The 72,089-nt window shown below is 37.8% G+C and overlaps 2 protein-coding genes across 2 annotated transcripts; one reads left to right on the top strand and one right to left on the bottom strand.

The window, feature by feature from the left end:
- The first annotated feature begins 13,215 nt into the window (after positions 1 to 13,215).
- LOC5564698 (venom serine protease) lies at positions 13,216 to 14,693 on the top strand. The gene is made up of 4 exons (XM_021838593.1): positions 13,216 to 13,290; positions 13,351 to 13,471; positions 13,685 to 14,079; positions 14,141 to 14,693. The coding sequence occupies exons 1-4, from the start codon at positions 13,216 to 13,218 to the stop codon at positions 14,543 to 14,545; spliced, it is 996 nt and encodes a 331-aa protein (XP_021694285.1). The 3' UTR covers positions 14,546 to 14,693.
- Positions 14,694 to 35,865: 21,172 nt separating this feature from the next.
- Positions 35,866 to 53,411, bottom strand: LOC5564699 (transmembrane protease serine 9). The gene is given in 7 exon segments (XM_001648992.2): positions 35,866 to 36,357; positions 36,623 to 37,017; positions 37,075 to 37,246; positions 37,426 to 37,794; positions 37,854 to 38,248; positions 38,325 to 38,472; positions 52,889 to 53,411. Coding segments are annotated over 7 exon segments (1,950 nt in total). The 5' UTR covers positions 52,961 to 53,411; the 3' UTR covers positions 35,866 to 35,958.
- Between the last annotated feature and the right edge of the window lie 18,678 nt (positions 53,412 to 72,089).

Raw genomic sequence — 72,089 nt, 5'->3', positions numbered from 1 at the left:
TTGCAAATTATAAAAACTATTGTACAGAATCATGTTGAAAAGTGACATACGTATGGGACACACACAATCGCCTACACATATATGCACAACACACGCGCACACACAAAGCCGCAATAATAGCATTCTCTTCTTTTGTTTTACACCATTCACCATTAGTATCAAACATGTACATACATCAACATCAATATCTAAGTATACATTAAATTTCCATCTATAAGGTAATATTTTACCTTGATAAAAATCATTGAGAATTCAGCAGCATTTCCATGGTATTTTAAAATTATTTCCACAAGACTATTGAAGATTTCCCACAGAATTCCAACCGAAATCCAACAGAATTCCCACAACATTGCCACAGGATTTCCAAAAATGTTACATTTATATTCCCACATGATGCTCATAATAATATTACGGGATCCCCATAGGATTCTCATAAGGTTTCCAATGTATTTCTACACTTTTCCCATAGAATTTCTGCAAGGATTGACCCAAAATTCTCATAGAAATCTCACAAAACTCACTCCAGAGGATTTCCACAGGACATTCACAATAGTTACAAAATTGCAATAGAATTTCCAAATAATTTTCAAATGATTTGTTCAGTTTTCCGCAGTATTTTCACAGCTTTTTACGCACTGTTTTCATTTTACAGGAGCGTCAGAAGGATTTCCACAGAGCTCCCACCAGATTCCCTTAGAATTTCCAAAGGAATTCCACAGGATTATTTTAGACTACTCAGTGCATTTTTAAACGATTTACTCAGTACATTTATAAGGTTTAATCACCGCATGACTTTATTATTATGCAAATTTATTGGCTTTTTTCGGTGAATACAATACCTATACTCAGAGTGAAAGGGAGTAACGAAAGTAATGGAATGACAAGATGGATAGAATCGCAAGCGAGCGACAAGAGAAATGAATAGAAGTTGAAAATGTGTTTTTAACAGAGGGCCATATGTGTGAACAACACAACTGAAACGACAAATCCACATGAACTGTCGTAGATGCAGTCGGACTCCATGGACTACAGTGGGCCAGTATAAATGCAACACTAATTCCTCCCACTTCCCCTCATTGGTCAGCATTTTGACATGGCAAGCGCCATTGTTGTATAAGAAGAACATGTTCTGTGAGCGTTCGAAAATGTTCCTATCATTACTCTCGTGTTCATGTTCAGTTTTTTGAACAAACACACGACCACAACCTAGATTGATTATGGAGTCATGTTGGATTCAATGTCCAAACGTGAATATCAATCGACATCTTTCAACAAATTTTATTATATACCAATTCATACAGACTTATCATGGTGTTTGTCATGCATGTTTGAACTTAAAACACTTTTGTGGACGAATTTTTTCTATAAATTCTATTGTTTTAAGAACAAAATCTAATCTACGTTCTCTGTTTCTTCTCCAATCAAGTTTCAATTGCAATGATGCCAAACAGTAGTAAAGTTTTTCATTTTTTTGGCTTTATTAACGAGATTTTTAGCCCTGGGCTAGTTCATCTCGGGACCAACGGCTTTACTTCCCTTCCGAAGGAAGTCGTCACTACAACTTTTTTTTATCAGTGACTGTCTCGGGGATGGGATTCGATCCCAGGTCCTCGGCGTGAGAGGCGTGTGTTCTACCCACTACACCAGGTCCGTCCCCCCTAGTAAAGTTGCCGATTTTCAAATGTTAACATACCCATCATCAAAGTTACCCCAAAACCAAAAATAGACTTTCGATTTTATGAAAAATTATAAGTCCATTCAAAATGAATCGTTAAGCAATCTTTATACTGCAATCGATAACTAAGATACCAGTACTTGTTTTAAAAATATAAATTAAAAATCTTCAAAACAGAGTGCAGAAATATTCAGAAAACCGCACCGTTATCCCTTGCGTTATACAATAAAAAAGTATAATCCTATAACATAATTTATTATTTTTTTTTAATTAAATATTTAAATATATTAGATACAAGGAATTTGGACTTGCCTGGAATAAGCCAGAGATGAATCACAATGAAAGTATCACACACACAAAGGATAACAATTACACAATGAGGTATCAAGTGATCAAAAAAACGCAAATGGTTTGAACTTGAACATGGCTTTTGTGAGCACAAGCTTTGAACAGAACATGATCAGAACCAGTTTTGCCCCATTGTTTTAACTCTCATCTGTATTTTTGGTTGAAAAAATCTTTTTTATCTTGGGTTAGTTTCCAAAACTTTTGGTCAAAATATGTGATGGGTAAAAAAAATCAAATTACAGTCGACTCTCCACATCTCGATGTTCTATATCTCGATATCTCTCCCTATGTCGATGATTTCTTAAGTCCCTTCATTCTGCATACATTATCTCTCTCCTCTTCTCAATATCCTCCTTATTTCGATATTTCCGTATCTCGATGTGTTATGTTCATGTTGATTTTTCGTTCCCAATTTTCTCTCTGTATGTCGATATGACTAATATCGATGGTTACTAGATCAAATATTTGGGATACAAAACAAATTAGGAACGCGCAATGACGCCTGATTGTTTATTATTTTATTGGTAACGGAGTGTTTTTCAACCAAGTATTTAATTACAATTTGTTTTTTGTCTCGATCTCTCCCTATCTCGATGGTCCCTTCGATATCGAGATGTAGAGAGGCGAGGGCCAAGGGCTGAAAGTCTCAAAAATAAAGATAATTCATTCAGAAGCGAGATTTTCCCACTAACAAGTGAAAAACATTCCTTAAATATTCGAATTCTTCAGTACCGTAAATTCGGGTTCAGTAGGGTGAAATTGATGGGACCCAGATAGCCGTAGCGGTAAACGCGCAGCTATTTAGCAAGACCAAGCTGAGGGTCGTGGGTTCGAATCCCACCGTTCGAGGTTCTTTTCGGGTTGGAAATTTTCTCGACTTCCCAGGGCATAGAGTATCTTCGTACCTGCACACGATATACGCATGCAAAAATAATCATTGGTACAGTAAGCTCTCAGTTAATAACTGTGGAAGTGCTCATAAGAAAAGCTGAGAAGCAGGCTCTGTCCCAGTGGGGACGTAATGCCAGAAAGAAGAAGAGGAAGGGTGAAATTGATCACCGTGTCACGCGATTTTATTTCTTACAAATAGTGCACCAAATTCATTGTAACCTATAATAAATGAACGGTGTTTGTCTTAAATAATGTATGTTTGTGTATAGTGAAGTTTTTTGTGCCACAGAATGTTTATTTTTATGAAAATAATGTAATATTCCAGAATCAAGTTTGGTGTGAAATTTCTAGACATCCATAAACTTCTAGTTCTAAACAAGGATTTGGACATGGTGTAAACCTGAAAGTTTGTGAGGATGTTAAAAATATATCTCCAAACCTGATTTTACTATCAAAACTCTTACCAATTTGCTCGTTTTCTTGAAAAATTTGATTTTCTGCTACAAAGTAGAGAAATGCTTTGGAAATTGCCTATATTTAGGCGTTTTTTGCGATATTCTTGAAATTTAATTATTGATTATTTCAATAAATATTGTCTCGTTAAGAATTTGGAAAACATATTTGAATTCAGGAGGCCCAAATTAAGTATGTAAAGTATCTTTCAAAACTAACAATAATCACATTGACAACTGATCAATTTCACCCCGATTTTTACTTTTAGAGCTGATTTTTGGCACTAACATCACATTTGTTAGAAAATTTCGGTGCATGAACCAATGAGGTTCACCGCCGTTCTTGTTTTCCTGCATTTAGTTGTATGATATTGATAAAATTTTAGAGAACATACCAAGAAAACAGTGAAAAATGATCAATTTCACCCGAAATTACGGTACAGTAATTCCCAAAGTGCTTACTTCTGGAATTACTGTACTGAAGAATTTCAAAATTTAAGGAATTTCGCCCTCTGTATTTCAAAGCTTGATTCACCTACTGAAAGTTTCCTAAAAGATAACGTAGAACCGAATAGTTTGTTTTCACTATGTATTTTCATAATTGCAAGTACCGTAATCCGGGGGCAAATTGATCACTTTTTTACATCTTTTTGTTGTGTTACCCATGGGAATTCAAATATTGTCAAATAAATTTCGACAAAATCTGTACTCCATTAATCTTTATCAGTTTATGTAATCGACTAATCATGAAATAATATTCAACATATCATAAAAATAGTTTTAATATCAAAAAATTAAAACGACACACTGCACAGTGGACTTTTCTGCAAAAATATGTCTTTAAATTCAATATCTCTGGATGCCGCTGGAATAAAATCGATCTTTTTACCGCAAAAGAAAGGTTTTTTCATGAACTAAACGATAGTGAGGTGAGTGTTCATTGCACGTTATTTTTTCGTACGGTCTTGACCAATTAAAGGTCATTTTACCCTATTTTTAATGGAAATGATGTATTCATAATTCAATATCTCTGGATTCCGCTGGAATAAAATCGATCTTTTTACCGCAAAAGAAAGATTTTTTCATAGGCTAAATGATAGTGACGTGAGTGTTCACTGCAAGTTATTTTTTCGTACGGTTTTGATCTATTAAAGGTCATTTTACCCTATTTTCAATGGAAATTATATATTCATAATTCAATATCTCTGGATTCCGCTGGAATAAAATCGATCTTTTTACCACAAAAGAAAGATTATTTCCTAGGCTAAACGATAGTGACGTAAATGTTCACTGCACGTTATTTTTTCGTACGGTTTTGACCTATTAAAGGTTATTTTATCCTATTTTCAATGGAAATGATATATTCATAATTCAATATCTCTGGATTCCGCTGGAATAAAATCGATCTTTTTACCGCAAAAGAAAGATTTTTTCATGGGCAAAACGATTATGACGTGAGAACTCACTGCACGTTATTTTTTCGTACGGTTTTGGCCTATTAAAGGTCATTTTACCCTATTTTCAATGGAAATGATATATTCATAATTCAATATCTCTGGTTTCCGCTGGAATGAAATCGATCTTTTGATCAGGGATCGGACACCTTACCACTGTCCCACTAAGGGTTACACATCAGGTAGGTGATTATTTGTCAATATTCATACATGTTTCATGTACAGCGACACATACTTTGTTGTTCTTTGAGGCCCATCGTTAGCAGATACAAAGTTTGGGTGGCAATTTTTGCTAAGTTATTGCGATTTCATACGATGCTTACTGGATTGATATATGATCTGTCAGTTTATATAACATAACGTGATTCTATGTTGCACTATTTACGATATGTTTTGTTGTCAGTACAGATTGTCGTTTATGAATCGTATTGAGGATTTATATACAACTTGTATTAACATTGATAACGCTTTGTCTGGCATCTTGCGCGATTCTGATTTTGGACGCATGAATATGTGATTTTAGATGTACATTCTTATACGATACGTGGTTCACTGGGTCTGCACTCAGTATTTACTAATTTTGATTCTTACGAGGTACAAAGATATACTAACGATCTTTGTACCTCGAAAGAATCAAAAATTTCAGTGGAATCAAAAGAAACGAGTAATGAATATCTCAATCCTATAAAAAGTAGGATATAAAAATAAAATCTTTAATTGGCAAAAATCGTATTCAAAAATCACGTTCCCCACCTTCTCACCTCAATATTGTTTTGCTATTGAGAATGTCTTTCTTTTGAGGCAAAAATATCGGTTCTATCTCTGCAAAATTCAGAGATATTGATTAAGAAGCATATAATTTCTAACAAAAACAGTAGTATGACAATCGGTCGGAAAAACTCGTGCAAAAAACTCGTTTGCCGTGAATACTCATCCCACCATCCATATAAATATGAAATAATCTTTCTCCAGAGGCGAACAGGTCGTTTCTATCTCCGCGGAGTCTATAGATATACATTTATAAACATCTAATTCGCATAAAAAATAGAGTAAAATGACCTTTAATAGGTCAAAAACGTAAGAAAAAACAACGTGCAGTAAACACTTACCTCACTACAGTTTAGCCCATGAAAAAGTCCTTCTTTTGCGGTAAAAAGATCGATTTTATTCCAGCGGAAACAAGAGATATTGAATTATGAATATATCATTTCCATTGAAAATAGGGTAAAATGACCTTTAATAGGTCAAAACCGTACGAAAAAATAACGTGCAGTGAACACTTACGTCACTATTGTTTAGCCTATGAAAAAATCTTTCTTTTGCGGTAAAAAGATCGATTTTATTCCAGCGGAATCCAGAGATATTGAATTATGAATATATAATTTCCATTGAAAATAGGGTAAAATGACCTTTAATAGGTCAAAACCGTACGAAAAAATAACGTACAGTAAACACTCACGTCACTATCATTTAGCCTATGAAAAAATCTTTCTTTTGCGGTAAAAAGATCGATTTTATTCCAGCGGAATCCAGAGATATTGAATTATGAATATATAATTTTCATTGAAAATAGGGTAAAATGATCTTTAATAGATCAAAACCGTAAGAACAAATAACGTGCAGTGAACACTCACATCACTATCGTTTAGCCTATGAAAAAATCTTTCTTTTGCGGTAAAAAGATCGATTTTATTCCAGCGGAATCCAGAAATATTGAATTATGAATATATCATTTCCATTGAAAATAGGGTAAAATGACCTTTAATAGGCCAAAACCGTACGAAAAAATTACATGCAGTGAATTCTCACGTCATAATCGTTTCGCCCATGAAAAAATCTTTCTTTTGCGGTCAAAAGATTGATTTTATTCCAGCGGAATTCAGAGATATTGAATTATGAATATATAATTTCCATTGAAAATAGGGTAAAATGACCTTTAATAGGTCAAAACCGTACGAAAAAATAACGTGCAGTGAACACTTACGTCACTATTGTTTAGCCTATGAAAAAATCTTTCTTTTGCGGTAAAAAGATCGATTTTATTCCAGCGGAATCCAGAGATATTGAATTATGAATATATAATTTCCATTGAAAATAGGGTAAAATGACCTTTAATAGGTCAAAACCGTACGAAAAAATAACGTACAGTAAACACTCACGTCACTATCATTTAGCCTATGAAAAAATCTTTCTTTTGCGGTAAAAAGATCGATTTTATTCCAGCGGAATCCAGAGATATTGAATTATGAATATATAATTTTCATTGAAAATAGGGTAAAATGATCTTTAATAGATCAAAACCGTAAGAACAAATAACGTGCAGTGAACACTCACATCACTATCGTTTAGCCTATGAAAAAATCTTTCTTTTGCGGTAAAAAGATCGATTTTATTCCAGCGGAATCCAGAAATATTGAATTATGAATATATCATTTCCATTGAAAATAGGGTAAAATGACCTTTAATAGGCCAAAACCGTACGAAAAAATTACATGCAGTGAATTCTCACGTCATAATCGTTTCGCCCATGAAAAAATCTTTCTTTTGCGGTCAAAAGATTGATTTTATTCCAGCGGAATCCAGAGATATTGAATTATGAATATATAATTTCCATTTAAAATAGGGTAAAATGACCTTTGATAGGTCAAAACCGTACGAAAAAATAACGTGCAGTGAACACTTACGTCACTATCGTTTAGCCTATGAAAAAACCTTTCTCTTGCGGTAAAAAAATCAATTTTATTCCAGCGGAATCCAGAGATATTGAATTATGAATATATCGTTTCCATTGAAAATAGGGTAAAATGGCCTTTAATAGGTCAAAACCGTACGAAAAACTAACGTGCAGTGAACACTTACGTCACTATCGTTTAGCCCATGAAAAAATCTTTCTTTTGCGGTAAAAAGATCGATTTTATTCCAGCGGAATCCAGAGATATTGAATTATGAATATATAATTTCCATTGAAAATAGGGTAAAATGACCTTTAATAGGTCAAAACCGTACGAAAAAATAACGTGCAGTGAACACTTACGTCACTATCGTTTAGCCTAGGAAAAAATCTTTCTTTTGCGGTAAAAAAATCGATTTTATTCCAGCGGAATCCAGAGATATTGAATTATGAATATATCGTTTCCATTGAAAATAGGGTAAAATGGCCTTTAATAGGTCAAAACCGTACGAAAAAATAACGTGCAGTGAACACTTACGTCACTATCGTTTAGCCCATGAAAAAATCTTTCTTTTGCGGTAAAAAGATCGATTTTATTCCAGCGGAATCCAGAGATATTGAATTATGAATATATAATTTCCATTGAAAATAGGGTAAAATGGCCTTTAATAGGTCAAAACCGTACGAAAAAATAACGTGCAGTGAACACTTACGTCACTATCGTTTAGCCCATGAAAAAATCTTTCTTTTGCGGTAAAAAGATCGATTTTATTCCAGCGGAATCCAGAGATATTGAATTATGAATATATAATTTCCATTGAAAATAGGGTAAAATGACCTTTAATAGGCCAAAACCGTACGAAAAAATAACGTGCAGTGAATTCTCACGTCATAATCGTTTTGCCCATGAAAAAATCTTTCTTTTGCGGTAAAAAGATTGATTTTATTCCAGCGGAATCCAGAGATATTGAATTATGAATATATAATTTCCATTGAAAATAGGGTAAAATGACCTTTAATAGGCCAAAACCGTACGAAAAAATTACATGCAGTGAACACTCACGTCACTATCATTTAGCCTATGAAAAAATCTTTCTTTTGCGGTCAAAAGATTGATTTTATTCCAGCGGAATCCAGAGATATTGAATTATGAATATATAATTTCCATTTAAAATAGGGTAAAATGACCTTTGATAGGTCAAAACCGTACGAAAAAATAACGTGCAGTGAACACTTACGTCACTATCGTTTAGCCTATGAAAAAATCTTTCTTTTGCGGTAAAAAAATCGATTTTATTCCAGCGGAATCCAGAGATATTGAATTATGAATATATCGTTTCCATTGAAAATAGGGTAAAATGGCCTTTAATAGGTCAAAACCGTACGAAAAAATAACGTGCAGTGAACACTTACGTCACTATCGTTTAGCCCATGAAAAAATCTTTCTTTTGCGGTAAAAAGATCGATTTTATTCCAGCGGAATCCAGAGATATTGAATTATGAATATATAATTTCCATTGAAAATAGGGTAAAATGACCTTTAATAGGTCAAAACCGTACGAAAAAATAACGTGCAGTGAACACTTACGTCACTATCGTTTAGCCTAGGAAAAAATCTTTCTTTTGCGGTAAAAAAATCGATTTTATTCCAGCGGAATCCAGAGATATTGAATTATGAATATATCGTTTCCATTGAAAATAGGGTAAAATGGCCTTTAATAGGTCAAAACCGTACGAAAAAATAACGTGCAGTGAACACTTACGTCACTATCGTTTAGCCCATGAAAAAATCTTTCTTTTGCGGTAAAAAGATCGATTTTATTCCAGCGGAATCCAGAGATATTGAATTATGAATATATAATTTCCATTGAAAATAGGGTAAAATGACCTTTAATAGGTCAAAACCGTACGAAAAAATAACGTGCAGTGAACACTTACGTCACTATCGTTTAGCCTAGGAAAAAATCTTTCTTTTGCGGTAAAATAATCGATTTTATTCCAGCGGAATCCAGAGATATTGAATTATGAATATATCGTTTCCATTGAAAATAGGGTAAAATGACCTTTAATAGGTCAAAACCGTACGAAAAAATAACGTGCAGTGAACACTTACGTCACTATCGTTTAGCCCATGAAAAAATCTTTCTTTTGCGGTAAAAAGATCGATTTTATTCCAGCGGAATCCAGAGATATTGAATTATGAATATATAATTTCCATTGAAAATAGGGTAAAATGACCTTTAATAGGTCAAAACCGTACGAAAAAATAACGTGCAGTGAACACTTACGTCACTATCGTTTAGCCTAGGAAAAAATCTTTCTTTTGCGGTAAAAAGATCGATTTTATTCCAGCGGAATCCAGAGATATTGAATTATGAATATATAATTTCCATTGAAAATAGGGTAAAATGACCTTTAATAGGTCAAAACCGTACGAAAAAATAACGTGCAGTGAACACTTACGTCACTATCGTTTAGCCTAGGAAAAAATCTTTCTTTTGCGGTAAAAAATCGATTTTATTCCAGCGGAATCCAGAGATATTGAATTATGAATATATAATTTCCATTTAAAATAGGGTAAAATGACCTTTAATAGGTCAAAACCGTACGAAAAAATAACGTGCAGTGAACACTTACGTCACTATCGTTTAGCCCATGAAAAAATCTTTCTTTTGCGGTAAAAAGATCGATTTTATTCCAGCGGAATCCAGAGATATTGAATTATGAATATATAATTTCCATTGAAAATAGGGTAAAATGACCTTTAATAGGTCAAAACCGTACGAAAAAATAACGTACAGTGAACACTTACATCACTATCGTTTAGCCTAGGAAAAAATCTTTCTTTTGCGGTAAAAAGATCGACTTTTTCCAGCGGAATCCAGAGATATTGAATTATGAATATATCATTTCCATTTAAAATAGGGTAAAATGACCTTTAATAGGTCGAAACCGTACGAAAAAATAACGTGCAGTGAACACTTACATCACTATCATTTAGCCTATGAAAAAATCTTACTTTTGCGATAAAAAGATCGATTTTATTCCAGCGGAATCCAGAGATATTGAATTATGAATATATCATTTCCATTGAAAATAGGGTAAAATGACCTTTATTTAGTCAAAACCGTACAAAAAATAACGTGCAGTGAACACTCACCTCACTATCGATTAGTCCATGAAAAAATCTTTCTTTTGCGGTAAAAAGATCGATTTTATTCCATCGGCATCCAGAGATATTGAATTTAAAGACATTTTTTTGCAGAAAAGTCCACTGTGCACTGGGGCGAAATTGATCACCATATAACAAAGCAGGTTTAAGAATGAAAAATGTCCGTATGTACTAAATTTAGGTCTCCTGTATCTGAAAATGATGTGAAAATTCTTACAACTCAAGTTTTTGATCATTTTATTGCAAAATTAAGCTTTGGAAATCTGCCGAATACGCCTAAATGTAGGCAATTTGCCTTGAAATGAGCTCTTTTTTTAAGAATTAACGGTTTTATGAGCAAAAAACTATATTTGCTATGCTGTATGATATCAAAAATGAGTTCAGTAGTTCATACTTAAGCTTACGCAACATTTTAAATACTCAAAATTGACTTGTACGCATAGCACCAGTAGATTGTTTAGCACCGACATTTCCAACGGTATTGCTTACATCTTCAAAAAGTGTGAATATTTCTATGCAAAACTGAGCCTAATAAAAATGAAATAGTGCAACATCATCATTAGACATGCATAAACTAGTAAACATTGAATATCTGTGGTGCCAACGAAGCTTTCAGCATCCTTCGGAAGAAATGTTTTTTGGTACCGACCTGATCAAACCCGCCCCACTGATCAATTTGCCCCCTTTTGAAATTTCTGAAAAGAGGACGTTCTCTTTAATATTTGTAAAAAAAGTAAAAAATTTCATGTAAAATACTTCATCAGTAAACTTGATAATTTGATCAATATTTGTAAGACTAATGATAAGATGTAGATCAGAATCTCAATCCAGTATAGCGATTATTCAATCCAAAATATAAAATACATATCAGGGGGCGATTCTAAAATATATTGACCTCATGGGGGCTTTAGTGTTTAAGAAAAACTCAAAAATTCTTTTTGATCGCAGATATCTGTAGGCCAGAATAGGAAAAAATCTGTTTAATTACATATAAATCTATGTATGTGGCATCACTGATCAGAAAAAATCAAATGCATCTCTGACTTACACATTGAGCATGCCTGTTAGTCTTAAGCAGTCGTCTGATTAGTTCCTTGTGTAAGTGAAGCTGATCTGACAATATTGGAGTAGCAACAACGGGCGGTCAATCAAACTCAAGCTTGATTCTGGACATGGGTTGGACTTAAGTTGAAGATGAATCGAAGCCAAATTAGAAATTTTCAAGAACACGGATCTGGAGAACCAAACATCCGTTTGAGCTGAAAACTTAATCGATTGGTAGCTAGTGACCAATCGATTAGGTTTTCAGCTCAAACGGGTGTTTGCTTCTCCAGATCCGTGCTCTTGAAAATTTGAACTTTGGTTTCGATTCATCTTCACCTTAAAACTTGATAGATTGCGTTTTTTTTTTGTAGAGTATGAAATAACCGCTCACTGCGTTCGTTGCGATTTTCTAGGCTTTACATTGCAATTTTCGAGAACTTTTTCCTTGTTGGTAAACATTGTCACATTATAGAACAGCAACCATATACCAAATTCGATTTTATGTTTAAAACAACCGATTATTCACGAGTTGAAAAGGTTGCAACAAAATTGCCTCCTGTGATTGTCATGATAATTTTTCTTTTGATTATATCCCAATTCGTAAAAGTTTGAATAAACGGTTGTGAGCACGCTTGCTTTGTTGTTTGTTTTTCGTCTGTTTTGATGACAATTTGATTCACTGCTCCAAGGAATTCGTGAGTACAAAATGACATATCATAGATTAATACGCAGGTTAAAGTTACCTTTTAGATGTTCCTTTGATATAATATCTACAATAATCCATATTTACAAAACATTCATAGTTATGTACTAAACGTATGTTGTATAGATTTGAGGCTACAAACTACAGTTATGTAATATAACGTCCAAATTCACGTGAATATAGGTAAAGAAAAAGCACTAATTTTCGATCTAAAAGAGTTCTATGCCAATTTTCGTATTTCCATGCAAAATAGGTCAACATTGTATGGGTGGGTTGAAAACTAGTTATAGGTCGAAATTTAGTGCTCTTCTCCTGCTAAGCGTATTGTATACTTACCTTAACATAATTATTTGAGGGTTTGTTCATTCTATTAGAAGCAAAACTGCAACAACTGGACATGCAGACCGTTTGAAAATGTAACACACAAATATTGCCTTTCATTTACTGTTTCACACCCCAAGAGGTCATGGAGAGATCCGAAAATTACTTTCGGAAGAATGAGTTTGTTTCGCATTGTACCCTCAGTATAACTGACAGCAAACCGTTAACCAAAATAAGATCATTTCGATTTTGGCGAAAAAACAGGTTTATCTTCCCATTATGCACTTCTCCCTTCGTAACCGTTGTTGGCTTCGCATGGCATATGCAGTTTGTGGGATGCAAGAATTATTAAGCCAAAGAAGGAAGGAATGTAGAAGTGAGAGCATTTTTGGTGGACGGTTATCATTCCATCCTTGTACGTCGGACAGCTACAACATAGCCCCTCGAGCTTTCTGGACTGACTCAGGACTACACTTGAGAAGCGATGGAGACACACAAAGTTTGGTGGATGCTTGTAATATTTGCTTTGATCGAAGTGAGGCAGGCAATCGATCCAGTTGTAAGTATAGAGTAATCTGACTGCTTCAGTGGAACAAAGTTTAAGGAATTCCATTTGCAGACATCTCCAGGCGAGAACACCACTCCGAAAACTGGTGGATACATTCCAGCTTTGGGTCTTCTATCGCTAGTTTATGCGGATCCACCGATACAGCAACCCCCCAACAAATGTGCCGATTGTTGTGAGTAGTTTCTGTGTGCTCAGAGCTGCATTAGGATGGGTCAAAATTTGAATAAAGTTCAAAAATACAATCTTCCATATCTTTCCTATTATCCTTAGGATGGTAGAGAAGGCATGGGTGATAGTTTATTTTTTATTTTATTTTTTTTTCAAATTTCCAGTCGCCCTATGCTGCATATTTCAAAATATTTACAAAACAAATTAATGCTTCCAGTATGCGGTAGAACCAACTCCGGTAGAATTGTTTCAGGAAGTGAAACAACCGTCAACAAGTACCCGTGGATGGCCGCGATTGTAGATGGCGCGAAACAGATTTGCGGTGGAGCTTTAATCACCGACCGACACGTGGTGACGGCAGCTCACTGCATCGTTAACAATCCTGAACTTTTAAAAGTTGTACTATTGGCACACGACTGGTCGAAAAACGAGCCACAGCGAATCATTTCCAGGCTGGAGTGGGTTGCAAAACATCCTGAATACAAGATCGATAAGTATTACATCAAATTCGATGTAGCCGTTTTGAAACTCGCTACTGTGCTGGAAATGAACGACAAGCTTCGCCCCATATGTATGCCTGATCCAGCTGTGCCTGATAAGACTTATGATGTGGTAAGAAGAGTAAATGTGAATGTCTTACTTCTTACTCAATATCTTCTTCTGATCTTTTAAGGGTACTGCTTTAGGATGGGGAAAAACTATCGAAGACGGTTCATTATCAAAAACGCTACGAGAGGTGGATCTGAACATCCTAACCAACACTGATTGCAAAACCAAATATTATTCACCCAACTTGATCACGGATGATATGGTGTGTGCCTATGCAGTCAACAAAGGTGTCTGCACTGGTGATGGCGGTGGGCCGTTGCAAATCAAAAACAAGGAAATTAAATCCCCGGACGTCTACCAACTGTTGGGACTTGCTTCCTGGGGTGATGGATGCGCTAGGAACAACAAACCTGGCGTTTTTTCGAAAATTACTCCGGTTCTGAGTTGGATCAAGAGTATCACGACGGATGGTTGCTATTGTAGAATGAAAGAAGCTACAGGCGGTATGGTCGCCGTTGGAAAGACATAAGCATCCCTTGAAACGCATAAATTCTTCAAATTTAATCACGATTAGCATGCAACCATAAAGCTAATAAGTTAAAAAGCAATAGACATATTATAAGTCAGTGTTTTAAACTCGCAGAAAAAATAATAAATAATGTTCGAAAAAACTGTCTATATTGCCCCGGAAGGCTTTTACAAATTTCATTATTTTAGTATGATAAATTTTTGTTTGAATATTCTTTAAAATTAATTTCTAGAATACATGAGATATTTATCGGTAGCCAGGTCACCCCGTAGGTGAAAATTGGCACTAAAAATTACATATTTATTTGATTCTACATCAATTAACTTGATAAAACCTCGCCAACAATATTTCGCCAAATCACTCTCCACCCACGCGACTGCGACCCACGCTCTCCAGGTTCTGGTCAATCCACCTAGCTCGCTGCACCCCACGCCTTCATATTGCGATTGGATTCGTAGCGAACACCATTTTAACAGGGCTGTTGTTCGGTATTCTTGCAACATGCCCTGCTTAGGGTATTTCTGCAGGATTGGCCACCTTCAGGATACTGGGTTCGCCGAAGAGTTGAGCAAGCTCGTGGTTCACACTGTTCTCCTGTATGACGCCGAAGATCATCCTAAGAACCCGGTGTTCGTAAACCTCCTCGTGCATCGTCCACGTTTCATGCCCGTAGAGGACTATCGGTCTAAGGGGGGTTTATACATCGTGCATTTGGTGCGGGGATGAATCTTTCTTGATCACAGTTTATTCTGTAGCCCATAATAGGCACGACTTCCATAGCGCCTTCGTATTTCACGACTAACGTTGTTGTCAGCCGTCAATAGTGACACTGCTTCCTAGGCGGGCCCTGACGCGCTCAGTTCCGCTTACCAGCATGTAATTTGTGTTTAACGTATTCACCACCAGTCCGACTCTTGTTGCTTCGCGTTTCAGGCGGGTGAACAAAACTTCCACCGTTTCAAACTTTCTCCCAATAATATCCATGTCGTAGACAAAGAAAACAAATTGTGCGGATCTCGAGAAAAACGTGTCTCGACTGTTAAGTCCGGCTCTTCGCATGACACCTTCTTGCGCAATATTGAACAACAGGCACGAAAGTCCATCGCCCTGTCGTAGTCCCCGCCGAGACTCGAACGAACTAGAGTGTTCGACAGAGATTTTCACGCAGTTTTGCACACCGTTCATCGTTGCTCTAATCAATCTTGTGAGCTTCCCGGAAAAGCTGTTCTCGTCCATGATCTTCCATAGCTCATTGCGATGGATGCTATCATAAGCCGCTTTAAAATCGATGAACAGCTGATGCTCTGGGACTTGGTATTCTCGGCATTTCTGGAGGATTTGCCGTACAGTGAAGATTTGGTCCGTCGTCGAGCGGCCGTTGATGAAACCAGCTTGATAACTTCCCACAAACTCATTTGCTATTGGTGATGGACAACGGAAGATAATCTGGGATAGCACTTCATAGGCGGCATTCAGGATAGTGATCGCACAATAGTGTGTTTGCGATTCGGAACCGAATATTTATTAAAAGTTTTTTAACAAACAAAACTAAGACGTTTATTAATTATTATAAAATTGAATAAACAAAAAAATGTTCATTGATAAATTTCCAATCAAAAGTATGGAAAAACGCTTTGGTATGTCAGATATGTCAGATACTGTAATTATTAGAATCAGTGTCGGAAAACACTTTTTCTTCCTTTTCATCTAATTCCTATGGTGAACCAACAGAAATAAGTCGAGTTTCGTTTTATCGTTCTCTCAGTTATTGTACGCATTACAGATTCGATTTCCTCGTTATCCTGGTAACTACATAGCTTTGTGGCTGCTCCGACCCTTCACACAATTTGTACACTGCATTCGTCTTTATTATTTTTTTTTTTGTAATGCGAACTATGCACCTGAAATCTCGATGCGTTCAAAACTTCTTGCAAGAAATGGTAAAGAATAGTATTTTTCTTCGATCGCAATACTTAGTTGAAGTTGAAGTTGAAGAGTCATTTCAAATGGAGCTCACTGTATAAAATTTCTTGTCCATTTCTTCCGCAATTTTTTTTACTTTTCTTGAGCGGAACAGCATACAGCAATAGCTTAACATAGCCTGCTTCTCTGCGACATCATGTTTGTTCTTGATCCAAAATATTACAACTCCATACGGCTGGCTCCGAAGTTTCATCTGGCATTCCAGGAGCCGTTTTTGTACTGTCCAGCACTTCCAACAACTTTGATCCAGCCTTTATCTTGAAAATACCAATCCGGGCTGTTCGTCCGTCGATTCCATAAGATCCACGAAGGCCTCCAAAATCCTTTCCCAATGCTCATATGCCTTTCTGTCGATTTCTATTTCTCCATCCGATGGTAGGCATTCTTGAATGTTCAAGGCTCCCAGCAACAGGCTAACCTTGCCACTGGTGTCGAATGATCGCTACCATCTCATCCGGTGATCTCATGATAGGTTTGAGGGACATCTGAATGAATAGGAACGCCAGGATTGCTCCGTAACCAACAAAATAATCTAACAACTTACCGGGGAGCGTGCGCTCCCGTTCGCTGCGCCTCACTGGCGTTTGTCCCTCGGACTCTCAGTGTTCTAGATGCGAAGGGAGCACTACCGGTGTTGAGCAATCGTTTTGGGTGTCTTCATCATCATCTGACTTCTTTCAAGTCGTGAGCAAGTTCTACCTCATCCACATTCTCGTCGTTGGCTTCAGCTATTACCGGTTGAGAATTTCAACCGGGTAGACCACCAACGAGACATGCGATGCTTCATCTGGTTCGGTAGCAAAGGGGAATCGTGTTTCGTCAAATTTGACATCACGGCTGCAATGATTTTTCTGTACTTTCTGTCCCAGAGTCGGTAGCCATTCGGTGCATATCCCATCAGGATCACATCCTTGCTTTTCGGATCCAGCTTATTTCTTGATTGGCTTGGTATGCACGCAAAGACCTTGCAGCCAAAAATACGTACCTTCTCCAAATTCGGCTGCGTGTCGAACCAAATTTTCGCTGGCGTCAGGTTACAAGGAATACTCATCGTCGGACTACGATTTAGGAGGTACACACCGGTATAGGCTGCCTCGGACCACATGTTCTTCGGAACCTGGGAATACAGAAGCATTGCACGTACCTTCTCTATTAGCGTCCTGTTGAAGCGTTCGGTCACTCCGTTTTGTTGGGGGGTATAGGTGATGGTCGGCTCCACTTGTATGTCCTTTGATTTGCACCATGCGGTCTGTTCGTTGGAACAATATTCCCTTCCTTGATCCACGGTGAGTCTGGATATTACCTTGCCAGTCGCCGCTGTGGCCATTGCTTTGAATTCACGGAATTCCTCGAAAGCCTGGGACTTCTTCCTCATCAAGTATATGATTGCGAAGTGAGTATAGTATAGTGATGAATGAGACGAAATATTTGGACCGGCCGATGGATCTATCGGACCACAGACATCCGAATGGATCCGTTCTAACATCCGTGTTGCCCGTTGCCTGGTTCCGCTGAATGGTTCGCGGCACTGCTTACCTTGGACACAAGGATCGCAAAACCCGATGGGTTTCGGCTTCAAATTGACTCCTTCAATCATGTTGTGCTGTATCAACTTTGCCATCGCCTGTTCGCTGAGGTGGCCAAGACGGCGATGCCGCAAGTCACTAGTCTCAGTTTTACATACGTTCGCTACTGGCGGGTCCACGCTTATTTCCAGCTCGTACAAGCTGCCCTTCAAATGTGTCGTTGCAATCACCTGGTTATTCTTTCGCAGAATTGACGCCCATCGAATAGTACCAAAATTCCGGCATTTGCCAACCGTTTTACGGACATCAGATTGTCCCTCAGGTTAGGGATGAACAATACGTCGTTGATATTTATCTGCACCCCTTTGTTGCTACGGCCATCGATCACATCCTTCGTCTTTGCAACGAGAGACTCGCCATCCTTGGCAACTTAAATATTGATAGGCTTGGACAATATTAATAATGACGAAAATATTCCGGTTTCATTCACTAAATGATCGCTTGATCCGGAGTCTAGCTTGAAAATAAGATTCTTGTTTCGATGTTGGTGCGATTCTTCACGGTTGACTATATAACTTACCGCTCTGCTCTCTACAGCAACGTTGGCCTCACCGCTGCCCTTATGACGGCAATCCTTCTTCATGTGCCCCTTCCCACCGCATTTGTGACACTTGTCACTGAAGGATTTCTGTTTCGGTTCACTTTTCTGTCCAGTGACCGCTGTCGACTTTTCCGTCGTATCCTGCTGTCGGTTCCGCTGCTTCACCTCTTCTGCCAAAAGTCGTTGCTTCACCGTGTCAAGGGTTAAATCGTCATTGCCTAGGTTCTCGAGCGTCGTGATCTGCGGATCATAAGACTCGGCAAGGGTCCCAAAAAACGTCACGATTAGGTCAGCTTCTGCGGATCAGGTCCTCAAAAACTACCTGGTGACTGCGCATGGAATCTCCATCCTTCATTCTCAACCATCCCAGCTGCTTCCGGACCAAGTTCTGGGTGACGAGTGACTTCTTGGCCAAAGAATTTTCCAAAGCACGTCACATTTGCTTCGCCGTAGTTTTCTCCCGAACAATCGTCGCCTAGGAAACCAATCAATAGCGATTTTGCTTTCCTGTCGGCTTCGTCAAATTTGGCTTTTTTTACAGCCGCCGCTGTGTCCGCCGGGGGATCTTCCGTCAAGGTCTTTACCACTCCGTTTGCGCCCAGGAACATCCACACCCGGAAACTCCAATTGTGGAATCCAGAACCTCCGCTGAACTGGGGATTTCCGTGCGCTGAATCCTTGGTCGAGCTCATAACCTCTTGAGTGGACAATTTCTTGAAATGGAAGAGCTTCGGAGAACTTGAATTGAAAGACTTTTCTTGATGGAAGCAAATAATAGAATGACTTTTATTGAAAAATCAACAAGCTTACATATATAGGGGTTGCTAAGGGGGTTTTGGGTTGCTAAGACGCCAGTGTTGTGAAAAACTCACATCTCACGCTTTAGATTTTCCACGCAACTCAGCAGTCAAAAAATCATGGATGAGTTGGCTCATTGCTTCGTATTTCTACCGTTTTCTTACACACGACAATAATTTCTTGATAGTCTAAAAGATTAAGTAATCCCTTCTAACGTAAACTACAACATTCGGGTTCCACAAGTTTTTTAAAGGGTTTTGCGACTGAATCGTTTTTTACGGTTTGAGTTGATTGAGTGATTTTGCATCAAAATCTCAAGCGTGAGATTTGCGAAGCAGATCACTTATTAGTTTGCTCTCACGGGAGAGCGTATTGATTGAGATTTGAGTGTGAGTCTATCAACACTGTAAGGCGCTAGCTTAAAGTGACCAGACGTCCCGGATTATCCGGGACAGAGCATTTTTCAACTTGACAGTACAGTGTTAATACTTTTTATTTCAATTAACTTTGTATGTAGTACATACCTTAGATTGAATATGAATGTAAATAGCACATCAAACATAAGCAGCGCTTCATTGGAGATATCTGGCCACATTACGCTAGCTGTTTTACTTGGAGATGAAGTGCCGCCGTATCGTAAAGGCTGATGCCTACTTGACTACATGTTAAATTACAATTTACAGAATATTTGCCTATTTCATCGAGTTTTCAGTTCTGCTCCGCTGTAGCAAGCAACCAAAAAGGGCTCCCACTTTCTCAGTTCCACTGGATACTCACACACCACACTCATACACATACACTGCGCCATTGTTGAGTCCGGGTGTATCCAAATCGTTTATTTTTATTATTTTCTGCTCGTCATTTCTTCTTCTCCAAAACTGTCTGCTTCAAAATATCCGTCATTGTTCTTCCACATTCGTTGTAAGTCTGAATTCAGGTGAAACATTCGAGTCTTCAATGCATCTTTGATTGATTTATATATTCTCAGGGTTCTTTGTTTTATGTAAAAGTCAATATATTATCTTTTTATTAAGTCTGTTTTATTTCTATTTTTCTTTTATTTTTATGTTTATTACATTTAATATTCTGAATGTCTTATTTATTAACTATTAGAACTGATACTCTATCCGGTACAACAGGGGTATCAATACATCACATTGTTCGAAATGACTTGATCGTAAATGCAATAAAAGTATTACATTTAGAATGCTAGAGGCGCTGTATGTCCCATACTGTAGCTGTGATGGTGATGAATCAACCACAGTAGCCTTGATTTTATTGGCCTGCTCTAACGGTACGCAAAGTGTCAAATCCATTGTTTTGCTTTTCAATTATTTGTTGGCGCGGGATGAGAGGTAAAATGACCTCTGTCTCTGGAACAACTACGAATGAAAAACTAACATGATAAGCTGGAACCTATTATGTTACTCACGAATGCAAGCGTTACGCACCATCCCTCGTGAGGCCATCACTAAATCTGCAAGGGACCTTGAATAGATAAGAAGGATTTTAATCAGGGATTGAATTCTGAGAAAATTGAGAAAATCTCTCATTTATCGCTCTCTGTAACAATCATGATATACAGCATATTGTGAGAGTCTGTTTATCGTATACTGCTACAACTCTGATCAGATCAGGAAGATAGCAGTGCATGATAAAACTCCTCTAAAAAAACTTCAAACCTAGGGGACAGGGGGGACACTATTGCTATCAGATAATCGGGGATTGTTTATCGTTATAGTAAAATGAAGCACCTACCCACAACGGTCAACAGGCGAGAAAAATGATTTTATCATTGCTCTCTCTTTGGGGCTCTCAATACTGCTCTGCTTTATCAAACTTGTTACAACTTGTGATACATTGCCGATCGTGGACCGCTTCAGATGGAATGTTTTTCTTCACTTGCTTTGATCGTGATTCAAAATCAAATGAGAACGAATTCTGCAATCCTTGATGACTGACCATCCTCTAAAAAAAAACGAGAATATCTTCTGACTACAGTTGATATCTTCAGGACACACGAAAAACTGTTAGTTTGGACAAAACGCTCGCGCGAGAGCAAGAAAATCGAACAGAGTAAATGTTTTGGTTCCGAGAGCAGATTGCCATGGTAAAATAAAAAAAAAAATGAAACTTTGAGTACTATATCCAAAATACACATACTAAGAACAATTGGCGTATTACCCTAGATGTTTGTCACAGGATAAGCAGCGACAATAGCGGTCTAATTTCTTATATAGGCAGGGCTGCCATTATGCCAGATTTATCTGGCACTGCCAGATTTTTAATCAATGAAAAGACAAAAAGACAAACTGATGGATTTGCCAGACTTTTTCAAATCCAGCCAGACTTTGGAGCAGTAAAAAAAATTTAAGGAATATTCTAATAAACAAAACTCTGGTGCTTAAAACACATACAGCACACTGTTAAAAATAATGAGGATTACATGTCATGTAAACATCATTCATGCGATGTAAACATAATGTCATGTAAATTTAAGCCTGAAATCATGTAAAAATGTGTTACATGTCATGTAATCACACAGAATCCTGCTGGATTATATGACATATAATTGAAGTTTACATGACATATCATGTAAATATCCATGATATTCCACGCTCCAATTATGTGCATTATATGTCTCAGAAATTTACACGTTTCGTTCGAACTGTGCAGCGTATAAAACAGCCAATGGAAATACTCGTGTTGCAGACACAACATCAATATGCATCTTGTTAAACTTTACTTCACTTATTTTTCATTACAATATGATGATATTTCGGCATTTAAATCTCATTTTTTGCACATACTTCCGCTCATTTACAAAATGACGGTTAGTAGTTTAAATTATGTCCAGAACAACTCCAGAGGAGCGCAGTTCTAATTCAGCAGATAACGATTTAAGGCGCAAGGCTCTTCTATCATTTTTACACGATTGTGTTTGCCAGATTTTGCAAGACTTTTCATTTTGAACTCGCCAGACATTTTCCAAAATGTACTGGCAACCCTGTATATAGGGCACTTGCAGCAGGGGGGGTATACGCAACGAGGTTCGCCTACCGTTCATGTTTTGTGGGTGTATTCGTTTGGCTCACAACGCTGCTAGGCATCCCGCTGTTTGAGTGTTGAAATGCATCAGCATTTGCTGTCTGGCATGGCCCGCGTTTCGACCTGTCCTGTTTGGGTCGACCCGCGTGAGAGATGATGCTGTTTGGGACGGCCCGCCCGAGATATGATTGTTAGGCGAGCTTTGTTTGTAGTTGACAGCCGTACACCCACCCTGACTTGCAGCCTTTGTTTAGTGTGCTTAACGGACCCCTTTGATTTAGCTGGGAAACGTTTCGTAACGTATTTTCCGTTCCAAACCGTTACCCAGCAAAATCAAAGGGAGCCATTGGGCACACTTTTGCTGCTGCAAGCGCCCTATTGTCTGTTTCATCGACAACAAAACGCGTCGCCAACTTTCAAACAGACCGACAAATTGTCGCCAGCAAATAAATCAACTGGTGAAACGTCGAATTCGTAGCGGCTAGTTGGCTGGCGATGATTACAAATCAAAGGTGCAGATTGCACTGCAGAACAATACGTCTATTAAAAATTCACTTTATGATCCTCTAAAGCTGAGCTAGAAACTGGTGCATACAAACTTGCAGAAGGCACACATTCTAACGAAGTGCTCTATGACCCGGAGGATAACTCTATTGCAAAGCCTCAAGAGCTAGACGACAACGAAATTATTGAGAGTAGTCAGCTGCAATCAACATTTCATGCCATTAAGGTCGCATAAAAAAAAGCTTCGTCTCGTCACGGAAATCATGATACAGAGTTGACAATTATGACGAATTGGAAGGATTATCTCAAAAACGATTTTTTCTCAATTTTTTTTTTGATATTTCATACGATTCCGAGAACGAAAGCTTGGAAGGAATTGCTATCAAGTGCGCAACTATCGATGCTGACCTTAATTCATCGTTGAAAATTTTTCATCCGAATCTATGACAAAAGGTCGAAAGACAAAAGGTCGAAAGGACAAAAGGTTGAAGAACAAAAAAGAAGTGACAAAAGGTCGAAAATCTGCATGGTGCGAGCATCGGTATCCAGCGCGTCTGCAACAGAATTGCCCTACTGTTTGACTTCCACCTCACCCGTGAATCGCATCGTCGAAGATTTTCGAAGTTTTTTGCTGGTAGAAGCGGATAACGACAACGATCATATGTTAAATGTCATTTTGTTTTAATGGTTATGATTATGTTTGAGACTGTAACCAAGATTATGTTTGTGAATATTTTTTTTTAGTTTGTATTGCTGTCCTCTGTTTAAACAATATCATTGGAGCTACAAAGCCTGTTGATGAATTTAATAAATAAATTAATTAAATTAACAGTACTACAACGTCATCCATTGAGCACATTAAACAAATGTTTTTATAATGTTCCAATGTCAAATTACTAAAGTAATAAATCTCGATTACTTTTTCAAATCGACGTAAGTAATTTTCATACGGTTTTGAGAAAATTAATTAAGAAGAATCACAACCTGTCTTCTAAAACCGTTTTAAAATGAATTACCTTTTTGACATTTTTCGACGTGTACATTGCTTAAACTTTGCATACAATGAGCTCGCGTTCAAAAACTATGGAGTTCCTTTTATTTCACACAAGAATTTATGACAAAATTATAAGCCGTTTTATTCAGTTACTTGCGACGTTTTTCTACCAGTGTAAAATCGACTCATGTAGTGTTTTGTTTTGATTCGTGGTTAAGTCACTTTGTCTCTCCATACAGCGGGGCGGCGAAAGTAGTGGTTAGGTTGAGAAAGTTGAAAATCTTACTTTCGTCGTTTTGTGAATCCGGAAATTAAACTTTCTAAAAGTGAAAAATCGAGTTGGTTCAGAGCGAAACGTGTAGAATTTCGTCGTCGAAACACGTAGGATCGATAAAGTAAGTTTGAATACTTTTTGTCTTGAGTCTGTATGAATAAGCTTTCGAGAAATGCTGTTATAGTGTTCCCGCTGTGACACAATAAGCTCCAGAACATTCTGCGAATTCAAGAGAAGAGTCTTACCGAAAATTCTCAAATATTCTGCTGAATAACTGATTCAATGCATTATACACTATCGTCTTTTCAAATGACTACATAGACCGAATTCACGAATGCTTTACTATGATCATATTACGTTAGTCGACTGGATGAACTGTCACTCATCGCAAACTACGCAAATGGTAGAACAGTCACTCAACAGTTATGGATAGCACGCAGATATGGATCAGAGTTAGATTAAAACGGGAATATCTCGCCAAATAGAGTTGCAATTACACAGGACATAGTTTACCTACGTGAACCATAAATCTGTACAGCATCGCAGTCAATTATAATATGCTTAAGCATATTGTTTCCGTCTGTAGGAAATAATATGCTAACCGTTGATTCATAACTGTGGGCACTGAAAACCATACCACGGTTATGAATCAAACTCAAGTAACCAAATAGCACTTTAATTCGCCCTCGGTGATAATATAAAGCTTTTTTAGAGCTGACATGTTCTATATTAGCCGTATAATAGCCCTATAAGCCCAAAAAGGCGAATTAGCGGGCTAGTGGTTACTTGGGAAGATAAGACGATTCCGAAACAAATGCCAAAACGTATGCTTTCACAAGTACACCATTCGATTATCTGCTTTTTCAGTTTTGACTTTAGAACCATTTTTACTTGGGCCTTAAGGGGAGGATCGATTATGTTATTCGTTCTTAACCCCTCTACCGGTAGCTTCATTTTTTAACGCAAGAAAATAATTCAAATCGCTACAACTTTTTTGTTTCCTGGTATTTTGCACCATTTTCTGATCTGTGTCGATATTGATCATCGGTCATCTGGTTTTGAAGATATTCCAAAATTCCTTGGGGGACCGACGCGTATCCATAACCCACGTATATATCCCAGGCTACAGATTTTTTATTGCAAGCGGATATTCACTATTCAACACTATACATTAGTGAGAGTATGTAGTGAAAAAATGAAGCAATTTGATTCAGCCGTTTTTGAGTAATGAGCATTTATGTTGTTGATACCACGCTGGCCGAATAAAGATCTTAAAAACTTCAAAAAACCTCATTTCGTATGTTTTAGATTTCTCTTAGAATTCTAAACCAATTTGAATGATTTTTTCAGAGTAGCCCCTTATTACATGGCATTGTATATCCCACATTTTATTTTTTCGATAAGTTGACGTAAAACAAAATGGCCGCCTTAGACATTTTATATGAAAAAAGTCGGTCCCCCAAGAAACATTGGAATATCTTTAAAACCAGATCACCAACCATCAATATCGACACGGATTCTTAAACTAGAAGAGTTTTTTGAGAACTTGTGAAAAAATGGTGCAAAAATACCGAGAAATAAAAAAGTTATCGCGATTTGAATTTTTTTTTTCTTGCCGTAAAAAATTAAGCTGCCGGTAGAGGGGTTAAACTACTTAGAATTGTGAGTGAATAAGAAAAAAAAACTATTTCAAAAGAAACGCAAAAACGTATGATATCACTAACACGCCAATTTGTTTGCCTCGCAGATAAAGTGCTGTCATAGTGTTTTGATCCATTATATGAGTCGCAACCTGAACAACAAAGGACCCATTGCTAGCTTTTCAAGCGAATTCTGACCTTGCAGAGAACAAACAGCCTTCAATTTGAACGCCTGGTGGAGCTAATAAAGGGGAACGTGGACATTGCACGCGGTATCTCCGATATACCGGTTCCACTAAAGCCGTAGTAAAGCAGCTTTGGGAGAAGTTTTCCGAAGATATCAACCTATTGGGATCACCGATTCGGATTGGGAAGGAATTTATCGCAGATACATGTTTTAATAATTTTCAATATATACAGTTATGGATTAGTTTGAAAGCAAAAGTCAAACCAATTATTTCTGAAAATAATGCTGAATTTCGTTCAATAGGCGGGAGCCTTGCAATATCACAATGTTAACTCCACTACGTGGATGCGATATTGAAGCTTGGGAAGAAAATGTTGGAACCGCTGAAGACTGTTCGCTTTCGCTGATTGTTTTACCAGACAATGAGCCACCAGCAGTGACTCCTTCAAGTAAATCCATTACACAAAGATTGAGGCTCTTGTAATAATGGAGCATTTACCAAAATTTTAACAGCAATGTTCATTCGATAGGGCAAGAAATATAAGATGAAAATTGACGAAATGAAGAAATGGACGTTTTTATTGACGTTGGATAACGTCTTACGGCAACATATAATTTCGAGAAACGAAAAAATCGCTCGCGTCACGAAAAGTGGTTAGATTTTGACTGTTAATAACTTACTAACGATGGGATAGATTTTCAAGATTCGTGCACCAATCGATTGGAAATCTTTCTACGAATCTACTCCAACAATGAAAACTATTGATTCTCATGACTAAACTGTTGGAAAATTGGGAAATATCGAGATATGTCTTATTTTTCCTAGAAAAGCACATTTTTCTTGCTGTTATAAGGTTTTGACGTTTTAAAGTTTACATGTACACGCGCAACTTTAACATCGATTTCAGCAAAGAGGAGAACATAGAGTTCGCGGTTCATGGAGAAATACCTTAACCTCAAACTGACTTCGAAACTCACTAAAGCAACCAATCTTATGGCGTTTTAGTTTATTGCTGGGGCGAACCTAGGTTCGCCCTGGATCCGCTCTAACAGCTGTCAAAACGGATCCGCCCCAGGTTCGACCCAAACACAACGAGGTTCGCTCCGCCGATTTTTTTGCGATCCAACCTGAGCGGGGTTCAACTGTTAAAAATTGATTGTTTACATTTTAATAATTATCAAAATTAGTGGATTATGCGTGGACCGAAATCTTTGTTTAGGGAGCAAGAGTTACCGCTCATACTTCTTCCATCGACCGATTCTATCGGTGTTTGAAGTGGTAACCGAACCACCAAAATAATAACACACAATGTCCATAAAACGTCAGAATTGACATGCAACAAATAGTATGAAAATTGATTGGATTTTTATAAGTAGAAATCTTACATAAGTTTGTGACGGGAAATAGAAGAAGCTAACGTTATCCAACGTCAACTTGGCGGTCGTATCTCGGAAACAACGTCTTACTTTTTTTCTAGATTTAATGTCCATTCGGAAAAAAACTGCCTTTTTCGGTTTTACAATTGTACGATTCTAAATAAAACCTTAACAGCGTTATCACATCGTCGTGGACGAAACGGCGGCGATAATGCCAGATTGGAGTTACTGAGGAAACAGGCGGATCATCAAGAACAGATTATTGAAAGCTACACAAAATGGAAAAATCAGAAGGGGTTGTGTACAAGACACGACCGCATGACGTTAACTACGCCAAGTGATTTTCTGCATTTGAATTTTAGTCGATTGTCATAGTTGCAGCCTTCTTTTAGTTCAAAATCTAACATAATATCGTGACGGTCACAACATTCTAGATGACACCCAGTATATCGCCGTAAGACGTAGTTAACGTCAAAAGAAGAATAAGCGAAGAAACAGAAATTGGTCTGCTTTGATAGTTGCCTTCCCAACCCACGTGTTTGGTTGCGTAAGAAAAGAGTCGACATTTTCCCAATTTTCGACAGTCTATCGTCAAAAATCAAAAGTTTTCTCTATTTGAGTAAAATGTTGTATAAATTTCAGACCGATTGGTGGGAAAATATTGAAAATCTACCGATAAATGGCTGAGTTATTAGTATTCAAAATCTAACATAATTTCGTGAGGGGTCATGCTCAAATTACGTCACGCTTCGAGGGGGGGGGGGATTGTGAACTGCATTATGTAATAGGAGCTGTCTATTAATATGAAGTATTGTGGTTTCTAGAAATTGAAAACCTTTCAAAACATTTTTGTTCAAATTTTATGGTCTAAAAACATTTATCTACAAAACCATGAAATATATTTGAAAAAAAAAATCGCGAGTAAGGTAGAAGATAAGGAAATTTAATTGAGATCATAGTACAGACAAAAACTTCTTAAAATTATGTCTGGGTTTCGATTTTTAGAAATTTTTATGAAAAAAGTCTCGATTTGAAAATAAGTGGGGTGTTAAGGAATTATCTATTCTAACTTTTCTAAGTAACTAAACTCATTAAATTTATGCCGTAATATATTTCAATATAGTTTTGAGTTGTTCCGTGAAGTTGAACTGCAACGTTAAGTTAAGGGATCTATTTAGTAAGTCACTAAATATCACCAAAAATGACTTAGGGTAGGTGTACCAGTTATGGACATAGTGGTTCCCTATTTCGCCATACGTGATTACTTTTATGTCTTCAAATTTTGAAAATTTTTGTGTGTTGTAGTAGTTAGATTTAGGATAAATCTTGATGTTAAAACATTCAAAAAGATTTAAAATGTAAAAGTTATCAAAATTTCCCATATGGCCAAATAGGGAACCACTATGGCCATAACTGGTACACTTTCCCTATTTCAAAATTTGGTAAAATTGGTAGGAAAATGTAGACAAAAACTGATTAATGTGAATATGGGTTTTTCATGATAATATTTTCAAAACCTGTTCACATTGGTGAAAAGTATGCATATAAGAATGATTATCTTATTTGAGATGGTTTTGGAGCTATTAATCATTTTAAGCATTACCTAGGACCTAGATAAACAATTATAATATAAGGTTATTTCCGAGCTCTTTTTGGAAAACATATAGTGTGCGGTATAGTGTGAGAGATTTCCGCTCTATATTGGAAAATTTTCGTTAGGATTTTTCTCGATCATGCCACTGGGTGTTACATGCGAATCCGTTATTTGGTACAGAGTTACTCTGTCACTATCAACGCTTAAAATTTGCTGATTTGTACAGGCCGAATGCGATACAATTCGGATCAATCCATATCACATCAACATCATGCTGTCTACTCCATCACCAGTGCATTGATGGCGATAGACTATGGATATCACTGATGGGTTAAGTTTAGCCTGAAATTAGGCAAATAAAATGGCAATTAATAAGTAGGATTTTTTTGACAGTGCTGCAAACAGATTGAAATTACGTGTTGGTCACTGAAAAACCTTAAAAGCATGGATGATTACCACGTGATCACTCATTCTGCAGTGATTATGATCTAAATTGCTATGTCGCATCAATGCTGTTGGTTGTCAAATCTAAGTGATATTGATAGCTCGCAAGTGATATTGATAGTTTTAGAGCATCAGCCATCAGTTGATACTTTTGATATTAAGAAACTCTGAATTTGGTGTGGTGCTTTATTTAAAAGGCAAATTGGACACTTACCCTATTCACATTTAAAGCTTGTTGAAATTATCCTTCTTTTGACAAGTCATGACAAGATTGCTCTGCACTGTTCTAGGATACGAATACTGCATATAAGTATAAAAATCTATTGAAGACAATTGTGTGATGCACTGATAGCTTGCTTGAAAATAGAATCAATGGGTATGAGAGATTTAGCAGTTAAAATAAAACGGTTAGCGTTTTCAGGAGTTCCAACTTGAATTATATTGAAGTAATATCATCTTTAGATTGAACAATACCTTTAGAGTTGAAGGGACACATCAACGATGTTGACTAAAATATTTTTGTTGCTGTTGGCAAAATATAGTTTTATATACAAAGCTCAAATTCCTTAACACCCCATTTTGCATTTTCGCCAAAAATCACACATTATTATGATTATCTCATGATTCTTCCATAGAATCGTTTTCAGCCAATTACCTTTTGATATACACGCCGGGAGAATGGTAGGACTGTATTTTGTTCAATTATTGGCATACTAGAAGTTGCTCGAATTTTAAGTGATTTTTTTTTCATCCCTTAACACCCCATTTTACGGTATTCAAATTACATTAAACTCTCGAGATAACAATCAGGTGCAGTCACCCCACAGTTATGGATAGCACACATATATGGATAACAATTGGAGTCAACAAAGAATATCTCATTAAATAGAGTTGCAAGTTGCAGTTGTTTTCGATTCCAATGAAAATAGCTCTAACGTAAAATCACAGACAAACAGACGTAACACTTAGAACAAATCTCGATCAAAATCATAGTCACGAGGACATATACGCCCAATGCTAAAATAAGTGTGTTTGGCCGTCAGGCCAACAGATGGCGCACACTGGGTCAGATCTCTGTTTTCGACGGCCAAAACCTCTAGTACTCTGGAAATGCATCCTATAGGTTTGGTGTCTTCGACAAAGTATTTTGGAATAATTTGTACTAGATTTTGACTTATTCAGGTTTGATCTAGATAAGTTAAAACTGAGTCAAAAAATTGATGTTGACCATTTTTTCATACAAAAAAATTGTTAAAAAATATTTTGTCATCAAGTCTTAGAAACATAACTATAACAAAGCAAATTTACATAATTAACTAGAAAAGTTTTTAGATTTAATTATATTTTTAGTAAAAACAGTCCAAAAATAGTGTGTTACAAAATCCTGGATAACTCATGAACCGGCAGATGGCGGCAGCTAATTTTTGTATACGACGAGTCAAGCAACAAAACCACCAAACATCTAGGATGCATATCAAGAGTACTAGAGGTTTTGGCCGTCGACAACAGCGATCTGCCCCAGTGTGTGGCAGTAGTGTGTAAACGTCAAACGCGATCAAAAACGATGAGAGTGTGACGTCTGTTTGTGGTAAAATGTCAAACTAACACTCTTTATATCTGCATGCGTTATGCTTAGCTGATTAACATAAATTATTTAACATATTTCGTTTAGTATGTAGTGGGTCCCGCATGATCAAAGTAACCCCGTATTATGGTATAAAATTATACATTATCTGAATTATCAGCTAGAAATTAAATCAAGAATGTAGACTTGGGATCAATAACATATGCGTTTTAACCCATTCTCACCCTTGTCAACGGTATTTGGTGCTTAGGTTAGGGTTTAATTTATTCATAATGTTAAAAAATGTTGCATGGGCATTTTCATTGAGTCTTGGAACTAGAGGCAAGACAACTAGATATACAGTTAACTTTCCCTTTCTCGATATTCCGTATCTCGATATCGAGTTATGGCTAAGTAACCCGTCATTCGTTTAGGTAGCCATGTTGATTTCGCAGCTTGCAATTTCAAAGTGATAAAACTCAGTCATTTTAAATAATATTGATACAGAAAAGTTTCACTACTCGCGCTTACATGCAGAAAGTATGCTGATACTTTTTCAGCAATGTCAGTGCAAAACCAAGTGATTTTTTTTTAATTCACAATTGTGGGGCGAATTGGTCACAATCATCGATGCCCAGTACAAATTTCAATGACGGCCTACTTCGCCTTATAGAAACATAGTTAAATTTGGTTTTCATGGCTAACTCGATGGTCCCTTGCACTGGTTTTGTGTTCTGTAAGTCGATACCTAACTCGATGGTCCCTTCAATATCAAGTTAGGGAAAGTTGACTGTATGATGCAGACAACGTTGTGAACAGGTGAATTCCAAAACAGGGGAGCTTTGTGTCAATTAATGCTGAAAACATTTTCACGACAAATCAACTAACATATACATGGCCGAATCCGGAAAAAAGGATGATTCTCGTTTTCTGGAATATTCTGGCCCTGGTACAATATATTCTTCTTCTTCTTGGCACTACGTTCGCACTGAGACAAAGCCTACAGATTGAGCACTTCCACAGTTATTAACTGAGAGCTTTCTTTGCCAAAGTAGCCATTTTCGCATTCGTACATCGTGTGGCAGGTACGATTATACTCTATGCCCAGGAATGTCAACGAAATTTCTATTACGAAAAGATCCTGGACCGACCGGGAATCGAGCCTAGACACCTTCAGCATGGCCTTGCTTTGTAGCCGCGGACTCTAACCTCTCGGCTAAGGAACCCTAGTAACATTAGTAGCTGAGTAACAGTTTAGTCAGCTGAACACAGTATACGTTAGCTGACTGAATAAACTATTATACAGCTGAAAATGTTACTTGGAAGGCCCCTACAATGTATTCTATATACAGTTTTCGAAAAATGATTCATCGATGTCATGATCCGGACGTTTGATTTTAAGCTTCATAAAATCGAGGCCGTTAAATCAAACTCTTGCCGTCATTCTCTACTGGGGATATAGCTGGAATCTTCCAGAGATATTGCTGAGGGAGAACTCATTTCTTTGTCTTTCCGAGACAATAGGAGTAAGTCTTCGCTGGAAATCTAAGTAAGGAAAAAAATAAGGTTTTAACGTTTACATTTGTTTTCGACCAAAAAATAAAATAATACTTTCATTTTCCATATTCGAGCTGATAAGCGATTGATGCACTTAAAATCCTTTAGGGAGGAATTCCATCGAATATCACCAATTAAATGAAGCCGTACACCAAATTCACATTCACCATATCATGTACCGTAAAACGGGGTAACTTTGATAATGCGGGTAACTTTGATAGTGCGTAACCCACCGCAAACTAAATGATATATCATAATTTATGTTAATCAGTTAAGCAAAACGAATGCAAAACTAAAGAATATTAGTATGACACTTCATGTGTGAGTGGTTTTTATTTGAATCAAGAACATTTTAGGCTTTTAAAAAATTTACACAATTTTAGCATTTTCAAAAAGCTTACAAACAATCTGTTCTACGATCACTATTTGATGTAGTTTTGAATAGTTGGCCACTTATCTTTGATAGCCTAGTTATCATAGAACTTGAATACGGTCTCAAATCTCTTAGGGAAAAGCATATTCACAAACTGGGACCATTTTTGTAATATAACTCAGAAATTTCCATATAACCTTAAACGCCTAGAGGTATGGAATGCCCTACAAATGTTACGTTATTCATTCAATTTTGTTCGAATCATACTCCATTATCAAAGTTACCCCAAAACAGAAAAACAACTTTCGATTATATGAAAAATTATATATCCATTCAAAATGAATCATTTGTAAATTTATCGACTGATATCGATTGCTAGGATGCCAGTACTTGTTTTGAAAATATAAATTGTAAATCTTTGAAACAGCATGCAAAAATATTCAAGTTTTCTTCGAAAAAACTATCAAAGTTACCCCGTTTTACGGTATGTACATAAGACCCCAGGGTTGTCTGTCTGTCAGTAGCGCTATGAAATGTTCCACCTAAATGTTTCATTGAACACTACGACATTAATTTTAAAGCACTACAACCAAAAAGTTTTTGACGTTGGATAACGTCTTACGGCAACATACTGGGGTACAATTTCGAAAAACGAAAAATCGCTCGCGTCACGAAAAGTGGTTAGTTTTTGACTGTTAATAAATTACCGCCGGGATAGATTTTCAAGATTCGTGCACCAATCGATTGAAAATCTTTCTACGAATCTATTCCAACAATGAAAACTATTGATTCCCATGACTAAACTATCGAAAAATTGGGAAATATCGAGGTGTCTTATTTTTCATAGAAAAGCACATTTTTCTTGCTGTTATAAGGTTTTGACGTTTTGAAGTTTACATGTACACGCGCAACTTTAACATCGATTTCAGCAAAGAGGAGAACATAGAGTTCGCGGATCATGGAGAAGTACCTCAACCTCAAACTGGCTTCGAAACTCACTAAAGCAACCAATCTTAGTGGATTATGCGTGGACCTAACGTTCAACCGGAATCTTTGTTCAGGGAGCAAGAGTTACCGCTCATGCTTCTTCTTCCATCGACCGATTCTATCGGTGTTGAAGTGGTAACCGAACCACCAAAATAAGAATACACAATGTCCATAATACGTCAGAATTGACATGCAACAAATAGTATGAAAATTGATTGGATTTTTATAAGTAGAAATCTTTCATAGGTTTTGTGAAAGTCTCAAGCCAGGAAATAGAAGAAGCTAACATTATCCAACGTCAACTTGGCGGTCGTTGGATTGGAATACCAACTGTCGAGAATCTTCTAGGATTGGAAATTTTCTCAACTTCCCAGGGCACAGAGTACAACTCCTCAGCACAATATTCGAGAGTTTTCGGTTACATACTTTTATCTAATTCGTAAAATGTTCTGTAACATCTGATATGTCTCACGGTAGAAGAAGCATTACAACAGCATCTATGGCTGCAATAATCTGTGATTAGAACATTACAACAGCAGTTCAGCAATGGAAGAAATTACGAATGATAGTGATAACCGCTTCTGGCTAGTGAACATTCATGGTGAAGGAGACTGTTTGCTTTATTCAATTGTTCATCAGATCTTCGGAATGACGCCCAAGAACCCTTACAACTTACAGCGAGCAATCCGGGTTCAAGGATAAGTGTAAAATTTTAGTACGAGAGCCAAATGAAGAACCCGTACGAAAGCTGGAAATTAACGGACAATTTTTTCGAACAACCGATCTACTGCGTTATTTGGGACAGTGCAAACTCGTTGCATAATTCCGTATGGATCTCCAGAGCAGTTATGGACTTCATTGGAAAGTACAAAACTTCTTGTAATTTTTTAGTCCGTTATTGTCCCATCAATGCTCTATGGTAATCAGGTTTCCGTATTAACCAAATTTATCCGAAAGTCATTACGAGGGTACGAGCGGCAGATTGTACAAAACATGTATAGCCTTTGTCAATCCCCAGACAATTTCCTTTAAACTATCTCCGTCAGTCGTTTACGAGGAAAAAAGCGGATCGCCATGAAAGCTCGCATGTATCAAATGCGATGGTGGGGACATGTACAACGACGAGCTTCGTCTCATCTATTGCGCTGTTCAGCCCAATCGCGGGCCAATCCTCTCCGTGCATGCAGGCCAAGCTTCATCTGGTGGGATAGCGTTCGGCAAACTATGCAACGTTGCGGTGATTTGAGCTACAAGAAATAGAAGGAGCTAGCACAAGATAAGGACCGATATCATAAAAAGCTTTTGAATATCTACGACCTAGATTAATTTGATTACAGCGACTGTGGTTGTTTAACGAAAAATTAATCTAATGTGCAATATTATTTAATTAACAATATAATTTTCAGAAACAATAACTGACGAAACTTAGTGGCGTAAAAGGATGTGGTCCGACCAACACGATAGAAGAGGAAATCGTATTTTAACCGCAAGTCGTTAACTCTTCTTTAACGATAAGAGTAATTGAAAAACTAGCTTTAATAATTGAATAATTAGTCTAAACCGTTACTCATATGTGTAATTGTGATCTGAGCAGGCAACAAAACCCAAAAACCTTATTCTCCAAACTATCCAACCAGCCGACAAAATAAGGCCATCATCTTATATGTTTGAATTAGCATACTTCCAAAAATGAATAAGTTTAAAAATAAAAATAATATCGTTAGCACGTTGCACGATTTCTCTCGCCGAAGATTAGTATCTGCGCCACACCCCTTCAATCGGTAGGTCTGCATCTCTGTTCTTTGACTAAATTCATTGAAAATAATAACACTTATAAAACATTTTATTAAGTTAAAATTTAAAGTGATATTATATATCTTATTGCACGTTTCAGTTTTGAAAATATTGCACATTGCTACTGACTAAAATATAAATAAATAAATAAATAAATGAACGATTATTTCACTGTAATTTGTTACTAATTGTTGATCACTGTACACAGTAACACCCGTCGATTGTATTATTTTTGATCCAATCCTCATAGCGGTTCACTCTGCTATACACTCCCGGGTAGTCCGGTTTGGCGCAACCCTGACCCCAAGATACAACCCCTGCGATCTGATGAATGTTTTCCGACTCCATTTCCTTGCTAATCACATGCAGGGGGCCACCACTGTCGCCTTGGCAGGAATCCTTCATTCCCTCGGGATACCCAGCGCACATCATGTTGTCGGTGATTTGGTCTGCGCTGTAGCTGGTGTTTCTGCAGTCATCGTTGGACATGATTGGAACCGAGACCTCCTGGAGTGTTGGTGAAACGCTTCCCCCAGAGGAGGTTGTTCCCCAACCAGTCACAATACCCTGAAAATGATAATGCCAATAATTTATATTATCATATACATAACCTGAATAACACCGCTTGCGCATGATGGCTCACCATAGTAGCATGTTCGAAAGAACTTGAAACTATTGAACCAGTGCCGATGGTGATGTGTATGCCGTGATATTAATTACAACGACATCTTCCGTTGAGGACAGTAGCTCTTCGAGGGTATTCATACCCCTTCCTATTTTGTTTCTATACCCATTCCAAGAATAAAACAAAATATGCGTCTTTTGAACTCACATCGTAACCCGTGAACAGTTCCCCGGAAGTTGGCTGACACACCGGCCTCAGCTTATCGGTCATTTGCAGCACAGTATCCAGTCGTAGAACAGCAATATCATTATCGTAGTTCAGAGGGCTGTACTTGGGATGTTTGTAGATCCGCTCCACCTTTGCCGTTATAGTTTCCGTCTCATTCGACAAACTTTGGTCATGATCCAACAGCGTAACGCTCATCCGTGTTCGGCTGAAACCGTGAACACAATGGGCAGCTGTCATTACGTGTCGATCGGTAATGAGCGTACCGCCACAGTAGAACCGATTGTTGTACTTGAGGATTGTCATCCATGGATACTGATTGACGCGAGTCTCCATTCCTCCAACGATTCGCTTCACCGTGTTGGTTCGACCACATTCTGAAATTGTAGGTAAGTGGTCAATTCCAGAATTAGATAAAATCATACTGAACTTACGACACATGGTACAATTTTCAGCTGGCTTCAGTGGAGGCGATGGGCGTTGAATTCCGGTTAGTACTTCTAACCATTCCAAAAAGGCATTATCTTGACGACCTGGATTGCCTTCGGCGGTGATAACGACACTATCTTCGTCGTTTGTCAATTCGTCAGCCGCATTTGGTGTTACCTGGAAATGAAGCGAAAAGCAAGTTGCGGAAGCGAAAGCGATGAGTCAATGAAGCCTAACGATAACTACTTGAAAAGCAATATGAGTGATGATTTGCAAAGCAATAAACGGTTTCGGACAATACAAAATGACACTCAACAAAATTCCATCCTCTTGTTTTATTTTCATTCATCCAGTTATTCCGAACAGTAGCAAGCATCGGCGGTATTAGTCATAAGCCATGTTCGGAAACGATTCACCCTGGTGTATACTCCAGGGTAGTTTGGCTTGGCACATCCCTCTCCCCACGATACAATCCCCGCAAGTTGATGGACGTTCTCCGATTTCATTTCCGTATCGATAACGTGCAGTGGACCCCCACTGTCTCCCTGGCAAGAATCTTTCTTTCCCTCTGGGTACCCAGCACACAGCATATTGTCAGTTATGCGGCTCTGTCCATACCCGGTTTTCTTACAGTCCGTGTTGGACATTATCGGTACGGCAACTTCCTGCAGATTAACAGATATCTGCCCATTTTCCGACGTTGCTCCCCATCCAGTCACGATTCCCTGTAATGGAAATGCGCACTTAGTGATACATCAATTTCTCATCTAAGATCTAACCATACTTCATAACCCGTGAAGGATTTCTTCGCCGATGGAAGGCAAACTGGTCGAATCTTATCGCTAAATTTGATCCTCTGATCAAGCTTCAGCACCGCGATATCACTGTTGTAGTTGTTTGAGTTATACCCATTGTGTTTGATCACTCGATCCACTTTGCAGGTAATAGTCTGCGCTTCGGTTGTACTGGAACGATCATGATCCAGCAAAATGACGGATATCTTGGCGGGATTGAAACCATGGACGCAGTGAGCTGCCGTCACGACATGCTGATCTGTGATCAATGAGCCTCCACAGTAGAAGGTTCCACCGTACTGAAGCATTGCCATCCATGGGTATTGGTTGACGCGAGTTTCCGTGCCGCCAACGATTCGGGTCGCTTGATTGGTTCGACCGCATTCTAGGGAGACGAACGGATCAACGGGTTAGTGTACTGATTCCTCCCGATTGAAGCGAAATTCCCGGAGGATACTTACTGCACTCATCACAATCGGAAGGTGGAGTTAGTGGTGGGGCTTGGGTGGTCGTAGTGGAGCCAATCCAGCTGACAAGCCACTCGAGAAAGGGATTACGTTGGTTAGGGTCCTGCCGCGGAGCGGGACGGACTTGGGTTTCATAAGTGATCTGGAAGAGGAAGTGTTGCAAAGAGATCAAGAAAGGTGAAGAGTTAGTTTGTAGTTGAAAAGAAAGGTGGGGAAAGGCAGGGGCTAGACTGAATAGACTCATGTGACTCCGAGAAGTGAGAAAAAGATCTTTTTATAGACTGTTCGCAAATAATACCAAAACCATCAGCATTTGACATTTGATACTTGAAGAATATTGAAACCTTATATTCTATCATTTAGGTTCAGTTGGGGCCTTCCTTAGCCGAGTGGTTAGAGTCCGCGGCTACAAAGCAAAGCCATGCTGAAGGTGTCTGGGTTCGATTTCCGGTCGGTCCAGGATCTTTTCGTAATGGAAATTTCCTTGACTTCCCTGGGCATAAAGTATCATCGTACCTGCCACACGATATACGAATGCGAAAATGGCAACTTTTGGCAAGGAATGCTCTCAGTTAATAACAGTGGAAGTGCTCATAAGAACACTAAGCTGAGACGCCGGCTCTGTCCCAGTGAGGACGTTAATGCCAAGAAAAAGAAGAAGCAGGTTCACAAACTTTTTGAGTGCGTGACCCACCTAGCCGTCTTGCATATTCCTTGCGACCCACCAAGGAAAAAGGTTAAAAATTGAAATTTGCACTAGGATGCCAGTACAAATATTTTTGAATATACCAGTTTTATATTTTTTTCCTTGCTGTAGAGGTTGAAATCTTTCGAATGATGCAAATGATATCATTTATAGGACACTTATTTATTTATTTGTTGATGTTCTTAGCTAATCTACTATTGGTGTCGGCACTCTAAATATCTCTGAATGTCATTAATTTTTGTTATTATTCTGAACGTCGAAATATTATATCCTACCTTCATATATTTTTAATGGGAATATAATTGACCTTGAGAAAAATTATCATGCGAATAATGAATTATGATACAATCCTCTTACACAACTGTACAATTGTTTTAGAAGCGTTACATACTAGGATCTTTTTGATAGTTATCAGCAGCAAAATTAAGCTGAGCTGAAAATTTCAGACCCATCTGTAAAAAGTAGGTACCGTAATCCGGGGTAACATTGATCAGCGGGGTAACATTGATCGGGATGACTCATCTTGTTAAACGTTCAAATAAAAATTTATTGATGAAACATTTTCGAACCATGAATGGTGCCTCTCTTTCGTATATTCATAAGCTAATGATAATTAAGGTTTTTGCCAAAATTGCGTTTAGTCCATGCGCAAATTTGTCAACTTTTTGAAACAATGATTTCTATCATTTTCACTGGCACTACCGAAAACTCATGTCTCACATGAGTTCTGCAGACGATGTGATCAAGGAAAAAGCGGTTCTTACTAAAAATGGCATCGCCGAAAACGATTCCGTTGTCAGATCTTTCATAAGTTTATTCAATTAGGCAACATTAACTAATTATTATTACGAATGTAGAATTTCCTGAGGGAATTGCCTACTTTTAGGCGTATTCCGCGGTTCAAGGTGTTTTTAATTTTGAAATAACTCAAAAAGTAAATGACTTGTAAGAGTTTGGTCTTCATATTCGGCTTCAGGGGCCCTGATTTTAATAAGTAACGACATTTCCAATATTAGCGAACGTTGTTTACTTGGGTGATCAATGTTACCCCATATCAGCTGAATCAAAAAATCACTTAAAACATTTATTTAAACATTTTTAAATCATTTGAAAAACAAAATAAAGTACATAGTTAGGAGCGGTGGATGCCAGTACTTGTTTTAAAAATATGAAACTTGTAACATTTGTATTGTGAAATGAAAAATTTAAGAAAAACTAAAAAAATGAGTAGATGAACAAACCGAATTTAGTACTATACCATTTAATTCCACTAGAGTTTGTATCCTTTGACAGATACGCGTATTTCGACCTCAACTGTAAGGCCGTCTTCAGTGTCGTGTACTAGACTCGACTCGAAAAATGATCAATGTTACCCCGGATTACGGTATTGAGAAAATGGGATTTGAAGTTTCCCAACTCGTTTCATATAAGAATATTCAAAAAATTCCAGAAGATTGTCAAATCATAATTAAACTTTCACAATTTGTTTTTCAATACGGCATCTTTCTGGGAAAAAATATAAAAATGATCAAAACACGGTTCATTAATGTGTTACACGCTGCGAAAATCTGTAGTGGGACTGATATGCGGTTGCTTTTTATTATGGGACAATTTCACTTACTGTTTATTTTTAATTTGTCCTAACAAATCTTATTATTTTATTAGGGCGGCTGAAAGAGCACTGGAAATTATGTTGAAAATTGAAATCAACCCAATTTTGACGAAAATGCTGATGGGACTGACTTGCGATTCACGGCAGTATAGTACTATCCCATTCAATTCCAATTAGAGATCCTTTAACAGAAACGCGTTTTTCGTCCTCAACTGTAAGGCCGTCTTCAGTGTCGTGTACAATGGTGGAAGTCTAGTCTGATACACGACACTTAGGACAACAAAAATCGTTACGGTCAAAATATCCCAATTTCAGTGTTACGTCATAGACACTGATAATAAAGTATGATGTTTAAGTGTTTAAATTTGTTTTTGATTTGTTTGAAATACAACGTAAAATAACAAGAAAATAACTCAGTTTGTATGGCATAAAAGCTAAAGAAAATCTTGTTTTGATTTTTTCCCTTGTTTTTTTCCCTGGTCCTTGAAAGCGCGAACTGCAAAAAAAAGCCAGCAGCCGTTGCGAAGTTTTTCCTTTGAGAAAATATTGTTTGCTGGTGGATTGAGGTCTTTCGGATGTTACAGCTCACACAAAATTAGTGAAAAATTCATACAAAATGCGTTACATGAAGACGCGCAGGTGTCATTTTTGGCGTTATGAAATTTGTAAATGTTCCCTTATGCTAATCATTCGCACAAAATCAAAACAAAGCCGAAATATCGAAGCGTGCTGTCAAACTGATGTGTGAGGTGTGCAAATATTCACTGTGCCGAAATTTTCTGCACAGTACATAATCCAATAAGGCGCAAAAAGCTCAATATTGTGGGGTCTATTTTAAAATTAGAGCGAATTCACGTGACTCATCTGTAGTCATTGTCCATCAAAGTAAGCATGCATATTTCAGATGTCACCCGTCGCCCTGCCGTCCTGCTTAGTCGCGCTTAGTCGACGACCACGGTAGGCTATTCCCACGTGTAAACAACGATTTTCCATCAAAACATGTGTCGTCATTCCTATCGTCAAGCATGAGGCCTTGAGGATAGTAAAGGAGAGCAGGCCTTGCTTTCTTTTGGACTCGTTCGAGTTTGCGATAAGAATGACGTCACTGCCAAATGTCATTTTTTGGAGTATAATACCTTGCTTCTTTTTACCGTGGTCGACGACTATGAAGCTTTTCTCTGATTTTTTTTACAATTTTCGCCCAGATTCATGAAAAATCTAGGAAGAGTGATTCATCATTGCGAGATCAGGTGCATCCTAACGCCTTGTAAGACATCAATAGACATTTTCAAGCTATATCAACTCCCTGGAGTAATTTGACTTTGTTATACGTAGACCAGGTGCATCTGAACGCCCAGCTATAAGCCTTGGAATGAGCTGACTATCCTAACATCAAAGGAAATTTCCTAGTTGTATCTACGCCCTGGAGTAATTTGACCTTTTCTCACGTAGATCAGATGCATCTCAACCCCCTGAAGACAATGATATCAAATCTCAAGCTGTATCAACGCAGCATCGCAGCAATTTGTCCTAAAAAGATTAGATTCATCTTAATGTTCTGTTAGCTATCAATTCAGAATTCCAAGCTGTATTAACGCTCTGTAATAATTTAATCTTATATCTTATGGATCAGATGCAGTTTGATGTCCTGTAGGACGTCAAATTGAAATTATGTGATATCTCAACGCCCTGGAGTAATTTAAATTTAATCTACGTAGACCAGATGCATCTTAACGCCCTGTAAGACATCAGCTTTGGAATAAGTTGACCAGATATTACGTAGATCAGATGTACATCAACGCTCTGTATGACATCAATCAAAATTTCAAAGCTGTATCAACGCCCTGGAGTAATTTTACTTCGACTTATGTAGATCAGATGCATCCCAAACCCCTGAAGACATTAATTGAAAAATAAAGCTGTATCAAAGCCTTGGAGTAATTTATCTTGAATAGATTAAGTTGTATCAACAATGGAGTAATACAGTAATCCGGAGTAATTTGACCTTATCCCACGAAGATCTGGCGCCTCTTGACGTCCTGTAGGACATCAGATGAAAATTATAAGCTATATTAACGCCCTGGAGTAATTTGAGCTTATCCTACGTAGCTGAAATGCTTCTCAACCCCCTGTAGACATTGATAAAAAGTCCAAGTTGTATCAACACCCTGGAGTAGTTTGACCTCATCCTAAGTATATCAGGTACACCATTATGCTCTAAGGACAACTATTGAAAATTCTTAGTTGTATCAACGCCCTGGAGTTATTCGACTTTATTCCATGTAAACAACGTCTACATGGCGCCTTGTGTGGCATCATTTGAAATTTTCGAGTATTCATGCACTGAAGTTATTTGACCGTAACTCAGATTGCCATGAGGATATCAATTAAAAATTCCGAGCTGTATCAAGACCCTGTAACTACTTGATCTTATCCACCAGGTAGTAGACCAGGTGCATCCTAACGCCCTGAAAGCCATCAGTCGAAATTTCTAAGCTTTATTCACGCCCTGAAGTAATTTAGCCGTATCTCACGTAGATCATGTAGATGCTGTTAAGCTGTATCAAGGTACTGAGGGATAATTAAATATTAATTCACTCATTACGTACTGAGTAGGAGTTGCTCTTATATCTCATTTGATTTTTGATCGCTAATTGTGGCATGTAATTCAATATTTTATTAACTTTGGCTCTCAGTTAATAACTGTGGTAGTGCTCATAAGAACACTACGCTGAGAAGCAGGCTCTGTCCCAGTGAGGACGTAAATGCCATCATGAAGATCATAGAATTGCATGGAAAAAATAATTGAATTGGTATAATTTGTTTTAACTAGTTCATTTATTAGAGACTCAATTGCGTTTGACACTTTACGGAGCAGAAATTCATGTTTTGTATTATTTACAAATCATTCACTTTTTCGTACAAAAAATTAGTATTAGATGGAGCCACTCGTGGCAACTCGAAGTTTTTCTTTCTTGCTGGCGTTACGTCCCCAATGGGACAGAGCCTGCTTCTCAGCTTAGTGTTCTTATGAGCACTTCCACAGTTATTAACTTAGAGGTTAATGGCAACTCGAGGTTAATGGTCACAATTTTTGAAAGGAAGGGTTTGGTGAGGATTGGGTTTAGGGTTTTCTGCAGCTCATCCTGGAGATCGTGGTAGCTTGATTAGCAAATAATGGCGTTGGTACCAATTTCTTGTTGGTATCTGTCTGCCGGATGGCCAGGATCCTCAATCCAACATAAAGGGGACAAAATTTGTATTGTGTATTGGGTACGCTTGAGTGTAAAGTTTTTAGCGCTCCGTCTTTGCATTATGTTTTCTCCGTGAATTTGTACATATTAAACAATAAATTTAGTTTCCGTTGCTTAGTATCGCTGTGTATAACCATTGTGCTTAAGGAAAGTAACGGTTGGACGTATTAAGAGCACGAAAATCGTCGAAAACTTGAACGTGATATTAGCGAAGCAAAAAGTGAATCCTCAACTATGATGGATACGTTTTGCAAAAAGTGCTCCACAGACATTGACATGATGAGCTGCCTTTGCACTGCCTGTAAAAGTAGATGCGTGAGAATATATCATTTCATTGTATTCTGTGTAGGCTATTGAACGTAAATTATCCTTTTTATTGCATCGAAGTTTAGTTTAAGACAAACGACAATTAAGTTAATACAGTCTGTACAGTTTAACTGAAGACGGTGTAAATAAATAAATAAATAAAAATACAGAAAAAAAACTGGAGAAGAGAACACAAGAGAATTAACCCTCTAATACCCAAATTTTTATTTTCGATTTAAGTATTATTTTTCGTAATCAAAAATCGTTCTAAACACGTTTTGGGCAATTATTTATTTTTATTTGCAAATTTTTAAATTTTGGTTTTTGATTTTTATAATTTTTATTTTTGAACATCCCTAGCTTTTTCCATTTTTTTTGAAGCGTTTTCTAGTTGTTGATTTTTGGAAATAATAAAAATTTAAATTTTTACGGTGCTTTTAAAAACATTAATTTTTAATTTTTTTCCGGAGCGTATTTTATTTTCCGTGTAACTAACGGAAAAACAGGTTTGAAATTATATTAATACCACCAGGCTCTTCTTTTGTGATAGGTTGATCGTAAAAAATATAAAAGGTACGATTTTTTATATTACACGTTAAATGAACCCCAGGCATTTGTAGGTTATATAAGAATGCAATTTTTCAAACAATTTTTTTAAAATACAAAAAAGTTTCAAAAGTCATAAAAAACTTTTCTTATATGCGTGTTATGAGTCAAGGCATAAGCCAAAAATAAAATTATTTTGATTTCCGAGCTACGAAATCGCGGTTGCTCAACACATCTCTAACAGGAACATAGGGTTGTCTACCTCGGACCGCAAGGGTATCCAAAAGTTTCCAAACTACGTGATCGATGTCATTATAACCATAACAACACCTATTACAAATATTGCTCAGCGTGAGGTTAAGCCTCTACAAATGTGCATCTAGTGAGTAATGGTTGGACATAAGTCTTGGCATCACGCGAATGAAATCTCGACTTACATTCAAACCTTTCCACCACGCTCGCAAGGAAAACTCTAGGAATTATGGAATGTAACCACCGTCCCAGTTGACCATTAAGCCAATCGCTTTGCCAACCGTGAAGAGAACTTTGACGTACTAAATGGAACAATTCATCGTGTGAAATTCTTCTTTCATATATCTCACCTTCTTCAGTGCCCACCTTTGCGAGAGAGTCCGCCTTCTCATTGCCATAAATTAAGCAATGTGAGGGGACCCATACAAAGGTAATCTTATATGATCTTTCGACCAGTGCACACATCTGCTCTCTTATTTTTCAGTGAAGACACCGAAGCCAGTGGATCCATTGATACGGGACCCGACAGTGAAATATCTCCTGTAGGAATCGACATTCTGGAATTTTGCGTTGAAAATACGTGGAATAGTTATACATCGAAGTTTATCTGGATTTCCATGAATAGCTTGTTTCATGGAGTTGTGTTTGATCCTTCGACCTTGACGCTTGCTCCTGCGGGGGCCGGCGATGAGGGTAAGATCAAACATGTCGCACATCGGTCGAGTAAAGTGAAAAAGTGCCGCGTTCGATTAGTTCTTTTTGATCTTTCAACGTTGACGCTTGCTCCTGGGCAGTGCGTCAAGAAAGCCTGAGCAATCGTCAGTTGTTTTCCCTCTCGGGTCGCGCGCCTATTTTATCTGAGTGCTTTTATATAGCCGAGCAAACGAGTGAAGCTGAAAGTGGATTGTTGCTGCTCAAAGATGACGGATCAATTGGTGAGCTCGTTTCATGCTACTATTTCTAATCTATAAAATATGTATGACTGCACCTTTGATCGTTACAACGGTGAGACGTAAATGTGATTTTTCAACAAACTTTGTCCCAGCCGAACTTCTAGTTGATTCTTTGTGCATTTTCACTGACTTCGGTCAATCACGGAATAGCAGCCATTGATATGTGTAGTCAGTCTAAGCTAAGCTATGCTAATTCCATGAATAGCTTGTTTCATGGTCAGATCGTATTCAACAGAGGAACTGTCATTGGTGAAGCGTTAAAGGAGGTTTTAAAATGGGCGGTCAAAACATGGGAAGCTAATGTCAGATGACATGTAGTAGAGATAAACTCTCATAATTTCGACTAAGTGATCAGTTTGAGCAATTCTTCCAAGTTTTCGATGACGAGTGTGTTGCTCACTCCACACTTAATAAGTATTCTTAGCGAGAGCTCCCAGAATCAGTTCTGTAGCGGTAAAACCCCTGCCAGTACCTCCAGGCTCGCATTATATGTCGAGTGCATACATCCTAAGGAGATACGCAAACAACGATATTGAATTCATTCCAATTTGATAAGGTGGCAGTTTGCTGCTGAGAAAAAACAGAAAGAGCCATACTCTAGAACAGAGAAAATGTTTTTTTTATAGAAATTTATGAGGTCTTCCGGGTGAGCACTCTACCATGTTCCGGTAATTGTTTGTAGAAAATTTATAAAGAAGTGATAAGGTCATGAAAATTAGTATGATTAGATATCGGAATGGTATTTGAATTTAAAAAAATGTTTACAGCTGTGACTTAACCCAGTATAACTTTAATCAAAAGGGAGATTGGTAGGTTAAAAAACAACAAGGGCACTGGATCAGATATTCATTATTCGGCTGGTGTAGCAGAAATGCCGGAAGTACAATATATCCACACATCATTAAACAAATGTCGTTTGCTACTCGTGCCTACTTTGAACTCAACAAAACTCTTCGATCGAGTAAAGTTCGCCACAAAGTTAACCATCTACAAGACGCTGATTAGACCGGTACTCATCAATAGACCCTACGTACAGAGGACCAACGCGCACTTCGTGTTTTCGAATGGAAGGTTTTGCAGACCATCTACCGCGGAGTGCAGATAGAAGACGTCCTATAGGTGAATAAACCATGTATTGCACCAACTGCTGGAAGAACATAGAGAAAATTGGGAGGTTATGGTGAGCGGGCATGTCAACAGAATATCGTATAGCAACCAGGTGAAAATGGTTCTCGAAAATAATCCGACCGGCACAAGACGATGTGGTGCGCAGCGAGCAAGATGGGCCGATCAAGTTGAGGATCATTTGCGTATTCTTCGTAGAATGCGTGGCTAAGGACCGGTAGCCATGGACCAAGTCAAATGTAGACGTCTCCAGCCGCCAATGCCTTACCCTAACCGGTAAGGTAAACAAGTATGTTACAACGCATCGATTTGATTGAATTTTTGATTGAACAAATATTGTATTGCAATTTACCATATAAAATTAAGAGATAAAACCTGTACCTGTCCTTGTAGGCACGATGCGCTAGACAAATAAAAAAAAATTGAAATTATATATTTTGTCTGTTTGACAAAGCTTCATGTTTCTTGATCTGAAATTGGACATTATAAACGATGTCGTAAAGGCCTAGGAGTTGTAGCGCCCTCTCTATAGTTACGCCCCCCCCCCAAAAAAAAACGACTAAGTAGCTCAAATTTTACGAAGACAGGGCTGGTCACCCGTCAACCCCCATAGTATTCCAGTCACATAGAGTTAGAGTTACCAATCCCGGAAATGAGATTTCCCGAAATTCATAATCAAATTGATGTTAATAAAATGGAAATCTTTTTGATGATGTGTTTTTTCAAAAAAAAAAAAAAAGATTATATGCTGTAAAAAATAAAGGGTTTTTCAAGGGATCTATTACACGAATTGAGCAGGCTTATAAAGTTTTCATGGACAATTTTCAACATAACACTCTAGTTTGTTTTTACGCTAGTGCTTGGTTGAATATAGGTAAATATTATTTGAGCTTCACACGAAATAAGGCAGTGTCCATTTATTACGTAACGCTAAAATTGGAGATTTTCAATTGCCTCTTTCAACCCTTCTGTAACGCTTTTTGTATAAACAATATATATTTTTTGTATGCACCGTAACGCTCGAGCCTACTCCCACTCTCCCCTTAGAGCGTTATATTAATTGTGGACGGCGCCAAACCATACAAATTTACTTGTACATGTCGGACTCAAAAACCCCCCTACCACACCCCCTTTTCTTACCTACGCCCAAAATTGCAAAACCATTTATATGAGTCTCTGTACGTGCTTTAAATTCTTTTGTTCTCATGACTTTTATGTGCGCCGTGTGTTGGTGCTGTCTCGCTTTCTCTCACGGCCAACTTGAAAACAGGGCGCACAGTAAAAGTCAAACGTTTTATACCATGCATAGGCTCATTGTATCACATTAAAAATTTTTGTATATTAAGCAGCACGCAATTTTGACATGGACGGAAAATTGTGGAAGGCATTTGAACATTACAAGCATTAGCTAACAGCTGAAGCAAATCTGATCATCTGTCATCCAATCAGCGCCCTTCCTACTATATTTCAGTTAAATCCGCTACAAGTTTATATGGATCTGCCACAAAACAAACCTAGTCAGGCTTTGACCGCTCAATAGTCAGGTGGCTGAGAGGGGGCTCCGCATTATTGACTGTTCTTTCAATCACTTCTCGATTAAACCACCAACCGTCGAAGCGATTCTACGATACAGTCATCTTAGGTAGAACATGTTCATCTCTCATCACCCTCTACTAATACGGCATGACAGCCGCGAGAGACCTCAGGCGTGTAGCAATCGCCCCAGAGGTTGCGAGTTCGAGTCCCAAATAGAACTTTTTTTTTATTCACAAGGTATAAAACATTGGCTATACAAACATTGTTTGAATTTTACCCATGTCTTGGAAACTTATTGGGAGCATCACAAAACTATCGAATCGTCATGTTTCATGAACATCTTGTGATTTGTTTTGCTTAAAATTGTTGTTTTATTAAAATAATTGATCAAAGGTCTTATTTTTGCGACTTTTTTTTTTTATAATGTTTTGGTTTGTGTATTTTACAACATAAAAAAAAAATAAAATAAATGTTTGTAAAAGTGAATAGACATAAAACACATATATTTCAATACCTACCAATGCCAAATTCACAACATAATCTCTAAAAAAAACTATTTTTCGTCATATTTTACATGAATTTGTAGTACAGAACAGTTGCATCCTTCAAATGCCTAAATTAAACTACTCTTAAGCCAGCTCTAAACTAAGAAGCTAAAAGCATATTACCAAAGCAAACTTACTTCTATGTGTAATTGATTCTAGCTTTGCAATTTTCTGCACTAAGTTTATCAATGAAAAACGTTCCATAACATTACAGTGGACGACAATCTATTGAATCAGTTTGAAAGTTATAAGGAAAAACCATTTCATTAGCAAATTGTGAAAATGTCCTAAGTAGCCCCTTTTTTGTCTTGAAGGACACACTTTTTTTGCTATTCAAGCATTTTGTTATTTCTTGATGGATTTGCCTCATATTTTGCACATTTGTGACGTAAATATACAACTTAAATATAGGCAAAAATTATCAACATCTATCCATAATTCTAAGAGTTACAAATCCTCAAAGTTAAAGAATGTGAAAATAATGTCAATAGAAGCCCCGTTTGACGGTATATGCTTCTAGTTCGGTAGCTCATTTTCAAACCAGCAGCAATGTAGGGGGAGATCCCCCAGTACCGGACACTTAAGCCACTAAATACATAGTTCGAAATATATTGGTTTTATGTGCGTTTTATGTGGGTAATTATGATAAATATTATCATTTTTATAGTGTACAAAAATAAATTCGAAAATATAAATATGAATTTTGACATTGCATTTTGATGATGTATTTTAGTACCAAATTGATCGATCTTGAAAGGTGGCACCCAATACCGGACACGATCTGAAAATGACTCGAATTCTGTAAATTTGAACATCATTGAATGTGTTTACTATGGGAATAGTATATAATTGCAAATTCAATGCATTTGCAACATTTGCAAGAACAATTTGAATAATTATCAGTTTGCAAGATGTCCATCAAAAACCTCTTTCTTATATGATGAAAAATAGCACATTTTACGACGTTGTTCTGAATGTTAATTTTTATTAATTTTATTGCATGTTTGATACCATGATCGACGGAATCCATAAAAAATGGATGTATTTTGAGACACTGGTGCAATAATTACAAAGATATAATATAACAAATCAAGCTGTCCGAAACTGGGGGACAGAAGGTGCTTAACCAAAATTGTAATTTGTCCATATTTAGTTCAATTATGGTACAAAATACATTCATATTTTCAAATTAGGATTATGTTCGAACATACTTGCGTGATCCAAAGTATTTTTTCATATTCAAAATAATTACTAAATAGGCTAAAAATTAGGGCGATACGTCATTTTTTTTAAGATTTTCAAACTTTTGTACTTTTTTAAGAAGGCATGCATATTTCAAGGATGTGTTATTCTATGCAAACATTAGTCTCCATAATAGCTTCCTTTTCTACTAATACACCATCTTGATTGTACCATGATTTCTCAATGTTACGACTTTGTCCGGTATTGGGTGTTGTCCGGTACTGGGGGATCTCCCCCTACACCCGATTCTGTTTTTGCACGGGGGATGCGTACCGTGCAAAAAAAGTTTTCAGTTCAAAATTTCAAAAACCGTGCAAAAAAAAGTAACACTATTTCTCGACGTTTCATGCAAAAATAAGGTTTTGCCAGAAAAAAAATGTATGGAAACTTTTTTTTTGTACGGCCGTGTTAAAAAAAAAACCGTGCAAAACAGAATCGGGTGTAATTTTAAGATCCCACATAAATATCTATCATATATGATCCCTTTTGTTACATTCAATTCGCTATAATTTTACAGGTTTTGTTCGTACTGTGTAGGGTAAATCGGGATAATGCGCCTCAACCGGGCAATACGCCCCACTTCATTTTCACGGGAATGAATCTTGAACACGTAAATATGATTACATATCTTAATTATCCGCGAAAAAATGATGTTGCACATATTAGATCTTTGAGAAGTATACAAAATCAATAGAAAAACCAAAAATATCGAAAATCAGCTTTTTGGCGCAAAATTTTGGGTCCGATAAGCAAGCCTCGTTATAAATGAAGCCCATTCTTTATTATTGTACTTATTGCAAAAACTTTTACCGGAAGACGACTGCTAATGGGCCCTTTAAAGCTTAGCAAGTGGTGGAACTCTGCTTGGAAACATTTCTACAGCACTGCAGACTTTTTCTACAGGAGGGGCATATTGCCCGGTTTGTTTTGAAATGTCAAGATTTGGACCATTTACAGAAAACGTCTTGTACTCATTTTAGAAGCTACCTGGCAAGAGAAAGTTGCATGCAGAGCATGACCAACTAAGTATATAACACTTCGATACCAAAAGCTATGAAAATAATGCGTTTGCTACTGCGATAGAGCAGTATTTCCTTAAGGGGGGCGTATTATACCTGTCTACCCTATGTTTATTTTTACGGAGGTTCCGGATTTTCCAGAGGACCGAGAAATGTTCATTCGAGATCATGCCAAGGCAACGGTAGTATACTAATTTGAAGCTCACTGCAAGCCGTTTGAAAAATTCGGCTCTCTATGTCAATTTTTAGGATATGTCCACTTTTACGAATGTTCCGGATCTTCCGGAGAATCAAGAAATAGCCAATCGAGATAATACATTTTTTTACCGGAGCAGGGAAAAGCCCGCTGGAGTAGAACATTCTCCATACTTATCCTTCCTCCAACAGGCATAAAACCTCCTATCTTTTCAATTTAACAATTCCAATAACAGTAAGATTGTCATATTCACCTCCAGTGAGGAGGTGGGATTTTAAGTTTTCACAATAACTAATTTTAAGCTCTTCACTGCAAGTCGTTTGGAAAAAATCCCAGCTCTTATGCTCAATTTTCAAGAAATGTCCATTTTTGCGGATGGTCCGGATCCTCCAGAGGACCATAAGGTGACTTTGAACGCAATCGGTTGCCCCGCAATATTAGCCGAGGATACATAATTTCCGTTTTCTGTTAAATTAGAGGGATATAAACGCTATTTACTATGGTTGAACTGTTCAGAAAAGGTGTTGATCCATTTTTTACCCGACCTGACCCAGGAGGACACCGGAATAACTTCGGTCATAGGAACAACTAAAAACGAAGCCTTTATCTTATTGCTGATTCGTTTCGCTTTTAAATAATAAAATGCCCAATCATGCTCTCAATCATAATAGAAATAGTTTTCAATTTGCTTTCACTGATAGCAAACATATTTACAATTTGATTTCATTAGAACATTAGAGTTCTCTGTTTTGATATTTTTATCGCTTTACTTGGGTAGTTTGTTATCCTGTAGCGTACTTTTTCCATTGGATGTAAAACCAGTTCCACAAACCAGTGGGAAAATATATGCTTAATACGTATATTGCTTTCGTGGCAACAAATATTATAATCTATACCTACAGAATCAGAAAAGTCATTATGCTGAGCTTTATTGTTCATATAATCACTCATATGATTGGAAGCATTCCTCGTTAAGACATCACTACTGATTGGAATGAAGTAATCATCATTTATTGGGTGATTTTCTTCGATATAATCCGATGATAGAGCTACAGTTTCGTTTGAATACATTAAATTTTTGCCAATACTAAATGCCGGTTCAATCCCCCAAACCAGTTTTGCTAATTTTGTTGCATTATGTTCATTTGTGTCACCGGAGGATCGACCACCATCGAATCTGATGAAATCTAAAGTTCATGAACCGAACAGGTTTACACCATTTTTTGGGCGTTTAGAAAGTATCATTCGTTTGATTGTTCGACTTACATGACAATTTATCAGCCCAATTAGAACACACACGGTCAGCAACTGAGTCAGCAGGCTGAAATATCGTTCCATTTTCTTTCAATTATCACTTGCTGTTAGCACTAATTCACGCTTTGCTGAAATTTATTCGATCTGCTATTGAACAGAAACTTGTCAATATCAGCTCGATCACTTTCACTGGTGTGCCGACTAGTTGAATTTAAATCCGTTGGGTATGCTTGCCATTTGTGTGGCAGTCACTTGTCCTGAATATTAACCGCCTGTCTGAAAGACGCTTCGACCCGATTCAGCTGTTGCAAAAGTTCAGAACGCGAAGCCAGGACTCCAAGGGCTCTTCTTTTTCGTCATACGCCCTAAACATACGTCGATCTAATCTCGGCGCAAAGTTAACCACTACTAAACCGTGACGGGAGATTCTGAACGCGATGAGCCGCGATGACAATTTGCTGTCGCTGCTGCTATCACTATTGGCACTACTGGTAGAAGAGTGTGAGGCGCGCGCGGTGACCATGGAAAGAAAGTAAACCGCCCCGGCAGAGAGTAGCGTCCCGTCGCCGTCATTGGGCTTGCTCATCTGCTTCGATTAAGCACTCTGTCATGGCTTACGGCAGTGGTCCCCAAGATATGGTTCGAGGGCCGAGTGTGGGTTCTACAGGGGTTTGTGCGTTAATGTCATGTGCCCGCATGTTGTAAATTCTTAGATATCTTTGTTTTTGCGATCGAGTATACAAATTTGGTAAGTTGGTCTGCGTTTAACCATGTTGATCAATTGTTCTAGACGGAAGCAAATGACATGTTGACCTTTACTGCTGCCAACCTTGAAGCGTTGTTTCTTTACCTCTAATACCTCTTTGGATGAAGTATTGATGAAGTATCCCGGCTATGATGTACACGGTTTTTTTCCTTACTACTCTTAGACACATGATCCTTTACAGGCTTTCCAACCGCTTCAGGTTTCCGCATTGACTTTCATTCTCAGGGCAACATTTGGGATCGAATAAAACTTCTGACCCGCAACTTACAAATCGTCCACGAAGAATATTAGGATCATTGACGAATCGGGAAAAGCCCATCTTCAAAAGTTCTTTTTTATTTTTTTTTTATTTTTTTTATTTCTTTATTAGTATCATTCCAAACATTACATTTATTATTTCTTATATCTAGGTGTTCTGTGTTATTACACAACACTATCATCCTAATTTGGTAAAACAAATTTAAGATTTTATTAACATTGGTTAACAACATATTACATTTCATTTGCCGTAGCAGTTCAGAATTTTTACAGGTGAGTTGATTTCACCTGCTTATAAGAGAAAAAAACGCTTTGAATATACTTAACCTAAACATATAACGCATTAATCGTGGCAATAGAAGATTGCAACGATTTTTGCCTGATATTATTAATTATTTTATTTGACATTTGTTCCAATGTTTCAACATTGGATATTCTATGTAACTCATACTATACCAGAAAGGAAGCCTCAGAATCATTTTCGAAATTTTATTTTGAATTCTCTGCAGAGCTTTCTTCCTGGTACTACAACAGCTAGTCCATATTGGTACAGCATACAACATGGCTGGTCTGAAAATTTGTTTGAATATCAAAAGCTTGTTCTTAAGACAAAGTTTTGATTTTCTATTAATAAGGGGATAGAGACATTTTACATATTTGTTACATTTGGCTTGAATGCCCTCAATGTGATTTTTGAAAGTTAAATTCTTATCTAGCATAAGAGAAATCTTCCATTTTTGCAAGTATGAAGAAAAAATATCCAAACATTTTTGCAATCGACTACAGATGACACGCAGGCTTCGTCCTTTGGCGGTGAGGCCTGTGTCATCCGCAAACAAAGATTTTTGACATCCCTGAGGTAACTCAGGTAAATCAGATGTGAAAATATTGTATAATAATATTGGTCCCAAAATGCTGCCTTGGGGAACACCAGCTCTTACAGGAAGTCTTTCAGATCTGGAGTTCTGATAATTAACCTGAAGTGTACGATTTGACAGATAACTTTGAATTATTCTAACAATGTATGTTGGAAAATTAAAGTTTTTTAATTTTACGATCAAACCTTCATGCCAAACACTGTCGAATGCTTTTTTTATGTCTAGAAGAGCAAGACCAGTAGAGTAGCCTTCAGATTTGTTGGAACGGATCAAATTTGTTACACGTAAAAGTTGATGAGTGGTCGAATGTCCATGGCGGAATCCGAACTGTTCATTGGCAAAAATTGAATTTTCGTTGATGTGGGCCATCATTCTGTTCAAAATAACCTTTTCAAAAAGTTTACTGATGGAGGAAAGTAAACTGATTGGACGATAGCTAGAAGCAGGATTTTTGTCTGGTTTTAGAATTGGAACACCTTAGCATTTTTTCATTTGTCAGGGAAATATGCTAATTGAAAACATTTGTTGAATATATCAACTAAAAATGATAAGCTACTTTCTGGAAGTTTCTTAATGAGGATGTAGAAAATTCCATCATCGCCAGGAGCTTTCATATTTTTGAATTTGTTAATAATGGTTCTCACTTCTTCCAAATCAGTCTCCCAGGCATTTTCGAAAACGTTCTCTTGATTGAGAATATTTTCGTATTCCTGAGTAACTTGATTTTCAATTGGACTAGTAAGTCCTAAATTAAAATTGTGCGCACTTTCAAACTGCATAGCAAGTTTTTGAGCTTTTTCGCAATTAGTTAGTAATAACTTGTTTTCCTCTTTCAATGCCAGTATTGGCTTCTGAGGTTTTTTCAAGATTTAAGATAATTTCCAAAAGGGCTTAGAGCCAGGGTCCAATTGAGAAATTTTGTTTTCAAAATTTTTGTTTCTTAAATCTGCAAAACGTTTCTTGATTTCTTTCTGCAGATCCTGCCATATGATTTTCATAGCAGGATCACGAGTGCGTTGAAATTGCCTTCTCCTCAAGTTTTTTTTTAAGACGGATCAAGAGTTCATCGTCTATAATCACGGATTCAAATTTTACTTCACATTTTGGAATTGCAATGCTCCTGGCTTCAACAATGGAATTTGTTAAAGTTTCAAGAGCATTGTCAATATCACGTTTAGTTTCTAAAGAAATGTTAACATCAAGATTAGAGTCAACATACGTTTCATATATATTCCAGTCGGCTCGTAAATAATTGAAAGTGGAGCTGATAGGATTGAGAATCGCTTCGTTGGATATTTCAAATGTAACAGGGACATGATCAGAATCAAAATCAGCATGAGTAACTAATTGGCTACAAAGATGGCTAGAGTCGGTTAAGACCAAGTCAATCGTAGATGGAATTCTAGAAGAGGAAAAACATGTAGGGCTATCAGGATATTGAATTGAGAAATATCCTGAAGAGCACTCATCAAATAAAATTCTGCCGTTGGAATTACTTTGAGAATTATTCCATGACCGATGTTTGGCATTAAAGTCACAAATGACAAAAAAATTTGACTTATTGCGAGTCAATTTTCGCAAGTCAGTTTGGAGCAAATTAACTTGCTACCCAGAGCATTGAAAAGGCAAATATGCAGCTATGAAAGTATATTTACCAAACTGTGTTTCAACAGAAACACCTAAAGTTTTAAAAACTTTAGTTTCCAATGTCGAAAACAGTTGATGTTTTATACTCCTATGAACGATGATTGCAACTCCCCCACATGCCCCATCAAGTCGATCGTTACGATAAACAAAAAAGTTAGGATCTTTTTTAAGTTTGGATCCAGGTTTTAAATAAGTTTCGGTAATAACTGTTATATGCACTTTATTAGCTGTAAGAAAATTAAACAGCTCGTCCTCTTCACCATTCAGAGAACGAGCATTCCAATTTAAAATATTTAAATTATTGTTTGGATCCATTAGAAAAACGTAATCCAATAACAATTTGATTTGTAAATTTTACACCTACTTGGACTGCTTCAATCATAGTGGTGGCTTTGAACATTGCATCAATCATTAGATTCAATTGTTCAGTTAGAAAATTAAAATCAGAGGCAGACATGTCATGTGATTTCCCATTAGAATTTCCAGTAGACGAAGAAGCGGAGTAACCTGTGGCGGTAGGGTTTTTTCCATTTGATTTGAAACAAGTAGAATGGGTACCCATGGATCGAACAGGGGAGGAGTTTGAATTTCCTGCTACGATATCGGCAAAGGATTTACCGTGAGTAGATACACTCGAAATTGAAAGATTCGAACGGCTACCCGACGGATTAAAATTAGTTTGTGAATGAGCATGATTATGATCTTCCTGATGGGTATGATTCCTAATCAAGCGATCGTTAACTGAAAAATGTGCATTGTTCGATACTCTACCAGGCAAATTCCGTAAACGACCGTTATCGTAACGGATATTATCTTTCATCTGCCTGGCACGAGCCTCAATGACTCTATTGCGTGAAGGGCAAGACCAAAAATTGGCCTTATGATTTCCCTTGCAATTGGCGCATGAGAACTTATCGGTATCTTCCTTCACTGGACAGACGTCAAATCATGCATTTAGCATCCATGCGACAATTTTTTGTACCATGACCCCACTTTTGGCACCGACGGCACTGAGTGGGGTTCTGGTAATTTCCTCCAGGTTTCTGGAAATGTTCCCACGTCACACGGACATCGAACATAAGTTTTGCTTTTTCTAAAGCTTTAATATTATTTAGTTCTTTTTTGTTAAAGTGAACTAAATAAAATTCTTGAGAAAGCCCTTTCCGAACAATGCCAGATTGGGTTCTTTTTTTCTTAATGATTACTTGGACTGGGGAAAATCCAAGTAAATCATTTATTCCATTTTTGATCTCTTCAGGTGACTTATAGTCACTTGAAAGACCTTTCAAGACAACTTTGAACAAACGTTCAGTTTTGTCGTCATAAGTAAAAAAATGTGCTTCTTCTCTTCAAGATGTCTGAGAAGAAGTTCACGATCTTTAAGAGTTTCCGGCAAAACGCGACAGTCTCCTTTCTTTGCGATTTGGAAGGAAACCTTGATTCCCCTAATGGAGTTCAAGATCTCCTGCCTAAATCCCCCAAATTCGGAACAACTGACCACGATAGGCGGCACTCTTTGCTTCCTCACTTGAATCAAAGAGCCTGGGCTAGAGGCTGCTTCGATTTGGTGTTCGGAAAATTTGTTTAGAGCATCGAACTGATTGCTCATTTCAATACAATTATTCATTTCACCCTTGGAAGAAAGTTCGCATTCCGGAGAAACGTCCTTTCTTCCATTCTTGCCACGTTTAGTGACAGTTTTAAATCCCACTTTTTTGGAAGGAAGTAGTGAATTCAGAGATTCACCCTTCCTTTTGTTTGTTGTTGATATCATGTTTAGTTAATAAACGAAATAAGACGTGATCTTCGAGAGGTTTTTTCCCAAGACGGTGTCCAAGAAGGATTACCACCGCTAGCTTTCGCCAACGGGTCCAACGAAAAATCGAAGGCACGGGTCCAAACAAGGATCGTAAAGGGATCAATAGTAGAAAAATAGTACTGAAAAGTACTGTTTTAGTAGCACTGAAAAGTACCGTTTTTAATTTTAGCACTGAAAAGTACTGTTTATGTAGCACTGAAAAGTACTGTTTATTGCTTTAGGTAGTTTTTAAGAAAACTTCCAAGAGCAGAGAGAATTCGTGTACGCACAACACGAAGGTACGATACGCACTGATTCAAAAGTTCTTCATTGAAGCGGTCGTTCCAGCATCGAGGAGATTGTTTGAGTCCATAGAGCGGCTTGCTCAAACGGCAGACTTGACCAGGTACGAAACATATATATGCATATAGATGATCTTCTTTAGACGGATGTGCATTTTTTTTCTTCTGTTCGGAACATAAACCACTGCGACCAATAGTTGATCTATTGTAGTATATCCCGTGTCCTTTGTGTAGTGCATGTCGTTTTACTTTGTCACTATCGAGAAGTGATAAAGCATTCGGTTTTATTACAGTTGTAATTCCTAACTTGATCACAGGAAAGGATTCTAACTGAAAGGTTCCTACCCTTCGAAGAGTGTGGAGCATGCACTCTCCACAGGCGCGCCCCTTTATCAGGCAAAATCGGATCCCTCGATAAAGCCAAGAAATTACACCGATATTGTCCATGCATCAGAATCCTAGTCCTTACTTCTTCAAACTAGAGAACGAAATAAATAAAAGATTAGAAAACAAATTGTTGAATTATACTCATTTTTTTTCCTTGTCTCAAGATCATTCTCGGCAACTGGGAAAACCGAGACATGTCACTTTCAACAAGGTTTAAAATGTAACAAGGACTGAAAGTGTTCCTTTGATTACTATAACATCCTGTTCTCTTCGTTTGAAGCAGTCAGGACTAGGGTTCACTGGTAGATCTTTACCCCATAACGCACCACGAAAAGGTGATCTACCCGCGTTATGGGTAGACGGATGTGCATGAAAGCAGCTCGCACATCCATTTGCTGGAAGTAGAACTTGTGATGAACTTCGACAACCAATCTTGCGATTGGCGCGCAGCTTTGTTCAAAATCTCGTTTTTACTGTTGAAAATAGTCTTGTGCTACTAAAAGCGCCTTGGGCTGAACAGGAAGGAGTGCCTGAATACTCACTTCGATTTAAGGGTTTCTAAACCGTCGGGGCACGTTGTTTGCCTCGTCCGGCGAACTCCTGGTAGATTTTAGCAACATCTGTTTGAAGAGAAACGCTAGAGACGGTTCCTGTTCTCTGCACCTCACTGGCATTTTACCCACGGACTCGCAGTGTTTTGGATGCGAATGAAGCTCTGGAGTTGTGTTATTGTTTCGGGTTTCTTCAGGCTACTGATCATCTGCTTCTTACAAGTCGTGAGCGGGATCTGCTTCATCCGGTTGGACATTCTCGTCGTTGGGTTCAGCTATTACCGGTTGGGCATTTCTGTTTTCCCACCTCTTGTTCGATCCGGTAGACCACCAAAAGAACTTGAAATGTTCCTTCAGGTTCGGCAGCGTATGGGAATCACGTTTCATCAAACTTGACATCACGTGCTACAATGATCTTCCTATATTTTTTTTTGTAACGCAGAGTCTGTAGCCATTCCGTTTATATCACTTCAGGGCCACTTTTTTGCTCTTAGAATCCAGCTCCTTTCTTAACAGGTTTAGGCATGGCTGCCGAAAACACGTACATTCTCCAAATTCGTTTCATGCAGAACCAAAGTTTGATACAGGAGATATATACCGTTGTAGAATGCCTTGGACCACATATTCTTCGGAACCTGGGAATCCAGAAGCATTGAACGTATTTTCTCTGGATATAACCTTACCAGTTCAAATTTCCCTAAGCCACAAAAAAATCATTTCAAGATAACTCAAATTCCAGTGTAATGATTCAAGTTACCATAGAAATTTAACCAGAGGCTCAAGCATGGTCTACCTAGGATGTGGCGGGTGTTCATCAGTGGGCTCTGGTGAATCTCTACAAAAAAAGAACGCATATCTGTAAAAAGCCCTGAACAAGTGACCAGTACCAGGTCACTTGTTCAAAGTATCATAGCCCTCTGGAGTGCGAACCGGCACATCAGGATGGATGCCAGTAAAATCCTGATTAGGGTATACTGGTCGCAGTGTAGAACAACGGACAGGGCACGGATTACGGATTACAAACTATATTGCGACACCGAGCTGATAGTCGTGTTATTCTACTCTCCAAGTAAGGATGGGTGATACCACCTTGGAACGGCGAGCAGGCTAATGGTGCGATTGCCCCCCCTGGTAAAACCTTGGCAGGTATCTGGATACGTTCGGAACCCGTCCATCTTAAGTTGTGAGTACTAGGCAACAAACACCATTCTACTTCGATCCATCGGTGAGAAGATATCCTTTCCAAGAAGTGGTACAACGTGCAGATGAAGGCTTTGTTATGGTCGAAATAAACGGATTATTTTTCTGTAGCTGCTACGCACCCCACGATGGTCTATTGACTAGTTCAAAGAGTTGCTCGATAAGCTGACTGAAGAGCTCACATACCGTAGAACAGTCGTCATAGCCGGCGATTTCAACGTGTAGGTCATAGAATGGGGCAGTCACTTCACCAAATCAAGAGGGAGCAGTTTACTGTAGGCCTTAGCAAGTCTAAACGTAGATGTTGCCAACGATGATACCACCAGCGCATACCGTCGGGATGGCCGAGAGTCAATTATTGACGTAATTTTCTGTAGCCCCAGGTCTATCAGGAAGCTTGAACTGGCGAGTGAGCGAGGAGTATGTATACGCACAGTGACCACCAAGCGCTACGGTACAATATTGGTAACGGACGGCAGTTGAAAGCGCGTGTGATTCTATCAAAGGAGCAGAGGTGGAAAACGTCGTAGGTTGACAAGGAGGCGTTCGTTGAAGCGTTGAGGTTAGAGCGCAATGCTCAGCACTTCACTGTGAGTAAGCTGACAGCAGCATTAGCAGCGTGCGATACAACTTTGCCTAGGGAGGGAAAATCGAGACATGGTCGCCGCCCAACCTTCTGGTGAAACTCGACGATTGCCGATCTGCGTGTAAGTTGCTTTCGAGCTAGAAGAGCGATGCATAGAGCCTACAACGGCGCTTAAAGAGCAAATCGAAAACCAGCTCACAAGGCGGCAAAAACCGCTCTCAACAGGGAAATCAGGCTCAGCGAGAAAGCCTGTTTGGAGGAGCTCTGTCGCAACGCCAATTCAAACACATGGGGCGACGCCTACAGAGTTGCAATGGCGAAGTTAAGGGGCCCAGCTGTACCACCCGATATGTGCCGGCGAAGACTGGCGAAGACATTGATGCCCTATTCCCGAGGCACGAACCGACGAGCTGGCCGAAAGTCTTAAAAACCAGGAAGCACCAGGATCAGGCGGTATTCCCAACGTAGCTCCGAAAGCAGCAATCCAAGAAAACCCGGATATGTTCAGGATCGTGCAGCAAAGATGTATTGATGAGGTTTACTCCCCTCCCCAGCAGCGACAAAAGCTGCTGCTGCCGAAACCAGGCAAGTCTCCTTCGGAAGATCCTTCCGATCCTCCGGAAGGAGATCCTTCGGCATATAGACCGATATGTCTGCTGGACACAGTTGGCAAAGTGTTGGTACGAGCAATCCTAAATGGGCTTACGAAAATCACGGAGGGATAAAACGGAGTACGACATGCAGTTCGGTTTCCGGAAAGGTAGATTCACCGTTGATGCCACCCAAAAGGTCGTGTAAGCTATGGAAACGGCGCGGAAGAAAAAGAGGAAAGGTAATCGGCACAGCGGAGTGGTCATTCTGGACGTAGGTAAACAATGCCTTCAATATTGCCAATTGAGTTGCGATCACCAAAACGCTGCACAGATTGGAGGTTCCCGAGTATCTTTGTAAAATTTTGAGGAGCTACTCTCAGAATCGTAAACTGATCAACGAAACAGACGCTGGGAAAAGGTGCAATCGCGGCGGGCGTCTCTTCTTCTTCTTCTTCTTCTTCTTCTTCTTTCTGGTGTTACGTCCCCACTGGGACAAAGCCTGCTTCTCAGCTTAGTGTTCTTATGAGCACTTCCACAGTTTTTAACTGAGAGCTTACTATGCCAATGACCATTTTTGCATGTGTATATCGTGTGGCAGGTACGAAGATACTCTATACTCTGGGAGTCGAGAAAATTTCCAACCCGAAAAGATCCTCGACCGGTGGGATTCGAACCCACGACCCTCCACTTGGTCTTGCTGAATAGCTGCGCGTTTACCGCTACGGCTATCTGGGCGGCGGGCGTCTCAAAGGGTTCTTTTCTTGGCCCGACCTCTGGAACGTTATGTATAACGGAGTGTTGAAGCTGAGCTTCCCCCGGAGTGTGAAGGTCGTCGGCCTCGCGAATGACGTGGTGCACGTAGTCATCGGCGAATCACTATAGGAGGTTGAGATACTTGCTACTGAGGCAGTAGATGCCGTGGAAGAATGGATGCGAAGGAAGAAGCTTGTGTTAGCCCATCACAAAATCGAAGTAGTGATGATAAGCAACCGAAAGCCAGTGCAGCATGCGAAAATCTCGGTTGGACAGTGTACCATCGAATCAAAGCGGGAAGTCAGACTTGATCGATGATCGGCTGAGCTTCAACAGCCCAACTATTCAGCGATCAGCAGCAGCAAGAAACGACTACTGGCGAGCGTGTCTACATCGATGCTCAGATACGCTGGACCCGTGTGGGTGACAGCACTGCAGATGAAGAGGAACCACGATGTCTCTGTTACAACGAAGATGGCGAGAAGAGCAGCTGCACTTAGCGCAGCAGACAGTACATGGTTCTGAGACGTTGGGGCAGCCGGAATCGTCGGACCGACCTCGGCACTCGACTAATCAGTTTGTTGAAGCGAGCATATGAAAGAAACTAAAGGGCGCGACCGAAGTAGGCTAGATTCTCCACCGGGGACAAGACCTCACATATTTTGCTCGAAAGCATTGAGATGGCCCGCCTGGTTATTTAGGCTGAAAACCACTGGCTTACGGCAACGAAGCACATAGTCTGCGCCCGCCCGGTTGTGGTGGTCATCCTTTTGCGGATTCAACACTGCGAAGTTCGGGCGCTACTTTCGCACCACCGCTGGAACGTGGACCAATTTGTAACCGAGGACGGTGAGGCGGAACATTCAGTGTCTCCGACGCCTTCGGTTCTCTGTCAATGGGGTGCAGTGATCGGTTGCTTAAGTATTAGGCTAGGAAAATAGGGAAGCAATGGTTCCAATTTACTGCGAATCGCTTGGAAAGAGATTGACTTCAAATTTTATCCCGTACATTATTAATGGAAACTTTTGAAAAAACATGTCCTCTGCGGTCTTCTGTAAAGTCTACAAATGTTACCTTAAGGTGGAATTCCGATCTGACTAGATTAAGAAAACAATATAGAAGGAGTTGGAAAAGACGCCGTTCAACTGAGCTTTCCAGTTTGAGCAAAGTCAGTCGGCTGAACAAAATACTTGCAAAATCTAAGGATTTACACGTGAACGTAATTCGCTTACCAAATAGTTACTTAACTTCTTCTGATGAGTGTTTGCGGATGCCCCTAAGTGGGAGTCTTATCACCACTTTGGTAAAACTTTAGTTGAGGTACAAGTATTTCAAATGGATTTACACAACAATTGTTCTACTAATATTGGCGTATGGATGTCTTGTGTGGTGGCAAAAGGGCGAAATGAGAACAATCCAATCAAAGTTGGAACATCTCCAAAGGATGTGCTGTCCCAACAGAATCTGTTTATAGTTTATATAGCTTTTGCATGGATGCATATAAAATAAGTTATAGGTCAATGCTGACGTTTGCAACATCTCCGATGGATTGATAAGTTTATACTAGAAACATTTTAGTGTAATTATATGTACAGTAATTTCAATCACCACTACAACACAGCTTTCCCAAGCTACCACGATTAAAAAAACTGTCGCCAACGGCTTTCGCGATTTTATTGGCGGACTTCTTTCGCGCTCTCGGTATCGCGACCAGGGGCCAGCCGTCCATGATTCAAGTTGGAACTTCGCAGGCACATCCGCGGTCGCGCACACCACTTTCGCAGAAAGCAGATAATCTTGAACTTGCTGCTGCCTACCACCAACGAGACATGCCTACATCCATTGGTGTTTCATTTTTCTACGTCATTTTCGTCGTTGTCCGCGCGCGCCGTGAGTTGGGATTATATTCGTTCGTCTTTCTGGTTGTAAATTAGTTGTTTTTGCAATATAAAAAAATCATGGTTTCTTTCTGTCCTCCGAAGAGAACTGTCTTCGTTGGCCAAACAGGGACCAGCTTAGCGAGCAGTAGCTACGTAAACACAAACCAAGTAATAGTAGGTGGATGGTACCGCTATGAAAATGAAAAGAAATACGTGCATAAATTAGCCAGCTAATGATTTGCTTTGGAGCGGCCTATCTGCTGGATCACCGTAAATGCCCTATCGTTATTGCCCAATGTTTATCTAGTGTGGCCACAACTGCTAATGTGAGACTTGCAAATTGATGGTTAGATGGGAGAACGTTATCATTGTGACCACAGTAGATCGCAGATGGAACAACCAATTTGAATGTCGATCGTTTCCCCTCGGCATTGTCAGCAACGCATCAAGGGGTAATTGGCATATTTTGCTGAACAAAATTCAATTTAAAAAAATCGCACAGGTTTCGAAATAATGTTCAGCAGTTGTTGAAAAATGCTTTATTCCAGGGGTTTTCAGCCTTTTCACCTCACGGAGCACTTTTTGAAATAAAATTGTTGTGCGGAGCACCTGTACCTCATTACTACTCCGTTTGAAATTCGGTTTTTTTACACGCTTAAATCAACCCTTAAACTCCTAATAAAATCGTAAGGTAAGATTTGTGTTGGTCAATCTTTTAATAATTTTGTTTTTTTGCGAACTTTTAATTCTAATCTAAAGATAAACGTTTTATTTGTTTGAGCATGTATTTTTTACTTCAGGTTTAACCCTCTAATACCCAAATTTTTATTTTCGATTTAAGTATTATTTTTCGTTATTTAAAATCGTTCTAAACACGTTTTGGGCATTTATTTATTTTTATTCACAAATTTTTAAATTTTGGTTTTTGATTTTTATAATTTTTATTTTTGAACATCCCTAGCTTTTTCCATTTTTTCTTGAAGCCTTTTCTAGTTGTTGATTTTTGGCAATAATAAAAATTTAAATTGTTACGGTATTTTTAAAAATATTTAATTTTTAATTTTTTTTCGGAACGTATTTTATTTTCCCGTGTAACTAACGGAAAAACAGGTTTGAAATGATTATAATACCATCAGGTTCTTCGTTTGTGATAGGTTAATCGTAGAAAAATTTAAAAGGTACGATTTTTTATATTACACGTTAAATGAAGCCCAGGCATTTGTTATATAAGGATGCAATTTTTCAAACAATTTCTAAAAATACAAAAAAGTTTCAAAAGTCATAAAAAACTTTTCTTATATGCGTGTTATGAGTCAAGGTATAAGCCAAAAATAAAATCATTTTGTTTTCCGAGCTACGAAAAAATACACAAAATTCCACAGTGTACCCCGTCTAAAGGCGGGGTTGGGTATTAGAGGGTTAATATGTGACAATTGGGCAACTAAATGGAATTATGTTTCGTTCTTTGTCAAATATTTTGATTATTCGTGGTATGAAAACGGCAGTATTGCTTGGTTTAGAAATTGTTCGACTCCTGATTTGATTTCAAACAACTGGGTGAAATATTTTTTTTAGCTTTTATTAATGTGTTTGAATCAACACTAGCGGAAATATGCATTATTAAGATAAAACAAGGGAAATATTCCTTATTCCAAAATGAGGCGTCAAATTATTATTATTATTCAGGTTGCATGTACCTTAGATTTGTTTCTGACTAGGATAAGCATCCAGACAAAACTTTCATATCCTGAGAATTTCAAAACATTATTTCCTCCACTTTGAGGGTTGTTTTCCATACTTAGTTCTAGAAAACAAAATTTTGCAGCTAATATTTCTCGCCGATGGAATATTAAGGTTAAAACTTTCGATTGAAAAATCATCGCCCAAAAGCTGAATGTTTTTGTAAAAATATCTGGGCTTATAGATTTTGACAAAATGAGTATAAGACTCGTAAAAACTGTGATTCATCATCCACCATAACGTCAAAGCATCATAAGGTGAAGATAAATTGAAAGCCCAAACGCAAAGGGATACTGGTCGGCTTTGCGTTAAATATTCTAAAAAATCTACTATCTACTATCTAAGCTTTCCAACGACATTTTAGGTGAATTTTCATCCAAAGGAAAAACTAACATAATTCGTAAAAGATTGGCTTCTCAATTTTTGTTCCCATACAGTGTAGTAAACATTCAACATTTTTCACGACGTTCGTTCCGCTTCTATGGTCAGCAGTCAAATGATTTTTCTACTCATCCATTACCGTCACTTCAATTAAAGTGTCACAGAGAAACAAAAAAACTGTGTAATGGATGTCGTCTGACACGATGACATTTTAATAAACCATGAGTTTTGCATGGATTTCAGAAATGTCCAATCATTAACAACAAGAACAGTTTGTTTGTTGTGTGGCTCACATGCAATGAAAGCAGCTCTTATTAGGAAAATGATAGAAGTAAACAAAACTGTAACGTTTTCAGATGACGACATCGTGGTCCACTGTATTCAATTGGCATTTTTCTTTCGTACGTTCCTTGGATCGCTCTTGTTGTGAATGCTGAAGGTAATGACTGTCGAATGTCAACGAAAACGTGTTGAGCAGTGTTATGAAAAACTCAATTTCTCACAACTCACGCTTGAGATTTTTCATGCGTGAGTTGTCAATCACGCAACTCAGCAGTCAAAAAATCACGGATGAGTTGGCTCACCTTTTTGACTCATTGTCTCGTATTTCCACAGTTTACTCACACACGGCAATAATTTCTTGTTAGTCTGGTAAAATTATAGTAATCCTTTCTAACGTAAACAACAATATTTGGGTTTCACGAGATTTGGTCGGGTTTTACGACTGAATCATTTTTTACAATTTGAGTTAATTGAGTTGATTTTGCATCAAAATCTCAAGCGTGAGATTTGCGAAGCAGATCTCTAATGAGTTTGCTCTCTCGGGAGAGCGTATTGATTGACATTTGAGTGCGAGTCTATCAACACTGGTGTTGAGTACTGTGATTGCCAACAACACTGCTCCCATACAATTTGTATGGAATTGGAAACTGCTGAAAAGACTTTAATACTTGGTTTTTGTCACTTACACCCCTTTACTTCTAACCCCCTTAAATTCAACCTAAAATTTCAAGAGTGCAAATGTGGAGAATAAAAATGAAAATTAGATTAATTCCTTGCAACCAACAATTTACTATTCAATCGAAACTTTTAACACGATTGGTTGTTTTGTTATCTAAATCTATACCCTTGAAAATGTTTGGTACGGTTTGGTTTAGTATTATTAAGAGCGTATTTAAAGAAAAAAGTTGAGATATTTCAAAGTGATGGCACCAATTTTCAAAACTGTCGCGGAGCATCTGCCAAGGCTTGGTGGAGCACCAAGTGCTCCGTGGAGCACGATCTGAAAACCGCTGCCTTATTCTCAGTATTCCCTTATTCCAATCTATGTAAATGCTGTATCAAAATCTCAAAATCAGGGATCGAAAAATTGCAAATATAATGTAGATGCTCTTATAACATCTTGATCACGATTGTTTTCAGTTTTTCAACTTACCAATTGATCGATCGGCAATTACAGCTCTCAATCAATAACTGTGAAAGTGCTCAAAAGAACGCTATGCTGAGGAGCAGGCTATGTCTCAGTTGAGGCCAGAAGGAATAAGAACTTTCGTTTACGGTGCCAGTGGTTCGTTTAAAGTGTGTAATTCACTAAAGATGCATAAAAATACCGTTCAAAGCGTGATTTGCTCTGAACTGAACATAAATATAGCGCAAAGCGCGTCAACATTAATTTGGCCAGCTCGATTCTCCAACTTACTCCATTGTGCAACGGATGGCATTCAGCCAGAGGCTTCAAATGGTATCCACACGCGCTTAGTTTTGGTGCAATCACCTGGAATTGCATTTTAGCAATTCCCGTCACGGAATCGGGGTAGCTCTTTTGATGCAAAAGGCGGAAATGTGCGATCGTAAAATTGTCATTCAGACTTCAGACAGATCAGCGTGGCGCATTGTGGGGGCGGCAAAAGTAGATCAATACTGAACGCCACGCGGCTTTGCATTTTAAGTTGACCTCAAATTTGAGCGCGTATTGGGGCGAGCTGTTATGTCAGTTCGTTGGAATTTGGCGATTTGTGAAACGGCTTTTCCTTTGTTCACGTGATTTGAAAGTCATAATGCAGTTAAGCGTTTCAATGAATAAATTAAGTCAAAAATAGATTTCAGTGAAAGACAGTCATACAAAAATATTTTATTCGATTTTTGTTCTCTGTTCATTGCCATTAATTTATTGTTAAGTTTATTATAATATTTATGGATCCAAGAAGTAAGAAAATTACCAATATTTAAGAGACAAATCACAGTTAACTCTCCATAGCTCGACATTGAAGGTACCATCGAGTTAGGGAGATATCGAGTTACAGAACACAAAACTAGTGCAAATGCGCTCCAAGGGATCATCGAGGTAGCCATGAAATCCACTTATTACTATGGTTCTCTAACTCGATATCGAGATACCTAATATTGAGTAAGGGGGATTGAACTGTATAACGATATATGAATATATCATCTACAACAATGGACTTTTTATGTTGCTAGTTAAATTGTCAATAACAAGCTTCGTAATTCCAAATGCAATTATGTTTTATAGCTCGTAGAACAGTTGGTTAAGTAATTGAATTAGTTCAATGGAAAATGCATTACACTGAGAATTCCATAATTTTTCTGGAGCGAAATGTGTAGATAGATAATTTCCTAAAGATTTATTTGATCAAATATGATGACTGGCGAGAGAACCGAGAAAATTGTGTAAAGAACAGAAAACAGAAAGGCGCGCCATAATCTGATGGACTGCCAACGTTAAGTTATATGATGTAGTGACGCCCCTTCCTACACAGGCGATCTTAGGTCTAAATCAGTCACATTTTCCCGATCATAGAATGTTATTCCGATAGGGCACTTTGTCAAGAAAATGCAACGAGCCACATGAGGAGGGTTGAGCAAAAGGGAAAAATTGCGCCATTTGCCAAACAAAAAATACGTTAGTTGAAAGTGATTCCGAATAGTATAGTATCGAAAATGTGTTTATGCTATTTTATATTTTTTGGACAAGTAATAACGAACAATATTCATCTCACAGCATGTACCAACGAAAATTTAAACATTGGACAGTTAAAGTTAGACCAAAAATTAGACAAAAAACGACAAATTAATGTAAGTCAAATAACTCAAATTTGTAAAACACTATTAACAATTAAACAAATTACAGCTCCCCTGAGGAAGACAAAATCCACGTGCCGAAACGTTGGGTGCTTAAATAACAAATTTTACCATGATAGTATATTTTGTTATTGATTAGTTATTACATGACTTACAAGTATAACATACCAATGACAAATTTTGCTATGATTATATGTTTTGCTATTGATGAGATATTCAATGTCATATATTAATAACATAATAATAGTTGAACTAGATATGATTGTAAAATTTGTTCATATAATATATTATAAAACTGTTCGACAATAATTTTTTTTTGGATGTATCAGGGACGCGTTTATATGGGTCTTGAATTGCAAGAAAAGTATAGAAAGAGGCCGTTTTTAAATGATTTGCAGCACCCCTGGATTATTTTTTGATAAAGCTTGAAAATTTGGCATTTTTAACCACAAAAAGTGTAATAAGCAAAATATCAATATCTTTTTAAATTCAATTATACAACCATTGAATTTGTCAAATCAATATTTTTTAGCAGTGGATGACTTCAGGGAAAAGTGCACCATTTCAGAAGAATATTGGCATCTATTTTGTATATGAATTTGGAATGTTAACGATCATCAAGCAAGTATGTGAGGATGTGCACCATATAAATACTACTTTTTTTTCTATTTCACACATCTGGTTCATTATATAATAATTATTATACGTTCAAGAAGAAGCATGATTAGGATTTGATTCTTTGCTCCATTAGATAAAGCAATGAGCAATGCAATCCAGTATCATTTGATTTCAACAAGGATACGACGACTACGGAAAATTGATGTGTCTGTTATATTTATATGGGCTGGTTGGTCCAATAAACTCTCAGCAGAAATACAAAATTGATAAAGGTTGGACACTGACATGTAAGTGGTCTTACATGCGCTAGCTGGTTTATCAGGAGACGATGTCTGTAAAAAATGTGATAACATTGTTTTTTGCGATTTCTAAATATTTCGATAGGTTCTCATTAAAAATAGTTAACTTATCGTGAGATTAATTTTCATCAGAATTTCCCTACAAAAATTACAGAATAACAGAAAATAGCAATAAATAATTTAGTTATCAACATTGTCACATTTTTTTTGCGAAAGCCGCTCAGGCAGGCATGAGCTCTTTATGATTCAGTTTGTGCACAATGCTGATCGTTTGTGAAAACTGATTTAGTGGTAACATGCCTGCTTCTTACTTGTAAGATGAAACAATTTCTGGTTAAACCATTTCCGATTTTTTTTTATTTTTTGATTCTAAATTTCACATATTTTTCGGCAATTTTAATCAAACCTTCAGTTTTCAGATTTAGAATAAATTTCACAAAAAATTGTGATATAATCTAAATGAATAAAAACACTTTTTTTATATGTCTTCCTGTTTAAAGAAAGAAAAACAGACATTACGTGAAGTTTCGCAAAATTGTTTATCATAAATGTATTGATAAATTGTTTTTATTCATTCAGAGGATATGGGAATAGGGGTTCATAAATGGACACGTTTGGCCTCATAAGGGAAACGAGTTTAAAATTAATTTTAATGGTCGACTTCTTTATGTTTCCAATATGCTTACAACTAAATCCATTTGGAGAAAACATCCCATTGAACAAGAAACTAACGCTCCATTTGAAAGTTTGATTAAAATTGCCGAAAAAATGTAAAATGTAGAACCAAAAAAAACAAAAAGATTTGGAAATGTTTTTTTTTTCATCTAACAAGTAAGATGCAGGCATGTTACCACTTAACCAGTTTTCACAAATGATTAGTATTGTGCACAAACTGAACCAAAAAGAGCTCATGCCTGCCTGTGTGGCTGTTGAGTGGTGTCACAAAAAAGGTGAAATTGTTAATTACTGAATTGTTGGTTGCTATTATACGTTAGTCTGTAATTTCTAGGGATATTCTGATAACAAATGGACCTCACGATAGGTAATCTATTTTTAATGAGTACGTATCAAAATGTTTGGAAATCGCAAATAACAATATTTTCACATTTTTCATAGACTTCGCCATTGGTTCCTGATAAACCGACTAGCTCATGTAAGACCACTTACATGTCAGTGTCTAACCTAATTTTGTATTACTGCTAAGAGTTTATTAGACTAACCAGCCCATATAAATATAACAGACACATAAATTTTCCGTAGTCGTCGTACCCTTGTTGATATCAAATGTTACTGGATTGCATCGCTCATTGCTTTATCTAATGGAGCAAAGAATTAAATTCCTAATCAAGCTTCTTCTTGAACCTATAATAATCATTATATAATGAACCAGATGTGTGAAATAGAAAAAAAAAGTAGTATTTATATGGTGCACATCCCCACGTACTTGCTTGATGATCGTTAACATTCCAAATTCATA

The sequence above is a fragment of the Aedes aegypti genome, chromosome 1, assembly GCF_002204515.2.
Source record: "Aedes aegypti strain LVP_AGWG chromosome 1, AaegL5.0 Primary Assembly, whole genome shotgun sequence".
Taxonomy (NCBI): domain Eukaryota; kingdom Metazoa; phylum Arthropoda; class Insecta; order Diptera; family Culicidae; genus Aedes; species Aedes aegypti.
This window is presented reverse-complemented; position numbering and strand designations above follow the sequence as displayed.

Coding starts and splice junctions, on each gene's coding strand:
- LOC5564698 (XM_021838593.1), top strand. CDS start 13,216: ATGGAGACACACAAAGTTTGGTGGATGCTTGTAATATTTGCTTTGATC. Junction 13,291..13,350: donor GGCAGGCAATCGATCCAGTT/GTAAGTATAGAG, acceptor TTCCATTTGCAG/ACATCTCCAGGCGAGAACAC. Junction 14,080..14,140: donor CTGATAAGACTTATGATGTG/GTAAGAAGAGTA, acceptor TGATCTTTTAAG/GGTACTGCTTTAGGATGGGG.